The 72,089-nt window shown below is 42.0% G+C and overlaps 1 protein-coding gene and 1 non-coding gene across 3 annotated transcripts; one reads left to right on the top strand and one right to left on the bottom strand.

The window, feature by feature from the left end:
- The first annotated feature begins 33,936 nt into the window (after positions 1 to 33,936).
- Positions 33,937 to 34,009, top strand: trnaa-agc. Its single transcript has one exon. It is a non-coding gene; the product is annotated as a tRNA-Ala (tRNA).
- A 16,405-nt stretch (positions 34,010 to 50,414) lies between these two features.
- LOC120025973 (vasculin-like) lies at positions 50,415 to 61,035 on the bottom strand. 2 transcript variants are annotated; one of them, XM_038970736.1, is made up of 11 exons: positions 60,690 to 61,035; positions 59,516 to 60,219; positions 57,691 to 57,810; positions 57,387 to 57,510; positions 56,682 to 56,866; positions 56,264 to 56,327; positions 55,505 to 55,695; positions 55,095 to 55,253; positions 54,624 to 54,811; positions 53,175 to 53,277; positions 50,416 to 51,190 (listed from the first exon to the last, which is right to left on the bottom strand). In XM_038970736.1, the coding sequence occupies exons 3-11, from the start codon at positions 57,751 to 57,753 to the stop codon at positions 51,035 to 51,037; spliced, it is 1,233 nt and encodes a 410-aa protein (XP_038826664.1). In that variant the 5' UTR covers positions 57,754 to 57,810; positions 59,516 to 60,219; positions 60,690 to 61,035; the 3' UTR covers positions 50,416 to 51,034. The 2 variants fall into 2 exon arrangements, with proteins under 2 accessions (XP_038826666.1, XP_038826664.1); XM_038970738.1 differs by lacking the exon at positions 59,516 to 60,219 and having other exon boundaries at positions 50,415 to 51,190.
- Between the last annotated feature and the right edge of the window lie 11,054 nt (positions 61,036 to 72,089).

The following is a 72,089-nucleotide window of genomic DNA, read 5'->3' on the forward strand; positions in this document are numbered from 1 at the left end:
AGCAACAGGGGGAGCCTGGCCAACACCATTGGTAACACTGTACGTGGCTTGTGCTGAGGTGTAAAATAGAAAGGTGATTTCACAGATCTAACTAACGCAGCATCATGCGGCCACGATGCTCACGATCTGCGAAAAATACAGTTGAATAACTGGTGAGTAACAATTGCTGAGTAATTGTATCATTTTCAGAATATTCTTTTAATATAAACATGGCATAGTTGTTATACACTGAGTGGACAAAACATTAGGAACACCTGCTCTTTCAATGACACAGACTGGCCAGGGGAATCCACGTGAAAGCTGTGATCCTTTATTGATATCACTTGTTAAATCCACTTCAATCAGTGTAGATGACGTAGAGGAGACTTAAAGAAGCTTAAAGAATAATTTTTAAGCCTTGAGACAATTGAGACATGGATCTTGTATGTGTGCCATTCAGAGGGTGAATGGGCAAGACAAAATATTTAAGTGCCTTTGAACGGGGTATGGTAGTAGGTGCCAGGCACACTGGTTTGTGTCAAGAACTGCAACGCTGCTGGGTTTTTGTGTATCAAGAATGGTCCAACACCCAAAGGACATCCAGCCAACTTGACACAACTGTGGGAAGCATTGGAGTCAACATGGGCCAGCATCTCTGTGGAATGCTTTTGACACTTTGTAGAGTCCATGCCCGACAAATTGAGGCTATTCTGAGGGGGGGGGGGGGGGGGGGGGGGGGGCAACTCAATATTAAGAAGGTGTTCCTGGTGTTTGATATACTCAGTGTACTCTGCACCCCGGGATCTGAATAAACTGGTTCACATAACTTTTGTACAGTGTAATAAAACTGGAAATGGGAGAAATGGAGGATGAAACACAATAACGAGTTCACATTTAACTGTCCATCAATTCGTTCCATTTTACTGCAGAACATCTCCCAAGTCAGATGGCAATAAACACAATATAAAACACAGCATTGTTTAATAGTCCAACTGACAACCGTACATCCCCTTGGTTTAACCCAGACCACAAACTGGGACTCAAATGGCCTGCAACATCCCCCAGCCCTTGATGATGTCACTTGTGTAGAGCTGCCTCTATTGTTTTTTAATAAAAGTAATGGCTTTCCAGAGCCAGTAGGTCATTTCCACATCTCTATTACGACTACGATAACACCAAAGGGCAGAACTAAAGTGGCTGTGTTTTTCCATCCATTCTATCCAAGCTACCCCTCTTTTCCAATTCCCAGAGGCCTACAGTTTGTTTATCAATCCAGAGGATTCTTGGCAACCAGGAGCTGGTGGAAAAGATCCTCTTGAGGTCTAATATTCCAGGACGGAGAAGCTGGAATGCCCCCTGCTCCTTCCTGGGAAATCAGGGCTGGCAAAGGAGCCTCACTCTGTGTTTGGGCAGGCACATAGTCATTCACTGACTCTCCTCTGGAACGTGCTGGGATGCAGAAGACGTACGTCATATAGGCCAATAAAAAAAAGCGATTTTTCATGTCACAAGTGGATTTTATAGAATAAAATAGAAGAGAATATGAAAAGCAATTCCTTCTATGTCCTTACTTACCCTGCAGTAACAACGTTGAGGCACAATGGGCTAAATACCAGTCACATTTCACTTACACATCTGCAGTGAATCACTCACCAATGGTATTTGCTGCAGGGAAGCGGGTTCCCTGGATGAAGGTTAGAGTGGTTATTCACAGGAGGAAGAATGCACCACAAACCACAACTTTTGAAGAGCCAAAAATATTGCACTAGCAGCTGTACATCCAATTACAACTGTAGCTTAAACTGTATTCTTAAAGTACAGATGTTAGACTCCCAAGGAACAAACTAAATCACTACAGTAAAATGAATATACTTCACTGATCCCAAAAGGCAAAAAGGTTATGGTTTGGCTACAGACAGACAATATAATTTCACAAGAGCAACCTTAGCACTACACAAACTGTACCACCTTGTTCATGAGATTCTTTTCACCCTACAGCTGCAAAAGTTTCACCTGCACAGTGCATACTGACATCAATCACCACTATTTATTATAGAGAGCCTCCCCTAGGTTGGTGGTCCATGCTTGAGTACATGCTTCCCCTCTCTCTGCTCTCAGCTAGCCTTGAGCACTCAGGGTTAGTCGTCTGGAGATAATGTTAGGTTGTGTGTTTCGAATAAAAAAAAAATTAAAAAAAATTGTGACGTGCGCCAATACAACAGGTGTAGTAGACCTTACAGTGAAATGCTTACTTACAGGCTCTAACCAATAGTGCAAAAAAAGTATTAGGTGAACAATAGAAAGAAAGAAATAAAAACAACAGTAAAAAGACAGTGAAAAACAGTAGCGAGGCTATATACAGTAGCGAGGCTATAAAAGTAGCGAGGCTACATACAGACACCGGTTAGTCGGGCTGATTGAGGTAGTATGTACATGTAGATATGGTTAAAGTGACTATGCATATATGATGAACAGAGAGTAGCAGTAGCTTTTGAACAGCAACCACTGTTGAGTCACTGCACGTATTACAGTGCATATTTTAGGACACCCTCGACCTCAAGCCTCACCCCTCCTTGAATCAATCATCAACCAACATTTTCAATGGATTTCGCACACCTAGGTCATGACAATGATGGGTTTGAGACTCTTTGAGGGAGAAGAGAGGGAACGTAGTGGCGTTCTCTGTCAATTTACCCAGTCAATGTTTCATAGAGTGTGATTTCTCCACAGTTGGTGCAATCTACAGTGAATCATCTGAGGAAAGAAGAGTCAGCTCCAGTTCTGGTTGGGTCTGTGTGCTTCCAGAGGTATTAAGGCCAGCGCAGGGCTCAGGGGCGGACTGGGATCAGAAATCAGCTCTGGCATTTCAAAAATAAAATTGGTGATGCCCCCACACCGGCCAATTATTTTCCCCCCGAGGCCTTCACACCGGCCCATTTAGCTAGACAGGCCCACTAGGCTAAAAATGGACCAGCCCATCTGGCATTTGCCCAAAATGCCAGATGGCCAGTCCCCCCCTGGCAGGCCTCTACACCTCTCTTCCCTCTGTCTCTCTCTTCCTCTGAGGGGAGAATAAATGGCTCTTTAATGGCCAGCAGGGCGTTCTGCCTGGCCAGCAATGGTCATAAATCCAGGGGGAGTGTGATCTACATCGCGCAACACTTCCTCTCTGACAACAGTTCCTGACCCTATTAGGCAAATGGAGGAGGCAGGGGGAGAGAGGAGGAGGGTGGAGGCAGAAGTGAGGGAGGAGGAGGAAGGAGGCGGCAAGAGGCAGGAGGGTGGGAGGAGGAGGGAGGAAGGAGGAGGCAGGAGGGGGGAGGCAGGATGTAGAACATAGGAAGAGGGAGGAGGTGGGAGGGAGGAGGGAGGAGGAAGGGGGAGGAGGAAGGAGGGAGGAGGCAAGTATGGCAACTGCTCGGCATCCGACCGTAAGGCGCTACAGAGGGTAGTGGAGGAGCTGTAGAGGATGAAGGATGCAGCTCTCATCCTCAGATGCTTCCTCTGAGACACTCTGATGATAAACCTGAGGAAACAGGATGTAGGAGTGACAGAGGAAGCTACGTCCATCTGCCTAAGCATTCACCACCACCCATCCAATCCTCACATTGGGCTTCCCCCTCGCATCCACCCCTCACATTGGGAGCCCCGGGGAGGAAATGAAGGCTAAACATTTATACAGGTTGGTCCTCATTGTGCTGGGAATTTCAAAGGCTTGAAGTTGAGCTGAAATTCCAAAGGTTGAAATAACCTCAAGCTTAGGCTCATTTAAGATATACAGTATATACAGCACTGAGAATGCTGTATCGGTCTCAACCTTTAAGTCTTTATTGAAGAATCATCTCTTCAGTAAGTCCTATGATTGAGTGTAGTCTGGCCCAGGAGTGTGAAGGTGAACGGAAAGGCACTGGAGCAACGAACCGTCGGACGGGGCCACAGTGTCTTCCCGACCCCTCCTCCAGTATTTATGCTGCAATAGTTTATGTGTTGGGGGGCTAGGGTCAGTCTGTTAAATCTGGAGTATTTCTCCTGTCTTATCCGGTGTCCTGTGTGAATTTAAGTTCTCTCTCTCTCTACCTCTTGATCGGCTATGAAAAGCCAACTGACATTTACTCCTGAAGTGCTGACCTGTTTCACCCTGTACAGCCACTGTGATTATTATTATTTGACCCTGCTGGTCATCTATGAACATTTGAACATCTTGGCCATGTTCTGTTATAATCTCCACCCGGCACAGCCAGAAGAGGACTGGCCACCCCTCATAGTCTGGTTCCTCTCTAGGTTTCTTCCTAGGTTCCGGCCTTTCTAGGGAGTTGTTCCTAGCCACCGTGTTTCTACACCTGCTTTGCTTGCTGTTTGGGGTTTTAGGCTGGGTTTCTGTACAGCACTTTGTGACATCAGCTGATGTAAGATGGGCTTTATAAATAATTTTGATTGATTGATTGACAAGATGTTATGTGGCAAACTCTAATTACTTACTGAAGAGAGAAAACTTTTAGTAGCCCTTCTGATACAAGCCTTATATCACTGCATTACAGTTTTTACCTGTTTACCTGTATTGTATGACATTGTATAACATTTTCTGTATGTTTCTGCATATGTACCAAGATGTTCCAATACTCCTCAACCAGAGGTTAAAAAAAAAAAAACATTTTTTTAACTGATAGACCTTTTGTAACTTTTTTTGTAACCTCTTTTCCACTAAGACTTGGATAGTGGCCAGAACAGAGAAGTGACCCGACTTTAAAGGTCACAGTTCATTTCACAGTGGCAAGGTAGAGAACTCAGGACGCCCTCAGGTCAGCAACATTTGCGTGATGATGATGTCATAAAGGACAAAGGGTCAGCCAACAGGCCAGTCATCGGATAGTGAAGGTGTTAACAGTGACCCCTAACTTACCGTAGAGCCTCAGAATGCATCCCAGCCCCATACCACAATAACCTCTAACCCCCAGTGGGTTAATCTGAGCCCTTTGATATATTACACTCAGGCCCTGAGGACTGTAGACTGTCAAATAAGAATGGGAGAAGAATGCATGATTGTCTCCCCCCTTAATGGCAGGGCTATTGACAAAGACCCGAACTCATAACAGCATCAAACGTCAATGCCTAGCTATTTTTAGCTATTGATTTTGTTTTGAACTATATTGCTGTAAAATCAGATTGTGGGCTCACTGCAAAAAGTAAATAGTAGTGTGTTTGAACTTGATGTTCGGTCAAGTTTTCTTTCTGTTCCCTAGTCCATTTGTCATTTATCTCATAGGCATGTTAGGATTGCAATCAGAAAATTGCATCTGTGCTGTGGTTGAACAGGAAGAAAGACATAAGCAAAGCTAATGTTGTGTTGCTGGGCAGAAGAAAGATAATGTATCCCTCTTCCTAATATGAGTTCTACTTAGTTCCTAGGGCCGGTTGGTAGCAGCAGAAAGAGACTTCGATGGAAAGTTCTACATTCAAACATACAGTCATTTTCCAGACAAGGTGGGATGGTGGTGGGTGGAGTGTGTGTCCCGATGAGAAAGTCGTGTTGCATTGAAGTTTATCCATGTGTGAATGTGTGTCTCTGTGTCTGTGTGTGTGTGTGTGTTTCTGGACTCTGTGAAATGAAATTAAATCGTTGCCATGCCCATAAGAGCGAATCTGAGCGTTCAAGAGGGATAATTTGAGGGCTCCTAGGAGTGACAGAGTGACTCAGGAGTGAAGAGTGGGAGAGCTGTAAAACAACAGTTACAAATAGATGCCCCCATCAGATAGGGAGCGAGAGAGAGAGAGATTGAGAGAGAGAGAGAGAGAGAGTGAGAGCGACGGGAGAGAGATTGAGAGAGAGAGAGAGTGAGGGGAGAGAGAGAAATTGAGAGAGAGAGAGAGAGAGTGAGGGGAGAGAGAGAAATTGAGAGAGAGAGAGAGAGAGAGAGAGAGAGAGAGTGAAGGGAGAGAGAGAAATTGAGAGAGAGAGAGAGCGAGAGAGAGGGAGAGAGAGAGATTGAGAGAGAGAGAGAGCGAGAGAGAGAGATTGAGAGAGAGAGCGAGCGAGAGCGAGCGATGGGAGAGAGATCGAGAGCGAGAGCGAGAGCGAGAGAGAGAGAGAGAGAGAGAGAGAGAGAGAGCCTGGAGGAGAGTGCAAGCTAACTAGGTGGATTACACATGTTGTTCTTCACTCAGTTGTACATGGAGAGTAGTAGACATACTCTCAATAATGGAACATTTACACTCCCATTTTATATTTGCTTTATACCTTGTGCAGGCTACAAACAGGTACACAATAACCATTGTATGTAACAATGTGTACCCACATTGTTGTTACAATCTACTTGCTAATGCATCTGCTTGGAAAGGGGATTCATCACAAACAGATCCACCCCATCAGTTTTGTAGGCAGCATTGTGTTTGCTAGTAAAGACTGTTGCGCTAGCTAACTATAACTATAAATGAGTTCATTGTTTACAGATATAGTGAGTTATTAGTGATGTTGTTATAGGATTAGATGTTGTTATAGCAGCAAGCTACTTGTCCACACACAACAGGGACAGTACTACATACATACTACGTGCTTCTACACCTGCATTGCTTGCTGTTTGGGGTTTTAGGCTGGGTTTCTGTACAGCACTTCGAGATATTAGCTGATGTACGAAGGGCTATATAAAATAAACTTGATTGATACATTTAAAATAAGAAATAAAATAAAGTACTGACAAAACACTGAGAAACAGATACTTTTGATCTAGATTTGCATACATATCAGTTTACATAAACATACAAGTTATTTAGGTCAGATAGGGGTCATATAACCATCAAGTTAGCCAAGTTAGTGAGCTATCTAGCTAAAGTTAATTACAGTTAGTTAGCAACCTTTCTTACACTCATTTTCTACAGTAGCTACTGTAACGCTGGTGTGTCAAAAACATGACTCGAGTCTGTCCTCATATGGACACCGTACCATCCATGCATACACAAGCTGAACTTGAGCATATCGTTTTTTCTATGTCATTATTCCTCTTTCAACTTGGGGATGGACTGGATGGAGTGTTTGTGGACGTGCCACCTTTTGTACGGTAGAAATGAAAACATGATTTAATATTCTAATTCCCCACCAGCCCCTTTGTCCGTATGCCCAGACAACAGATGGACATTCGAACTATTAGACCGACTCAATGCTTGGTTGCCTACCTGAACGTGAGCAAATGCTTGCATTTAGACACACAGGTAACTGGGAGGGAGATTGAGAAATCGACTACGGCAAGTCAACAGCATCAGTGCTTTAACAAAGTCCTAGTAAACAGTAGGATTTCACTCAATTATTTTCAACAAAAGGCCTTATCTACTTATCATACGGTCAGATGTGTTGACAAAACTGAGTTCATATTCATAGGCTATCCAGTGGAAGAGAGGATATGTTTGTCCTTAATTCGAAGGTCGTGTCAACACCTGACCCATTAGTCATAGACAAAACCCAAAGAAGGGATGGGAAATTATTTTCCCTGTTTTGTTTACTCATGGTGTTCTTGATAGTGACAGGCATAGAAAGGTTTTTACATTTTTAGTGTAATTTGATGAAATCCCTTTGCGTGTTTTCAGAGGCTATATACATAAACAGACTGCCATTAGCAGTTAGGTTATCAAGAACTATCAACGCTAAACAAGATGTCTGGCTCTCTATCTTCCTGAGCACATCACTGTCTGATCTCTTAGCTAATGTGGTGCTGGCTGCTTGGCGTGCCATCTAGCTCCATGTAATTAAGCTCACTCCCAGATCAATTACATTTTACATTCTTGTCATTTAGTAGATGCTCTTATGCAGAACGAATGACAGTTAGTGCATTCATCTTAAGATGCTGTAGCTAGGTGGGACAAACACATATCTCAGTCATAGTAAGTATATTTCCCTCAATAAAGTAGCTATCAACAAAGGCAGCTCTATTAAGGGTAAATGTTTACCTTTCGGCTTTCCTGACAGAAAGTACTAAATAATGTCAATGAGTGTTTTATGTTTAGATGTTGACAAAATTTATAATTTTAGAACTTGGATTCTTTTTTGAGGTATTTGTGATCTCTCCATGTCTGTGAAGATTCATACTGACTATTGCCTTCTAATATAGTGGAGGATACGTCTTCAAATAGAATTGTCAACTATAGACTGTGAGCTACAGTACTGAATAGGAAGGAATAACAAGTTATGTATAACTGTATTACTGAATAAGAATGAATAACAAGGTATGCATAGCTGTATTACTGAATAAGTAGAAATAACAAGTTATGTATATGTCACGACTTCTGCCGAAGTCGGTCCCTCTCCTTGTTCGGGCGGTGTTTGGCGGTCGACGTCACCGGTCTTCTAGCCATCGCCGCTCCATTTTTCATTTTCCATTTGTTTTGTCTTGTTTTCCTGCACACCTGGTTTATATCTCAACATCATTACTATGTGTATTTAGCCCTCTGTTCCCTCCATGTCTGTGTGGGGTTTTGTTTATTTGTCTAGGTTGGCACGCTTCCGGCTGGTTTGCGCCGGGTTTTGTTTTATACCCGAGCTTTATGGCAGCCTGGACTTTGTACTTGGGTTTTGTACTTTGTACTGCCTCACTTGTTCTTTGGGAATTTGTTTTTGTGACGCGGTTGCGTTCTGTTTATTATGATTGCCTAAGCAAAGTGCTTTGTCCACTCATCTCTGCTCTCCTGCGCCTGACTTCCATGCACCAGCTACACCCACCGTTGACAGTATAGCAGTATTACTGAATAAGAATGAATAACAAGCTATGTATAGCTGTATTACTGAATTAGAAGGAATGCAAGTTATAGTAAGTATAGATTTATTTCTGGAGCTAGAAGGGAAAAAGTAACAGAATGGTTTGCTGTTTCATGTTAGTTTCACTCCTAGACCCTTTACTGCATCTCTTTCGGCCCTATAACCTCTCATTTTCAAAATAGGCCCAATCATTTTCCATCAATTATGGCGGGATCTGGCAAGAAGCGAGGGAAACGGAGAGAGAGGGAGAGGGGCCATGTATGTAGCCAAGTTATTGTCTGTGTATATAGCCAAGTTATTGTCTGTGTATATAGCCAAGTTATTGTCTGTGTATACAGCCAAGTTATTGTCTGTGTATATAGCCAAGTTATTGTCTGTGTATATAGCCAAGTTATTGTCTGTGTATATAGCCAAGTTATTGTCTGTGTATATAGCCAAGTTATTGTCTGTGTATATAGCCAAGTTATTGTCTGTGTATATAGCCAAGTTATTGTCTGTGTATATTGCCAAGTTATTGTCTGTGTATATAGCCACGTTATTGTCTGTGTATATAGCCAAGTTATTGTTACTCGTTGTGTATTTATTCCTTGTGTTATTATTTTTCTATTATTGTTTCTTTCTTTCTCTCTGCATTGTTGGGAAGGGGCCGTAAGTAAGCATTTCACTGTTAGTCTACACCTGTCGTTTACAAAGCATGTGACATATAAAATGTGTTTTTAATCTCAGAAGATGTCCTTGTGGCCGGGGATCTATTTCCTGCTCATCATCCTCATCCTCTCATTAGCATGTCACAGGAGGGATCCGCCCACTCCGGCCTGTCAACATCTTCAACCACAATGCGTTGTGGGAGAGCTGTTGCCACACAGAGATCCTGTATTATAGCTGTTTAAGGCTTACTTCATTGTACACATCTGCAGCTAAAATCTTAATTGCAGCATAGATACTATAGTAGACTAAACACAAACTAGCCTAAATAATTAAATATATTCATGTTGTTGTTTCTCCGACGATGATATTTATAAACCAAAATATATCGTTACTATTGCATTTCTAACATTATAGGCTCATACTTCAAGAGTGTAGCTCAGTGAAATCATCTGGTTTGGCATGCAAACCAACCATTACACTTCATCTGCTCCACCGGGAGAGTCACAGTCAGCGTCCCAAATGGCACCCTATTCCCTATGTAGTGCACTACTTTTGACCAGGGCCAACAGCACTCAGGTAAAAAAGTAGTGCACTAAAGAGAATAGTTTGCCTTTTGGGATACACACAGAGAGCCAATAGATCCATGCAGGTTAGCCTATTAGCAAGACACATATGCGTCTATAACTTCAGATTGGCCAAATCAATGAGGCGATTAGCCACTGCAGATGGGAAGGCTATGACCAAATTGGTGTGTGCTTAACAAAACAGTTACACTTGACAGGGTTTAAAACCGGCTTCGTTATGGCATATTAAGAATATTTCCAGATGTCTGCAATTAGTGGCATCTATTGAAGAGAGGTGTAGCTATGGGTAGTTCATGATAAGTATGGAAAACGTTACTTACTGGATGTATCGTTGAGCCATGTGTGATGTCTATGAGTGCAAGCAGAGAGTATCAATAAACGGCTCAGTTACAGCTTTTACTGCCAGCATGTCTGTTCTTGTATAGCATAGTGATTTGTATAATAGTATTACCCTGAAGTATTGTAAAAAATGATTGTCAGTATTATTACAAGTATTATTAGAGCAGTATCTGTGTAAACATCACGTGGTCTTAGGAATCTACTGTATATCTATACAGTACATATGTGTGCTTCTTGCTTCTCTGTCTGCCCGTCTGTGTGTGTGTTTGTGTGTGCAGCAAATCCAGGACCTCTGTCTTGCTAACACACGTGACCACCCTCCTGAAGAGTCTTACCACACAACTAGCTAGCTATTTGCTGGCACAGTGGGGGACACTTCAAGCTGAGGAGTAAGTTTCACACATCTCCATGTGGTACACACGAGCGTGTGTTGTTGGTCATCAGTATGTGTGTCCACCTGTGTTTGTCTGTAAGTGTGTTTTTGTGTCAATGTCTCACTATAAACACAGGCTATAGCGACATTCTCCATGGCGTCTCTGGTGGTCTCTGTTTCCCCCCCCTAGGGAGAGTGCAACAGCTGCTGTTTAACTCTAACGACGGTCTGAAGTGAGAAATATGCCCCTCAGAACCAATACCAACACAAAACATCAGAGAAGACAGTATGATGATACAGTCAGAGAAGACAAATGCCATTGTTACATTATTAGCAATATGGATGGAGCAGAAAGACATGATACAGCTGTAGGTACTGACAAGGTAATATTACCACAAGAATAGAGGGGTGGGGGTTTGGATTCCACTTCTGACACCATTTTTTGTTATTTGCTATATGGAAGAGACATACAGAAAATCAAGTTAACATGTTTATTGACAAGATAATATGGCGACAATATAGGTCATGTAACTTGATCAGTATTAAAGGACAAAGGCTGCGATTAAATCCAAGGTGCGTTATAGAGATGCGCACAGGACAGCTGACAATACGTCTTCTAATTCCCAGATGTTCGCAGAGAAGGCATTGGCGATAAAAGCTGAGCATGTCGGCTAAAGTTACCTTGAAAAGTCAAGTGTTCTATGACACACCTTGGATTGAATCCCAGCAACAGTTTGTCACCTTTCCGACAGTGTAGTTTTACCTTTCTGACAGTGTAGTGGTACCTTTCTGACAGTGTAGTGTTACCTTTCTGACAGTGTAGTGTTACCTTTCTAACAGTGTAGTGTCACCTTTCTGACAGTGTAGTGTCACCTTTCTGCCAGTGTAGTGTCACCTTTCTGCCAGTGTAGTGTCACCTTTCCGACAGTGTAGTGTTACCTTTCCGACAGTGTAGTGTTACCTTTCCGACAGTGTAGTGTTACCTTTCTGACAGTGTAGTGTCACCTTTCCGACAGTGTAGTGTTACCTTTCCGACAGTGTAGTGTTACCTTTCCGACAGTGTAGTGTTACCTTTCTGACAGTGTAGTGTCACCTTTCCAGCAACCGACCTCAAATGTGTTGCTGTAGCTGTTACTGGACAGATGAATGTTACTGGACAGATGAATGTTACTGGACAGATGAATGTTACTGGACAGATGAATGTTACTGGACAGGTGAATGTTACTGGACAGGTGAATGTTACTGGACAGGTGAATGTTACTGGACAGATGAATGTTACTGGACAGATGAATGTTACTGGACAGATGAATGTTACTGGACAGATAATTGTTACTGGACAGATAATTGTTACTGGACAGAGGAATGTTACTGGACAGAGGAATGTTACTGGACAGATAAATGTTACTGGACAGATAAATGTTACTGGACAGATAATTGTTACTGGACAGAGGAATGTTACTGGACAGAGGAATGTTACTGGACAGATAAATGTTACTGGACAGATGATTGTTACTGGACAGATGAATGTTACTGGACAGATGAATGTTACTGGACAGATGAATGTTACTGGACAGAGGAATGTTACTGGACAGAGGAATGTTACTGGACAGAGGAATGTTACTGGACAGATAATTGTTACTGGACAGATAATTGTTACTGGACAGATAATTGTTACTGGACAGATAATTGTTACTGGACAGAGGAATGTTACTGGACAGATAAATGTTACTGGACAGATAAATGTTACTGGACAGATAAATGTTACTGGACAGATAAATGTTACTGGACAGATAAATGTTACTGGACAGATAATTGTTACTGGACTGATGATTGTTACTGGACAGATGAATGTTACTGGACAGATGAATGTTACTGGACAGATAATTGTTACTGGACAGATAATTGTTACTGGACAGATAATTGTTACTGGACAGATAATTGTTACTGGACAGAGGAATGTTACTGGACAGAGGAATGTTACTGGACAGATAATTGTTACTGGACAGATAATTGTTACTGGACAGATAAATGTTACTGGACAGATGAATGTTACTGGACAGATGAATGTTACTGGACAGATAATTGTTACTGGACAGATAATTGTTACTGGACAGATAATTGTTACTGGACAGATAATTGTTACTGGACAGATAATTGTTACTGGACATATGAATGTTACTGGACAGATAATTGTTACTGGACAGATGAATGTTACTGGACAGATAATTGTTACTGGACAGATGAATTGACTGTCGTCCAATGAGATGTTTATCAGACTGTTTTTGGTCCAATAGAAACCCCATATTGATAAGTGCTTGTTCAATGGCAGTGTGGTCATTATTGTGACATCAGTGTTTCATTGCTTAGTAAGTCAGTAACTCAGAACGTAGGTTATTTTCCCCATACACAGGTAATTGCGTACTAGTATTGTTTTGAACACCAAAGAAACCCCCTGCATCTTTTGAATTCCAGCACCTCATCAGAGTACGGGCAGAAAGAGAAATTAGTCTCTCTTGAATTATGGGAGTTGTCAGTTGATAGGGGTGAATGCCTCGCTAACGTACTCAAACCTCCCTTGCCCGAAGCCCTGGTAATCTGTCCATGGCAGAAATACATGATTGTAGTTTTCCATAACCACATCACTTTGAAGGAAGCTTGTTGTGTTTAAATGGGGACATACAGGTATATACATAGGCATTTATGTGTGCGTGTGTGTATGTGTGCGCGTGCATGCGTGTGTGTGTGTGCGTGTGTGTGATCCACTCATATACAATATGGGTGACCCTGCATGCCCCAACCCTCCGTCATTCAAGTGCAGTCATCAGAAGCCTTTCTTTTCCTTTTGGGTGGACACGTTTGGCTGCTGTGGTCTTCTCCTGGCCCCACCCAGAAAGCCTTTTAGCGCCCGTGTTTGCCTAACTATTTTTCTCACCTCACATCGCTTGAACTTGTCAGAAAGGAATGCCAAGGTTGGGTGTGCCCTTCCTCTGAGCGGAGAAAGAAGAGGTAGAGAGAGGAGAGGGGAGGGAGGGGGGCATGGAAGGTTTTATACTGTAGGAAGCCAAATCCCAATCAAATGAGTCCTCTCGCCCTCCATCCCTCCTTCTATCTCACGGGTCAAAGGGTGGTCAGTGCTAAGGAGGAGTTTTCTCTGGAGAAAAGAGGCCCATGGTGTGTCAGGGAGCGTAGTAAACGTGTGCACAGGCCTGTGATGTTCTTCTCAGATGCCCTGAGACACAGACCATAAAGAGCAGGTCTCTGATTGAGCCTCTCTCAAGCCGGGCCAGCTATAATAAAGAGCAGCCTTTCTTGGCACGAGGCGTGAGGTTGATCCTTGAGACTGTGCCAAGCAGTAAACTCCCTGACACGTTCCAACGTTCTCCACATGGAAAAGTCCCAACAAACAATATCAAGGAATGTTGTTGGGTTGTTGGGTTTACCAGAAATTAGTTAACAATGGGAGGGTGGTGTTTTAAGTTTTATGCACCTGAAATTGACGTAATTTGCATAGCTTTTGATCTTCTTAACAAAGGCCAACTCTCAATATGGGAAAGTCCCAAAAAACAATGTTATAAAATGCTGTTGAGTTTACCAAAAATAAGTTGGCAAACCTGAAACTGAAGTAATTTACATTTTGTGTGTTTGAGTCTATGTTTGTGAGTCCCTTTGATGTTTCAATTCTCAAGGAACATCCCTGACAAACAATCAATGAAACCATTCTTTCCTATAATTTACAGTGTTAAATAACACTAATATGTGAGGACAATATTTTTTGTGAACAAATGTTTTTGGGGGGCATTATACTGTAGTAAGGTTGGTAGCAACATGGACAATCGTTGTGGAAATCTGCAGAATCTCTCTATGGGCTGGCTGGCTAGGTAGCAAACGTAGCTACACACAATAATACCAAAGACAATATCAGCATGTAACGTAGCTAGTTAGCTGTAAAATTGCCTAAACAAACTGCACTATCAATTTAGGAGTCTAAAATCTCACCATGTTCAACCTGCAGTTCGATCTGCCTCACAGAGCGGAGTCTAACATTCGCAACGGCAGATATACTTTTGAGGAGATGGGAAACGGTGCCCATCCTACGTCAATGTGCCGTGCGGTGCATTCTGGGCGATTTTGGGACAAAGAGCGCTCTCCCTCAAGGAGTGAATGGGAGTCAATTGGGTGCTCGCTCAAAAACCCAACATGAGCACGAATTCCGTCAACATAAGTCCAACATAAATCTTTTCTGAGATGTGAGATAATTAACTTGCTTTCTGTAGAATCGTATAGCTTAGGAATCGTGACATTATGTACTTTTGAGGAAAATAGGCACATTTCTCGACATATACACTGACTTTGAGAATGGATTGTGTGACGATTAGCTTAGCAACCGCGTGACGCAGCATGACAACATGAACACGATTGGTTGCCAGTCTGCTGGGTGGGGCATTATACATTATTTCATTCATTGGATTCCTATCTCCTTTCTATAATATCTATGGCAACGGCACCATGCAATGCACCCTGGATTAAAGAGGCAGACAAATAGGACAAATGTGCTAGACCCTCCGTTAAATTACAAAGTTCTCGAGGTAGGAATATCGCAAAAATATGATCAATGGCTCATTCAAGAGAAGACATCCTCCTGAGTTATGACATCGGCCAGTATTCAAATCTGACATGTATGATAGACGTTTTTGCAATCTAAAAGTCATATTCCTAATAACTTCCAGAGTAGTGAGAGAGACTATCACAGTGCTAAATCATACCAGACGGATTTCTGCCTGCTTGAATGCCAATAACTCAGGTACACTTGAAAACGTGAAATGACTCAGGGAATCGATAGAACATCACTCAGAGATACACAATAACAATATAGCATTCAAAACTGGTGAACCTTTCCTTTAAGTGACACTGGATGTGTTTCCAGTTATGCATATGCACCTGAAAGTAGGTTGGGGTTGATCCAATGTCCCTTGTGATCTGTAATTGTCCACCTATTCCGTTACACAAGCCAATTATCTCTGGCATATAGTTACTTCTATAAAGAGGTCCTTAATATAATTTTTTGATAGTTACAGTTACAAAGGCCTAGACCAGGGTGGGCAAACATTACTCAATCCACCAAGGGCCGCATTTAATCATCTGACAGGCCAAATCAGGCCTGCGGGCTGCAGTTTGCCCACCCATGGCATAGACTCTCATTCCCCACTGAAAATAACAGGTCCTTGGAAAAGCTGGTTGAAAGTGTACACAATCTGACAATTGTTATGTAACTGAAGGTGAGAAAACAATAAGTCATTTAGCGTCCTGTCTTGTCCTCTTCTAGATACTGAGGAAAGTGCTTCTGACTGAGTCACAGGCGATAAGTCTATCACCCATGACTCTTTAGGGAAATCTCACCCAATTAAATGAAATTGTACTCTGTCTTTTCAAAGTGCCCTTCAGTTCAGCTCCAGTGTGTAATGCTAAGAAATGTCACACCATACACCCGTTATACTAGTCTTACTACAATGCAATAACCAAAGAACAAGCTATTGAGTTAAGTCAGTTATTAAGTAATCTCTCATGGACAGACTATGTAGACATAAGTGATACTTTACATCTGTCATAAGACTATGTAAACAACTGGTACTTTACATCTGTCATAAGACTATGTAAACAACTGGTACTTTACATCTGTCATAAGCCTATGTAAACAACTGGTACTTTACATCTGTCATAAGCCTATGTAAACAACTGGTACTTTACATCTGTCATAAGCCTATGTAAACAACTGGTACTTTACATCTGTCATAAGACTATGTAAACAACTGGTACTTTACATCTGTCATAAGCCTATGTAAACAACTGGTACTTTACATCTGTCATAAGCCTATGTAAACAACTGGTACTTTACATCTGTCATAAGCCTATGTAAACAACTGGTACTTTACATCTGTCATAAGACTATGTAAACAACTGGTACTTTACATCTGTCATAAGACTATGTAAACAACTGGTACTTTACATCTGTCATAAGACTATGTAAACAACTGGTACTTTACATCTGTCATAAGCCTATGTAAACAACTGGTACTTTACATCTGTCATAAGCCTATGTAAACAACTGGTACTTTACATCTGTCATAAGACTATGTAAACAACTGGTACTTTACATCTGTCATAAGACTATGTAAACAACTGGTACTTTACATCTGTCATAAGACTATGTAAACAACTGGTACTTTACATCTGTCATAAGCCTATGTAAACAACTGGTACTTTACATCTGTCATAAGACTTTGTAAACAACTGGTACTTTACATCTGTCATAAGACTATGTAAACAACTGGTACTTTACATCTGTCATAAGACTATGTAAACAACTGGTACTTTACATCTGTCATAAGACTATGTAAACAACTGGTACTTTACATCTGTCATAAGACTATGTAAACAACTGGTACTTTACATCTGTCATAAGACTTTTAAAACACCATATAGTTGACTTCAGTGTAATATTAATTTAGTTTTTATTAATCAAATACCTATTTTACTGGAGTTTGATGTGTTGTTTACAGTAGTCATATGACTATACAACAGTGTACCCGCTCATGCTCAAGACATATAGCCTTAGGCATAGGATACATACAATACCACACTCTTCAGAGGACAAGGAAGGCTGAAGCCCCAGTCTCTTCAGACGATAAGGAAGGCTGAAGCTCCAGTGTCTTCAGAGGACAAGGACGGGTGAAGCCACAATATATCTTATCTCTCACTTATCTCTCTCTCCTTCACTCAAACCTCTAGAGACTCACTGAGAGGAGTTTATTTTCCCAAGGTGCTTCTGTTCCCTGCATGGGGCATCAACAAGAAACCAATAAGAGGACCGCAGGACCATATACTGAAATGGTTGTGTTGAGAGAGTGAGAGAGTGTGTGTGCGCGCGCTGTGTGTGTGTGTGTGTGTTGTTTTCTGGTAGTGTTCAGGATGTAACAGTTCATTTCCCTCACGGTTCACCATTATTACTACATTTGGACTAATGGAGAGGCTTGATAGCAATATGCAAAACAAAACACATTGTAGCTCCACTTCCTTTATGGGACTGTGACTCTACATTCATTCAAGATGAGGTATTTTTAAACTCTCTCCACACAAACTCTGTGAATCATTATCCAAACTTCTGACAAATACGTAATTTCCTTGTTTGTGGAGGAAAGGATTGGTTCTTCGCAGATTTTATATTTGTTTTATTATATTTCTATATTTTATATTATATACTTCTCAATAAATCAAAAGTAAAACAGATTTCTAGAATAAATGTGGGCAACCGCACAGCACCTACTACCTGTTTCTTTAAAATACAACATTTGCAAGTTATCAAAATTTGAAAGAGAGCGGGACCCACTAGACCACCCGCTAGACCACAGAGTGAACATGGAAAACTCACTGTACCATCAAACAACATGGCTGACCATGTTATCAGAGTGTGGTAGGAAACAACATGGCTGACCATGTTATCAGAGTGTGGTGGGAAACAACATGGCTGACCATGTTATCAGAGTGTGGTAGGAAACAACATGGCTGACCATGTTAACAGAGTGTGGTGGGAGACAACATGGCTGACCATGTTAACAGAGTGTGGTGGGAGACAACATGGCTGACATGTTAACAGAGTGTGGTGGGAGACAACATGGCTGACCATGTTAACAGAGTGTGGTGGGAGACAACATGACTGACCATGTTATCAGAGTGTGGTGGGAAACAACATGGCTGACCATGTTATCAGAGTGTGGTAGGAAACAACATGGCTGACCATGTTATCAGAGTGTGGTAGGAAACAACATGGCTGACCATGTTATCAGAGTGTGGTAGGAAACAACATGGCTGACCATGTTAACAGAGTGTGGTAGGAAACAACATGGCTGACCATGTTATCAGAGTGTGGTAGGAGACAACATGGCTGACCATGTTATCAGAGTGTGGTAGGAGACAACATGGCTGACCATGTTATCAGAGTGTGGTGGGAGACAACATGGCTGACCATGTTAACAGAGTGTGGTAGGAAACAACATGGCTGACCATGTTATCAGAGTGTGGTAGGAAACAACATGGCTGACCATGTTATCAGGGTGTGGTAGGAGACAACATGGCTGACCATGTTATCAGGGTGTGGTGGGAGACAACATGGCTGACCATGTTAACAGAGTGTGGTGGGAGACAACATGGCTGACCATGTTATCAGGGTGTGGTGGGAGACAACATGGCTGACCATGTTATCAGGGTGTGGTGGGAGACAACATGGCTGACCATGTTAACAGAGTGTGGTGGGAGACAACATGGCTGACCATGTTATCAGGGTGTGGTAGGAGACAACATGGCTGACCATGTTATCAGGGTGTGGTGGGAGACAACATGGCTGACCATGTTAACAGGGTGTGGTGGGAGACAACATGGCTGACCATGTTAAGAGTGTGGTGGGAGACAACATGACTGACCATGTTATCAGGGTGTGGTAGGAGACAACATGGCTGACCATGTTATCAGGGTGTGGTAGGAGACAACATGGCTGACCATGTTATCAGGGTGTGGTAGGAGACAACATGTCTGACCATGTTATCAGGGTGTGGTAGGAGACAACATGGCTGACCATGTTATCAGGGTGTGGTGGGAGACAACATGGCTGACCATGTTATCAGGGTGTGGTGGGAGACAACATGGCTGACCATGTTATCAGGGTGTGGTAGGAGACAACATGTCTGACCATGTTATCAGGGTGTGGTAGGAGACAACATGGCTGACCATGTTATCAGGGTGTGGTAGGAGACAACATGGCTGACCATGTTATCAGGGTGTGGTAGGAGACAACATGGCTGACCATGTTATCAGGGTGTGGTGGGAGACAACATGGCTGACCATGTTATCAGGGTGTGGTAGGAGAATGAAGGGTGTCTGTTTAGTTTCTAAGTTCTTTGAGTTCACTAGTCATTAGTGTTGGGGAAGGGGCTTTGAGCAGAGGCCAGGCGGTGTGTCCATCTGTCTATGGCTTGGCTGGCCTCCTTGGCTGGGTCTTGGGAACCACTCAGGGAAGTAGCTCAGGGTAGGAGGTGGTGGGGTGGCATTGGGAGGCAGTCATTGGGGTGGAATTTGTACTTCCTAAAGAGAGAAAAAGGGGAGGATGGGGTGATGGGAAAAGTGTGGCAGGGGCTTCCGACCGGGTAGAGTGGAGTGTGGAGAACAATGCTGTGAAAAGCTGCCAACACCCTTGTTTGTCATTATTGTGTGTGTGTGTGTGTGTGTGTGTGTGTGTGTGTGTGCGTGCGTGTGCGTGCATGTGTGTGGTGGCTTTTGGAGCGGACTCCATCCATCAACAACACACCAATAGGACCACAGCAGAAACAGGGTTAGATTAACATTGGTTTATACCTCCAGCCTTCTAACCTGAGTTTAGTCAAGGGAATAAAGACTGGATTTAAAAAAAGTTTTATTATTTTGATAAACATTTTATTTAAGTTTTCCACAGTTTCACAATATCAATACCGTGACATCTAAAAAACTGACCTGTTCTGTCCTAAAGCAACAGTTCAACCAGGACTGGAGCCATGCAGGGCTGGACTTCATAAATCAGCTGACCTGAGCTGTGATGGCCACAATGGTGAAGGCAGGCAGGAATAACCTAGGCCTGGAGCATCAATCTGCACCTTGCCGGTGTTGGGTGGCTTGCTGAGAGTGTGAACGCCCTTATCCCTCTACTTGGCTCTAATGAAACAGATTTAATGAGCTGATTAAAAGTCTGCCGGGGCGAGGCAGGAATTGTTTGGTAACTCTGAGATAACTGAAATAATTTTTAGGTAACTCTGAGATAACTGATATAATTGTTAGGTAACTGCGATAACTGATATGATTAAATCAAATCAAAATGTATTGATCGCGTACACATTTTTAGCAGATGTTATTGCGAGTTTAGCGAAATTCTTGTGTTCCTAGCTCCAACAGTGCTATAGTATCTAACAATTCACAACAATACACTAATCTAAAAGTAAAATAATGGAATTAAGAAATATATAAATATTAGTGCGAGCAATGTCGGAGTGTCATTGACTAAAATACAGTAGAATAGAATACAGTATATACAGTGGGGCAAAAAAGTATTTAGTCAGCCAACAATTGTGCAAGTTCTCCCACTTAAAAAGATGAGAGAGGCCTGTAATTTTCATCATAGGTACACTCCAACTATGACAGACAAAATGAGATTTTTTTTCTCCAGAAAATCACATTGTAGGATTTTTTATTAATTTATTTGCAAATTATCGTGGAAAATAAGTATTTTGGTCACCTACAAACAAGCAAGATTTCTGGCTCTCACAGACCTGTAACTTCTTCTTTAAGAGGCTCCTCTGTCCTCCACTCGTTACCTGTATTAATGGCACCTGTTTGAACTTGTTATCAGTATAAAAGACAACTGTCCACAACCTCAAACAGTCACACTCCAAACTCCACTATGGCCAAGACCAAAGAGCTGTCAAAGGACACCAGAAACAAAATTGTAGACCTGCACCAGGCTGGGAAGACTGAATCTGCAATAGGTAAGCAGCTTGGTTTGAAGAAATCAACTGTGGGAGCAATTATTAGGAAATGGAAGACATACAAGACCACTGATAATCTCCCTCGATCTGGGGCTCCACGCAAGATCTCACCCCGTGGGGTCAAAATGATCACAAGAACGGTGAGCAAAAATCCCAGAACCACACGGGGGGACCTAGTGAATGACCTGCAGAGAGCTGGGACCAAAGTAACAAAGCCTACCATCAGCAAGGGCATTGAAGATGAAACGTGGCTGGGTCTTTCAGCATGAAAATTATCCCAAACACACCGCCCGGGCAACGAAGGAGTGGCTTCGTAAGAAGCATTTCAAGGTCCTGGAGTGGCCTAGCCAGTCTCCAGATCTCAACCCCATAGAAAATCTTTGGAGGGAGTTGAAAGTCCGTGTTGCCCAGCAACAGCCCCAAAACATCACTGCTCTAGAGGAGATCTGCATGGAGGAATGGGCCAAAATACCAGCAACAGTGTGTGAAAACCTTGTGAAGACTTACAGAAAACGTTTGACCTCTGTCATTGCCAACAAAGGGTATATAACAAAGTATTGAGATAAACTTTTGTTATTGACCAAATACTTATTTTCCACCATAATTTGCAAATTAATTAATTAAAAATCCTACAATGTGATTTTCTGGATTTCTTTTTCTCATTTTGTCTGTCATAGTTGAAGTGTACCTATGATGAAAATTACAGGCCTCTCTCATCTTTTTAAGTGGGAGAACTTGCACAATTGGTGGCTGACTAAATACTTTTTTGCCCCACTGTACATATGAGATGAGTAAAGCACTATGTAAACGTGATTAAAGTAATTGTTAAGTAACTCTGAGATAACTGATATAATTGTTAGGTAAAGTCTGATATAACCTCTTAAAAAATATTTTTATGTCCCTGGCAGCAAGCCAGTATGTTATGCTACACCTATTGTTCTGTTCATAGGACATGAGAAGAAGATTGTTTAAGTTCTATGTGGAATGTGTAGTTCTGTGATGACAGGCCTGCTAAGAAATGATGGATTATGGGTTAGGTAATATTTTCATTTAGCTAGTTAAAGATTTCCTAACGTGTTTTTCAGACAGGTTACTGTTTCTGGATGATATTTTCCTAGTGCAAAAAAATTCCAATAAACCACGTTATAATCTGGTAGCATGGTTTAATTTGAACCTTTTCTAAAAGAATGTAAGTTATCAAGAGGTGACTATTTATGTATAACTCAGTTTATTCAACTGATATAATTAAGCAATAAGGCCCGAGGAGGTGTGGTATATGCCCAATATACCACGGCTAATGGCTGTTCTTAGGCACGACGCATCATGGAGTGCCTGGACACAGCCCTTAGTATATTGACCATATATCACAAACCCGAGGTGCCTTATTGCTATTATAAACTGTTTACCAACATAATTAGAGCATTAAAAATAAATGTTTTGTCATACCCGTGGTATACGGTCTGATATAACATGGCTGTCAGTCAATCTGCATCCAGGACTCGAACCATCCAGTTTATAACTAATAATAACTGTAACAGTTTACTCAACTAATAATTGCCTCCTTATACCGCACACTGTTGAAGAAAAGTTTCAAATCAAATCACACGGTGAGACTATAATGAGGTTTAAGGTATTTCTTGCAATTTTCACAATGATTTGCACTACAAAATGTCACCCTCTATATATCCTAACAAAATAAGAGCTTTACTAAGGAGCTTCTAAGGAGCTTTACTAAGGAGCTTCAATAAGGAGCTTCAGTAAGGAGCTTTACTAAGGAGCTTTACTAAGGAGCTTTACTAAGGAGCTTTACTAAGGAGCTTTACTAAGGAACTTTACTAAGGAACTTTACTAAGGAGCTTTACTAAGGAGCTTTACTAAGGAGCTTTACTAAGGAGCTTCAATAAGGAGCTTCAGTAAGGAGCTTCAATAAGGAGCTTCAGTAAGGAGCTTTACTAAGGAACTTTACTAAGGAGCTTTACTAAGGAACTTTACTAAGGAGCTTCAATAAGGAGCTTCAGTAAGGAGCTTTACTAAGGAGCTTTGCCCAGGAGCTTTACTAAGGAGCTTTACTAAGGAGCTTTACTAAGGAACTTTACTAAGGAGCTTTACTAAGGAGCTTCACTAAGGAGCTTTGCCCAGGAGCTTTGCCCAGGAGCTTTACAAAGGAGCTTTACTAAGGAGCTTTACTAAGGAGCTTTACTAAGGAGCTTTACTAAGGAGCTGTCACGTCCTGACCATAGTTCTTGTGTGTTTTGCTTGTTTAGTGTTGGTCAGGACGTGAGCTGGGTGGGAATTCTATGTTGTGTGTCTAGTTTGTCTGTTTCTGTGTTCAGCCTAATATGGTTCTCAATCAGAGGCAGCTGTCAATCGTTGTCCCTGATTGAGAATCATATATAAGTGGCTTGTTTTGTGTTGGGGTTTGGTGGGTGATTGTTTCCTGTCTCTGTGTTTGTGTTCTGCACCAGATAGGTCTGTCTCAGTTTTCACATTTGTTATTTTGTATAGTGTTCACGTATTCGTCTCTTTGTTTATTAAATATGTTGAACACAAGCAGCGCTGCATTTTGGTCCTCTCCTTCACCAATGGAAGAAAACCGTTACAGGAGCTTTACTAAGGAGCTTTGCCCAGGAGCTTTACTAAGGAGCTTTACTAAGGAGCTTTACTAAGGAGCTTTACCCAGAAGCTTTACTCAGAAGCTTTACTAAGGAGCTTTACTAAGGAGCTTTACCCAGAAGCTTTACTAAGGAGCTTTACTAAGGAGCTTTACTAAGGAGCTTTACTCAGAAGCTTTACTAAGGAGCTTTACTAAGGAGCTTTACCCAGAAGCTTTACTAAGGAGCTTTACTAAGGAGCTTTACTAAGGAGCTTTACCCAGAAGCTTTACTAAGGAGCTTTACTAAAGAGCTTTACTAAGGAGCTTTACCCAGAAGCTTTACCAAGGAGCTTTACCAAGGAGCTTTACTAAGAGGCTTTACTAAGGAGCTTTACTAAGGAGCTTTACTAAGGAGCTTTGCCCAGGAGCTTTGCCCAGGAGCTTTGCCCAGGAGCTTTGCCCAGGAGCTTTACTAAGAGGCTTTGTCCAAGAGCTTTGCCCAGGAGCTTTGCCCAGGAGCTTTGCCCAGGAGCTTTACTAAGAGGCTTTGCCCAAGGGCTTTACTAAGAGGCTTTGCCCAAGAGCTTTACTAAGAGGCTTTGCCCAAGAGCTTTACTAAGAGGCTTTGCCCAAGAGCTTCACTAAGAGGCTTTGCCCAAGAGCTTCACTAAGGAGCTTTGCCCAAGAGCTTTACTAAGGAGCTTTACTAAGAGGCTTTGCCCAAGAGCTTTACTAAGGATCTTTACTAAGAAGCTTTGCCCTGGAGCTTTCAGGGCTATTGTGGTAACTATGGACATGGGTTAATACCTTAACACTGGGATTTTAGTCAAGGTAGTTACTGATTAAACAAATAATGCCTATGGAACTTCCGCAACTCACTAATGAAAGGACGTTAGGCTACTATGTTGTGCATACAGCACAACATACAGCTGGGGGTCTTCCAACAGCTCCTTCATGCAAATCGAAAGGTTAGCTCCAGAAAACGTCTGGTTTTTATCAGGCATATTTTCCCTGACCAAATGGAGTAACAAACTCAGTAGCATTAGTCCATGTCATGTTACTCTTTCGTAGAAAGGGGAGAGGGAAGTCACACATCCTAGCCAACTATTGTTAAACACCCTACTGGAAATTTTCACGTTGCCGAAATAGTACAGGATACAAATAAACATGACGACTAGCTCACGCGCACTCACATTGATCCGCATAGGGTGAAACAGCACCACTAGTCACCCAGGCCGGTTTGTTATTTGAATTTTTTTCTTCATGAAAGGAGATCATCGAGATAAAATAATTGTAAAAATTCATACTCTGCTGTTCCATTTCGCATGCAATGATGTGCAATGATACCAGGGGAAAACTGTGTTCCTTATCAGAAGTAACGTCTTTGTTGTTATATTGCAGACGAATGTGGCAGTTTCACCATTATAGATTCCAGCTTTAAAGAGCCACGTAGATTCACTAAATAGTCTATGTAATCTAAAACCTGATAAATTCAAAGATTCACATACATTCACATCACACAGACAATGAGCTTTTTAATGGCAATTTACCTGACATGTGTGGAGATCACATTCATGGTAATCGCTGAGGATATTGGTTGAAGAATAAATGTAATAATTACCTCTGCAAGCACCTTTGAATTAACCTTGTCCTAAGATGTTCGGAAAGAGACACTAATGACTATCTATTAGTAGCAAATCATTCATGGTAAAATATATAATTCAGATCAACATATAAACATGTCACTTTTAAATCGGTTTGTTGTTAGACCTTTAAGTTCAATTTGTTTCATTGTTCTTTCTGGTTTCATGTGCTGCATGCTAATTTATATCATAGAATGCCTCCAACTTTGTGGTACATCTTATATTGAAATCAATACAGTTGGTCGTTGTTATAGACATCTTCCTATTCAACACATGCTGACGTGGTTAACTAGAAAAAACTAAAAAAGCGCCAGCAACACCCACCTCAAACATGTACCTATTTACCTAGGCAAGCGCCTAGTCACTTTATCCTGCCTTCATGTATATATCTACCTCAAATACCTCATACCCATTGATCAATGCACATTGATCTGGTACTGGTACTCCCTGTATATAGCTCCACATTGATCTGGTACTGGTACTCCCTGTATATAGCTGCACATTGATCTGGTACTGGTACTCCCTGTATATAGCCTCACATTGATCTGGTACTGGTACTCCCTGTATATAGCCTCACATTGATCTGGTACTCCCTGTATATAGCTGCACATTGATCTGCCACTGGTATTCCCTGTATATAGCCTCACATTGATCTGGTACTGGTACTACCTGTATATAGCTGCACATTGATCTGCCACTGGTACTCCCTGTATATAGCTGCACATTGATCTGGTACTGGTACTCCCTGTATATAGCTGCATATTGATCTGGTACTGGTACTCCCTGTATATAGCTGCACATTGATCTGGTACTGGTACTGGTACTCCCTGTATATAGCCTCACATTGATCTGGTACTGGTACTGGTACTCCCTGTATATAGCTGCACATTGATCTGTTACTGGTACTGGTACTCCCTGTATATAGCTGCACATTGATCTGGTACTGGTACTCCCTGTATATAGCTGCACATTGATCTGGTACTGGTACTCCCTGTATATAGCCTCACATTGATCTGGTACTGGTACTCCCTGTATATAGCCTCACATTGATCTGGTACTGGTACTACCTGTATATAGCTGCACATTGATCTGTTACTGGTACTCCCTGTATATAGCTGCACATTGATCTGGTACTGGTACTCCCTGTATATAGCTGCACATTGATCTGGTACTGGTACTCTCTGTATATAGCTGCATATTGATCTAGTACTGGTACTCCCTGTATATAGCTCCACATTGATCTGGTACTGGTACTCCCTGTATATAGCTCCGCATTGATCTGGTACTGGTACTCCCTGTATATAGCCTCACATTGATCTGGTACTGGTACTCCCTGTATATAGCTGCATATTGATCTGGTACTGGTACTCCCTGTAGATAGCTCCATTCTTGTGTATTTTATTTTTATTCCTCTTACTATTTTATAAACTTTACATTGTTGGTTAAGGGCTCGTAATCAACATTTCACGGTAAAGCCACCAGTTGTATTCAGTGCATGTGACAAATAACATTTAATATTATTTCCTACTGTTTATACACACATACACACACACACACACACACACACACACTATTGAATGCAGAACCATTCTTTCTCAGAAATATAAGTATTGATTCATGGATGTGTTTTTCATAGAATCAGCACATGAAATATCATCGTGATCATTAGTCACACCTCAGTGTGATCCTCCAGGAGCAGTAATATAATACCAGATAGTGTCTTAGGGTGTAATTGTTGTTTTAAAGCTACTGTGTGATGGCAGTTAACATTTGTCCCTTCATCTTCAGATTACAAACAAGGTGACCAACACTACGAGTATGCCCACGGGGTTTCTTTTTTTTTTGCACGTGTGTGTGTATGAAATCAAATCCAATTTTATTTGTCACACACAGTTTATAAAAGGCAGATATAAAAGGTTCAGCAAAATGCTTGTGTGTGTGTATGGCATGTCTCTGGGGCGCTGATGACTCAAGGGTATTGTGGGTTTGAATTGGCGGTGCTGGGTGTGTTCAAAGGCTCGACTTGTAACCGGCAACCCTTCTGCCTATTGTCCAGGGAATTGAGTAGGCCACCAGGAGCTTAGAGAGGCCCACTGTCTTCTGGGTAGAAGCCTTTGATCTCGGAAGTGCCGACCGCTGGCTGTTCCCCTAAAACATGTTTTGAATGTCATGATGTATTCTGTTTTTCCCCAATGCTTTATTCATGTTCAGTACAGATTAAGTATTTTGCCTTGACAACCATTGACACTGAGAGGATAGAAATATAACATTGTCTTTCTACTATGGCAGGATTAGTGTGATTACTTAATTTCCTGTGCTTTAACAGAATATGCCATTTCTCTCAAATTTGAATTTTCCTAGCACAGATCATAAATTTTGCGTCGAAACATTTGTTAACACAGAAATATTAAACACAGAAGCCATCATTAACAAAGTTTTCTTTCATAGTAGGGCATATTTCAGTAAGGCATCACTTCCTGTTTATGAATTAATTTCCTGTTCTGTAATACAAACACATAAAACGAGCCAGTGAATGTTTACTCTATATGTTGTGGCATACAAACCTAAATCCTTGACACAGCAAATCAATGAGAGCACGGCTATCCAGCGATACAATGTGGAACCTAAAGGCCCACAGTAGATTTCTTCGAGTTATGAAAGCAGCAGGCAGGCCGCATCATGCAATATTTCTCTACCTTTAAACAAAAACTATTTTTCACAGTGGAGCTACAGACAGCAGACTCTGGGGAGATTGGGTTACTGGCGTGAAATTACTCGGAGACAGAGATGAGTCTGTCTATCTGTCTCTCACACACACGCACACACACACAAAGAGCACAGGTGGTGATGTAGCCAGAACATGAGGAGGTCTGGCACCCAATCAACAAATATGTATGTGCCTGGCATTCCCAAGTTTCTTTGTTACTCTCAATGGCAGGACAAAAAATGAAAGTAACGCATAATGAAATGCAATTTTCGGCCTCTGCAGAGGACATTCAACTTTAATTAGCAATGATGGTCACCTTTTCACTCTGTCACCTCAAGAGTAAACTGTCTGAGACTACCTGAAATGTAATTACACTTGACAGCTAGCTTCTTGTGAAGGAACTTTCACCCTACTTCCAGCACCCTGGCCTGGAGGATAGTGTGGGCTCAACATACCGGTTGACCTTCACCATCAGAGATGTCTCCTTCATACCAGATAAACACATTTGAAAACAACCCCAAAAATGTTGCAGCCCCAGAAATTCGAATTAAAGAATGTGAGGTTAGTTACCAAAAACTGTTTTTTTTTAAACGCAAATAATACAGAATTCTACAGTCTAAAAATAACATTGTAAAGGTTTTGATAATAAACCTCAGTCACACTTTTCCACAGATTCTACCAACCCCAGGTCCGCCATGGCCCGATGTCATTACAAATCTCAGTCTACACTCAATGACATCTCCCTCCAGAGGGCATGGTTCCTCGGGATCCAGGAACCAGTCTATTTCTAATGACCTGGGGCCTTGTTACTGGGTGTTGTATATGACAATGGACTGGCACGGCTCCAGATAGATCTACTACTCATTGCCTTGTCACAAAGAGGGACTCTTTGGTATTCCAAGCCCACTCTTCCCTGCCTGAGGGACCTGCTAGCCTGCCGCTTCTCTGTGTGTGTATCTCTGGGGGGAAAGGGAGACGTGAACGAGAGGCGGCGACGCAACACTTTGGCAGTCTGCTCGTGTCACTAGCTAGCTCTGTGCGCCGCTGCTGGCATCTTTGACGTCAATAGAGAGAGAGAGCGAGAGCGAGAGAGGATGTAAGCAGCCGTGCTTAATCTCATAATAGAATTTCAATGCCCAAGGTGAAATGGCTGGCTGATGGAGAGAGACAGTCATGTTGTGGGTTGAATACAAGAGGTCTCTGCACTGCAGTCTAGGAGGTAGATGGTACTGTGTATATGTGTGTGTGTGTGCACGTGTGTGTGTGCATGTGTGTGCGTGCGTGTGTCTGTGTGACATCATTCCTTCAGCCATGGAAAATATTTCTCAGCCGCTCTTCTCACCTCTCTTAGCTCAGACACGGACAGAGCCAGATGGATGTGTTTACCTGCCTGGTGTGACAGTGTTGTCCATCAGTTCTCCTAGAGCTTCTTCATAATGCTTTGAAATAGGTGATGGATTATACAGCTGTGCTAGATGGATGACAGCGATATGTAATGCTACATCTATTCCGTTCTGACCACAGCTGTGCTAGATGGATGACAGCGAAATGTAATGCTACATCTATTCCGTTCTGACCACAGCTGAGTACCAACGACCACCTCCATTGTTACAAGTGGGCTAGATTGTGTCACACCCTTTGACCTGCCACATTTGATCCATTTTGAATTTGAAAAGGCATGACATTACACCACTGATTTAAGGAAACATTGAACTGACATTTCCATAAAACACAGACACCATCCAAAAGACCAACCATCTTTTGAACAGCTGTTCCGTTCTTTGATTTTGACCTTATACAAGGTAAAAACATCAGGATCCATATATGTTGACCCAGATAAAACAATTTACTATCACTTCTGAGGTAAAAGCTGCCCTCTGGATCAAAGAGAGAATATTATATGTCTAAAGAATCCATCACTAATAGTGGTCCATTAGTTGGTAGATGGACAATCATTGTATATCATATAGTTCATGTCTGCATAATAAGTTGGTGTACAACTAACAGCTTTGTCATTCCTATGTTTGCAGGGTTTGTAGAGCTTGCTCAGAGCCTGCTCCTGCACTGCAACTAAAAGTATCAGCAGTAACATAACTTATGGCACAACACCAGACGGGAGTTCCCCTTCCTTCCTGTTTCCCTTCATCTCTGCGATGTTTGATCACACAATGGAAAATGTATCCAAAGGTACAAAAGCCTTTGATGTGCTTTGAGGTGATGGTTGCCATTGTAACTCATTATGTTACCAGTTAGTTTAGCCGAGACCTCACCCTACCAGTTAGTTTAGCCGAGACCTCGCCCTACCAGTTAGTTTAGCCGAGACCTCGCCCTACCAGTTAGTTTAGCCGAGACCTCGCCCTACCAGTTAGTTTAGCCGAGACCTCGCCCTACCAGTTAGTTTAGCCGAGACCTCGCCCTACCAGTTAGTTTAGCCGAGACCTCGCCCTACCAGTTAGTTTAGCCGAGACCTCGCCCTACCAGTTAGTTTAGCCGAGACCTCGCGCTACCAGTTAGCTTACCTGAGACCTCGCGCTACCAGTTAGCTTACCTGAGACCTCGCGCTACCAGTTAGCTTACCTGAGACCTCGCGCTACCAGTTAGCTTACCTGAGACCTCGCCCTACCAGTTAGCTTACCTGAGACCTCACCCTACCAGTTAGCTTACCTGAGACCTCACGCTACCAGTTAGCTTACCTGAGACCTCACGCTACCAGTTAGCTTACCTGAGACCTCACGCTACCAGTTAGCTTAGCTGAGACCTCACGCTACCAGTTAGTTTAGCTGAGACCTCACCCTACCAGTTAGTTTAGCTGAGACCTCACCCTACCAGTTAGCTTACCTGAGACCTCACCCTACCAGTTAGCTTACCTGAGACCTCACCCTACCAGTTAGTTTAGCTGAGACCTCACCCTACCAGTTAGTTTAGCTGAGACCTCACGCTACCAGTTAGTTTAGCTGAGACCTCACGCTACCAGTTAGTTTAGCTGAGACCTCACCCTACCAGTTAGTTTAGCTGAGACCTCACCCTACCAGTTAGTTTAGCTGAGACCTCACCCTACCAGTTAGTTTAGCTGAGACCTCACCCTACCAGTTAGTTTAGCTGAGACCTCACCCTACCAGTTAGTTTAGCTGAGACCTCACCCTACCAGTTAGTTTAGCTGAGACCTCACCCTACCAGTTAGTTTAGCTGAGACCTCACCCTACCAGTTAGTTTAGCTGAGACCTCACCCTACCAGTTAGTTTAGCTGAGACCTCACCCTACCAGTTAGTTTAGCTGAGACCTCACCCTACCAGTTAGTTTAGCTGAGACCTCACCCTACCAGTTAGTTTAGCTGAGACCTCACCCTACCAGTTAGTTTAGCTGAGACCTCACCCTACCAGTTAGTTTAGCTGAGACCTCACCCTACCAGTTAGTTTAGCTGAGACCTCACCCTACCAGTTAGTTTAGCTGAGACCTCACCCTACCAGTTAGTTTAGCTGAGACCTCACCCTACCAGTTAGTTTAGCTGAGACCTCACCCTACCAGTTAGTTTAGCTGAGACCTCACCCTACCAGTTAGTTTAGCTGAGACCTCACCCTACCAGTTAGTTTAGCTGAGACCTCACCCTACCAGTTAGTTTAGCTGAGACCTCACCCTACCAGTTAGTTTAGCTGAGACCTCACCCTACCAGTTAGTTTAGCTGAGACCTCACCCTACCAGTTAGTTTAGCTGAGACCTCACCCTACCAGTTAGTTTAGCTGAGACCTCACCCTACCAGTTAGTTTAGCTGAGACCTCACCCTATCAGTTAGTTTACCTGAGATAATTTACTCTGTTTTGCAGGGTTGGATATTCAGTTTAGGAGGTGACATAAGTCAATTCATGGACTGTTGTATTGGATGATTGTTGCTGAGTGAACTATCCTGGTTAAATCCAAAAGTTGAAAAATTAGATGGTGGTGATGATGATGGTGAGGATAGTGATGATGATGATGGTGGTGATGAGGATGATGATTCACCACCAGTTAGTTTACGAAATAATTAAACATTTTATAGTGTGAAATTTAATCTAATGTGCGATTGCTTTGACTATCGTCATGCGTTCATTTTGCTACAAGGTGTCAATTTATCTGATTGTCAGCTGCCGTCAAACACGTGAGTGTGAATTCTACTAGATAAAACGCCAAAATAACTATTCAGTTTATGTAGTACGCTAGTATGGGTATTCAGACCCAGCCAGTCACTCTCTGAGTCTATGGTATGGTTGTGCACAGGTAGCTCTTCTGTTGGACATGTTGACACAGCACTGAGAACACAAAACCATCAAGACCATTAGATCCTTTAAATCCCCTCCAGACATGTGTAAAGGAGCACAATGCCATGAATAAAACAAACCTGGTGATTAAAAGGAGATGAGGCATTCATTGCATTGAATTAACTTAATTGTGGTGGCAAGACAAAACCAAGCCTTATTGTGAAACGCTTTGCAGGTAGGTAGGATACACATGCAAGAGGGCAATAAAATGAAAACCTCTAAGCCAGAGGCAGTAGCACAGGACGAGAGAGAGAGAGAGAGAGAAAAAAGACAGTTTAGTATAGTCTATTCACTCATACAAAGCCTGACATAGATCTTTCTTATCAGGGTGAAAGTCAAACACTATTTGAACAAACCTGCCTGCTGTTGTGTTTGATTCTATGGTTTCTTCTATTCTACTGACCTGTTGAAAGCAGTGTGTGTTTACCATAAAACGAAACAATAGTGTGCTATGTTGTCATGGACACCACTTACTGGTTTGGATGGACACCACTTACTGGTTTGGAGATATATCGGTCAACTTGAAGCAACAGCTAGTTGTTCAAGATGTCAGAGAACATAACTAGTTATATTTACTAGTTCATTTTGATTGTCATTCAGTGATCTGCTGTAGGCTAATAAATAATAACTCATACATTTGCAGCCTAATGAAGGTCAGTATACTTTTGTTTTGTTACTAAGTAAACTGCAGTGACATCCACAAATAGCACTGGGTAACTGGTCTAAACAGATAAAAGGTAGGAAGACAGGATACAGTTACAACGATACTAACATATCCACAGAGACCTAAACTCTCAAGAGTATATTTCAGATTCGTTTTTAATCCAGTTTCAGATCAATATCTGTGTCCTCATTTAGTATTTTGTCTGTCATGGAAGGATCGATACGACTGGGAAATAGCCCAGGGGTTTTGGGAGCTCTGGGCAAAGCTGTCCCCAGTCCTGCTTCCAAACTGTGACACCGCACATTATGCAGGGATGTGCAAGACAGTACACTAGCTAACCTAGGTGTACTATCAATACTGTGTGTCAATATGATTGTTGTTTTTGATGCACTGCCCCTAGCTAGGTGTTACAGTATGGCTCTAGTCTAGACAATAATACTGTAATATTATGTAACACCTTTAGAATTGATCTCTGTACTTAGAGTTTTTACATTTACAGCTGGTACCTCTCAGCCGTATGATAGGCCTCTCTCTCTCATATATATATATATATATATATATATATATATATATATATATAAACATAAGCACTCAAAAAACAACTTATGGCAAGTACAGGGATTGAACCTGCAACATTGGCATTGATGGCACCACACTCTGAACAACTGCACTAACCAGCTCAACTTGCCAGAAATGACAGCTGTCATGATGGCTCAGCAACTGCTAGCGAGTAAGTTACCAAGTAAGCCAAGAGGATCCCGTGGCCAGGGCGGAAGCTTCTACAATACTCCTTGTGGCCACTTCTAACAGCTGGGGAATTAGCTCAAATGGTAGAGCGCTCGCTTAGCATGCGAGAGGTAGCGGGATCGATGCCCGTATTCTCCAAGGTACATTATTTTGACACACACACACACTCTCCATACCCCCATACACTGCACCCTGGACAAAAGATCCCTCATTCACAAAATAGATAAACATCTGTGGCATGAGATCAACCGTGTATCTCATGGTGTGTATTGATATCACACAAACAGGGAAGCGGATCTTTGTGTTTGTGGCAGATGTGTCGAGGCCGTCAACTGTAAACAGAGAGCGTATCGGGTGTCCTTGCATGCCTGAGATGACGGGTAGATTCCCCCTGCACCAATCTGGGTAAGAGGTCTCACTGCACCCAGTAGTGTAGTGGTGCCCGGAAAAGTGAGTATACTCTAATTTTGCCCCAAAATTTCAAAACGCCCGCCCGGTGAAGGAAAGGCGTCCTGTGTGAAAAATGAATATGACAAACAGTAACATACACTCTGAATGATCTAAAAATGATGAATCCCATATTGGTCTTTCACAGTCAGGCCCCAGCTGTACTGTGCTAGTAGGCTAATAGTAGTCCTACTATTGAAACAGATAAATGAGGCTGTTAACGGAGTCAGAAATTCACAAGTTTCAGATTTTGCTAATTTTCCCCCATGTTTTCACTCTCAATCTCACACTTTTTTAATAGAAAAACAGCCAAATTGGATGTTCTATGTCCACGACAACGCTTAAACCACATCAGGAGAACACTTTTGAAGACTGGGAAAAATCGAACACATTTTGATTTTGGATTGTAGATTCAACTGTACAAACACCTACCACTGTTATTTGGTTAGCAGTGTGCACATGAGAGAGAGTGGCCACTAGATTGATGCAAATAATCATTATATTTTTTTTCCAGGTGGGCATAGGCTACATTGTAGCTATGTAGCTAGTTAACATTTCATTGGCGGTTTTAGGGAAAGCCTTTTAATCTACCAGAAGACGGTTAGACCTATCATTAGCATTGCTATATTTTTTCTGTTCCTTAATTGTTTGAAACCTGGATGTTTTACCTCATATTATGAGACATGTCTTACCTTGCTTCAAAGTAGCCTATAGCCAAAATCCCACCATAGAAACATGAAGGCGATTATTTTATAAAGACTTCTTCATATGCGTTCTCCTGTTCTAAGGGTTTTCTTTCAACTTTCTTTCATTGTCTAGCAGTCAAAGGCATTTTCCTAGCCATATTAGCAACCCATGAAAATTGTTGCATCTTTAGATCTCCCCTCTTTCAAAATTTTGATCTGATATTTCCATCTCTGTCCATGAAACAGCTTGCACGTGCAGTGCACATTTTAGAATGGTGTATTCCCGCAAATTGTAACTTGGAACGTTTGCGTGTAGACCTACCGCCGTGTGCACATTTCTGCACTTAAAATGTGAAGAAATAATAGTTTATCAACATTTTAAGCTAAATATTCTGATCTGTTCCATCAGCCTTATTAATTGATACGGCGTATACCTCCACTACACCATTGACAGCACCAATCTGGGTTACAGGTCCCAATGCTTCCTATGCCCATTACCTCTCCTTGTGCTGGTCAACTCAAAACATGGCAGTGTATTAGGCATTAACTATGGCAGCTAACACAAGTCGTCTAGTCCCAGGCAACGTTACTCATCACCTGAGCGTGGTTCACCAAACTGCACTTCATTCCCTCTCCTTGCAGCAACCCCAGCATAAAATTAAGAATTGATTAATCCATGATCAATGAGCTCCTATTTTTAACTGTGTTACATAATTGTTGTATATTGTACTGTAATAAAATGTGTAATGACCAAAAACCAAATGTAGTTGTTGTAGGCCTATAGGCTGTAAATGCAGATACTCAGGCCAATGACTGTCCCTTTGTGTTGTTGACTTGGCTGACATTGGAATGTTCAGCATGGTGTCAGTGCAGTTGTCAGAATGATCAATCCCTTCATTTTGTGGGACCACCGCAGTAAGCAGCTCTCCACAGCCTTTCCCAGCTGATCCGGGATGTCACCACACATGCATGCACGCTGCCTGGATACAAATGTGTCACATAAACATACAAATGCATATGCACGCACACACAGGAATAAGAAGGGCATAGAAAGCAGTGGGACCGCTTACCTCTTACCCAGATTGCCTCTTGACCAGATCACCTTTTACCTCGATTACCTTTTACCCAGATTGCCTCTTACCCAAATGACCTCTTACCACATACCTGTTACCCTAATTGGTGCAGAGGGAATCTAGCCGGCATCTCGGGCATGCGAGGACACCCGAGACACTATCTTTTTCGAGTTGGCGCCCTCGACACAGCTGCCACAACCCCCCAACAGCCAACCATATGCCTGCAAGGCAAGGTGTGAGTTCCCCTCTGTACACCCTGTTTCAGTTATAGGCTATTATTTTTTCTATACACTTCTGGGTGTCCACTGTCTATCAACGTGCACAGGCCTAGACCATGATAATGACGATGATGACATGCACTAACTGTGCTCCATATAACTTGGGTGTTTTCAGTGTCGTTTCAGCACGTGTAGTTTCAAGAGCATTTAGAGGGTAGCATTTTGATGTAGCACTGTCAGAAATATCTTAAAGTTTAGGCTATGGTGCTCGTACCTGGGATGGTTGCTATTGAAGCAGCACACATTTTTTTTGTCAGTTAAGAACAAATTCTTATTTACAATGATGGCTTACACCGGCCAAACCCGGACGACACTGGGCGCCGCCCTATGGGACTCCCAATCACAGCCAGTTGTGATACAGCCTAGATTCGAACCAGGGTTTCTGTAGTGACACCTCAAGCACTTAGATGCAGTGCCTTAGAGTGATAAAGACGCTTTCCGATCCATGCAAAGTGAAAACTGTCTAGTCTATGTTAGGGAGGAATATCATAAACCTATAAAGTCATAGGGTCTTATTCAGATTGTTTCCCAATATATAATTTACTTTATTCACACCACAGCAATGGCGATAGAAAATACAGGTCATGTTGCTACCTTACATTTCCTCAACTTTAACCACATGAACCAATTAAGGATAGCTATAGTTATCAGCCAGGTCACCCGTGATACAATTCAGTATTCGATGTGGAAACTGGTCACTAGGGTCAACAGTGAGCACCATTACCTTCAAGTAGGTTTGTTTGTCACATGTAATTTATCTGGCAACCCCTATTCTTCAAATCACTGTCTTGGTAAGAATAGGAAAAATTGCTTTGCCTACCGGCACGAGATGTATAAAGCTTTTCAAATGTCCAGCGTGAACAATGTCCATTGTCAACAAGGTCTTTATTTTCATTCATTTTCACCCATGAAACCTTGAAATAGGCCTACTGCACAGCCTACCTTAAAAATAGCCAATTGCAAATTTTCCTGCTATGACTCAACATAGAAAAATATGAAAACTGATGTAATAGGACTTCCATATTCCTCTGGCAATGAGAAAAGAGCAAAGCCATGACCTTTGTGATCTTGACACCCCCCATATCTTATACTGTATATGGGTCGTTATCCAAAGAGATACAGGCTTTTTGTCTCTGGTAGCATAGATTAACTCTATGTAATGGAATGCAATGTTTCAAAATATCAGAAAAATACATTACTAAGATGTGTTGTTGCATTGGGTAACCATCCATTAACACTGATGAAAGCATTCCGCTGCATGCCAGCTGCATTAATGACAAGGATGCTATCCGTAATTGAACAGGGTGGATATTCGCTGAATCCCGTATACCTGTAAAGACAGGCCGCCCCGCTGTATTCTGCCAGCTAGCTATTCTGCCATATTCCAAAGTCAACATTCCATTTGCTTTCAAATCTAGATTGCGTCCCAAAAAGGCAGCCTATTCTCTATGGGCTTTGGGCAAAAGTAGTGCACTATATAGGGAACAGAGTGCCATTTGGGGCACAGACATTGAGAGGGAATGTTCCAATCATGCCCTGACACTGAAGACAATCAGTGTTCCCCTCTGTACATCAAAGACTTGAAGAGCCCTGTGTTGGCTCGTGTGTTCCAACGTATGTGTGTGTAACAATTTCCATAACCTGACAAGACTGTAGACCTCATTAGGCTCTCATCAAGACAAACGTTTCAGATTTCATCTTTGAAAACCATCTCAGCAATAAACCTTTCCAGAGCAAATCATGAAAACATGAATGATGTCCTGAACAATGTTATATTACCCTTTCCCATTGGGTAACCCAATCTGTTTGTATTTGAGCAGCTGCGTGTGACATTGTACCCGATGATTCTGGCCTATTAGAGAACATCTCCGGTACATTAACATCAGCAAGTGAGGTCAGATGCATCCGATTGGTGTATTGATGCTGGACAGGACCCAATGAAACCTTCCCTCTGGCTAACAACAGATATCCTATTAAATAACTACTTTCCAATTCTATGGGCTAAAACCTCTTAGATCACAGAGATAGCACTGGACCAACTTGTCACAGAGATGCCAAAGGGATATTATTACCTTTTTCACAGGATCTTGCCGACCTGGGTCATATTCACTAGACACCAAATGGAAGAAAATGGACCGAAACGGGGAGGAACTACCTTAACATGTCTAATAAGAACCTCTTGCTGTAGTTGCAAAACGTTTTCCATAGCAAAACAGTTTGGTATGGTGTGTACCAATGAATAAAACCCTGAACTGTCCAGTTCCAGCAACTACACTCAGTGTACAAAACATTAAGAACACCTTCCTAATACTGTTTTGCACCCAACCCCCCGCCCCACAGGGATGCTGGCCCACGTAAACCCAGCAGCGTTGCAGTTCTTGGCACAAACCGATGTGCCTAGCACCTACTAACATACCCCGTTCAAAGGCACTTAAGCCTTGAGACATTTGTGTCTTGGATTCTGTATGTGTACCATTCAGAGGGTGAATGTGGAAGACAAAATATTTAAGTGCCTTTGAACGGGGTATGTTAGTAGGTGCCAGGCACATCGGTTTGTGCCAAGAACTGCAACGCTGCTGGGTTTACGTGGGCCAGCATCCCTGTGGAAATCATTCGACATCTTGTAGAGTCCATGCCCTGACAAATTGAGGAAAACAGTATTAGGAAGGTGTTCTTAATGTTTTGTACACTGAGTGTAGTTGCTGGAACTAGACTGAAAATTACAATGTGAAAAGAAAATGAGGCAGCACTGTAGCAGTTCAGTGTTGTATTCATTGGTACACACCATACCAAACTGTTTTGCTATGGAAAACGTTGTGCAACTACAGCAAGAGGATGTTATTAGACATGTTAAGGTAGTCCCTCCCCGTTTCAGTCCATTTTCTTCCATTTGTTGTCTAGTGAATATGACCCAGGTCGGCAAGATCCTGTGAAAAAGGTAATATCCCTTTGAAGGGGAGAAGACGGGATTTTTAAGCCTTGAGACGGATTCTGTATTTGTACCATTCAGAGGGTGCATGTGCAAGACAAAAGATTTTAAAATCCTGTCTTCTCTCCATCTACACTGACTGAAGTGGATTTAACAAGTGACTTCAAAAAGGGATCATAGCTTTCACCTGGATTCATCTGGTTGGTCGATGTCATGGAAAGAGCCGGTGTTCATAATGTTTTGTAAACTCAGTGTATAAAGCCATTTGCAATAGCTTTCAGTTACTTCACGATGGATCTTTGCTGTGAATGAAGAGAAGCAGTTTGCTACATTCACAGTTGCACTAGTATGGCTGACAAAGCGAAATACAAATCTGTGAGATTTTCTAATTAATACAAAGGACTAACCTGTGTACCATTCTGTTAGTTCATTGCTGTTTCTTCTTATCTGCAGGGTTGTGTGTGGTTGGTGAAACTATATCGCCCCCCGATGGAGATTTGTGGTTAAAGTCAGTCCAAAAACAAGTGATTAGATGACAAAGCTATTAACGAACTCTAATAAAGCAATTCTTATAAACAGACACTTGTCAAAATAGCTTAATTCCAGTATCAGATAAAACAGGTTGTCTGAAATCGAGTCCTACATTTTCAACTGCTTAGCTGGCTAAGTAAAGCATAGTAAATTATGAATGTCTTTTCTTATCTTGTAAGGCACAAATTTACTAATAAAGTCTATGAGTCAGATAGAGACTAACAGTGTTTAGTAAACAATACAGTGTTAGAGCTGAGGTTGCATTAACATAGAAAAACAACTGAACAAGTAAACACGTCGCCTCTTGCGGAAGCTACAAGACATGGAAAACTACTGCTGAATGATATTAAAGGTCCTGCTATGTGGACTGTGTGCTGTGTGTGTGCTATGTGGACTGTGTGTGTGTGTGAGCGCCACACCACAATATCCTGATTGAAAAGTTTATTTTTTTTCTCCAAAACACCTCCTATTCAACACATCTCTATTGTCGGATGCCACTGAGGCACTTTTTCAGTCTAATTAAGAACCCCTCGTTTTGGCACAACGTGACGCAGAGAACCCAGAGCCCTTTGTGGTGAAGACTGCAGTTCTTCTGCAATTAGTCACAAGCAACAGTCAGCTACAGTTTACAAGACAGAGTGATACACGTGACAGGAAGGCCCAACAAGTTCCTGCAATTCAGTTTATCAAGTGAAAGTGTGTGTGTGTAGGAGAGAGGGATTGCGAGAGATGTGTGTTTATTGCCAAAGCTCTGTACGAGGAATTAATTATGCATTCTCATTCATAAGTGCTATGAAGAGGTCTAACCACGACCTGGATATCTTTGATTATGTGTTACTCATTCGCTTTGATGCGGTTCAATTAACTACTGCAAAGCTATCACATTACCATTACAACACAGCCGTATCAAGGCTACATTAAAGTGTTACAAGTCACACAAACAAAGTCATAATTTTTATTATTAACAGCAAAGTTCTCATTCAATCCATTGTTGGAACCATTTATAGATAAACCTAAAAGACAATAAAGTTGCCTGAGATTGTGTGTATCAAATGATGACGTTGTACTATAGCAACCACTCTGTAACGAAACCAGTGGAGGCTGGTGGGCGGAGATATAGGAGGACGGGCTCATTGTAATGGCTGGAATGGAATAAATGGAACGGCGTCAAACATGTTGTTTCCATATCTTTGATGTGTTTGATACAGTGCCCTTAATTACATTCCAGCCATTACAATGAAACTGTCCTCCTATAGCTCCTCCCACAGCCTCCACTGAATGAAACTCATGTACCCAGCAACGTAGGAGACAGGATAGACACTCACAGCACATCAGCAAAGACTGTGTGATCGCTAAGTACATTTACGCTGGAGCCTCTGAGTGTCTTTGTACTTTGTTCCATTAACCACCCACATGTAAGAACATTGAAGTTCCATCAACCACCCACTTGTAAGAGCATTCAAGTTCCATCAACCAATCACATGTAAGAACATTTAAGTGCCCTTGAGTGCTTGAACAGGTCTCTTGCTTAAAAAGGTGACCTGGGTAAGGAACATTTTATCACATTAACAGAGTGTACAAAACATTAAGAACACCTGCTCTTTCCATGACATAGACCAACCAGGTGAAAGCTATGATCCCTTAGATGTCACTTGTTAAATCCACTTTAATCAGTGTAGATGGAGGGGAGGAGACAGGTTAAAGGATTTTTAAGCCTTGACACAATTGAAACATGGATTGTGTATGTATGGCACACATACACGATCCATGTTTCAATTGTGTCAAGGCTTAAAAATCCTTGACACAGGGACACAGAGGGTGAATGTGCCAGACAAAATACTTGCCTTTGAACGGGATATGGTGGTAGGTGCTAGGAGCATCGGTTTGAGTCAAGAACTGCAACGCTGCTGGGTTTTTTACACAATAGTTTCCCAGGTCACCTCAAGAACAGTCTACCAACCAAAGGACATCCAGACAACTTGACACAACTGTGGGTAGCACTGGAGTCAACATGAGCCAGCATCCCTGTGGAACGCTTTCGACACCTTGTAGTCCATGCTCGCACAAATTGAGGCTGTTCTGAGGGCAAAGGGGGTGGTGGGAGAGGGGGTGCAACTCAATATTAGGAAGGTGTTCTTAATGTTTGGTATACTCAGTGAATATGCTACCATTTTAAATGATGGTGAAATGAATAATGAAATACCTGTTTTGTATAGAACAGTATACTTGTAGTGACATCTTTACTCTATATGTTTATGGACTCGTCATTTGTCTCACTTCATTCTAAGAGGTCATTGCACCTCTGTTGTAGTTATGTACATCTTTATTTTTCAGGGCAAATCACTCAAAATAACTTTGTTATTGTTGATGTTATTGAGGTTTTTATTCTGATACCCATTATTTTTGTACTATACTTATTTCATTCTATTGAATGAAAGGTTCATTATCTGAATTTCATTGATACACTAAGCTGACAAATGTTGTCAAGCAGAGAGAGAGGTGATACTGTAGTAGTTACAGTAACATCGAAAAGGTGATCTTGTGCAAAGTTGCATAGGGCAGAAATGGCATGGGATGATTTCTTCTTCCTGTATTTTTATTTATTTATCTAGGCAAGTCAGTTAAGAACAAATTCTTATTTTCAATGATGGCCTAGGAACAGTGGGTTAACTGCCTTGTTCAGGGGCAGAACGACAGATTTTTACCTTATCAGCTCAGGGATTCGATCTTGCAAACTTTCGGTTACTAGGCTACCCGCCTCTCCAACCACTAGGCTACCCGCCTCTCCAACCACTAGGCTACCCGCCTCTCCAACCACTAGGCTACCCGCCTCTCCAACCACTAGGCTACCCGCCTCTCCAACCACTAGGCTACACGCCTCTCCAACCACTAGGCTACCCGCCGCCCTATAAAGATACTACATCTGTAAGACTGCCATTTTTCTCAACATGCTCCAAATCTTGGTTTGCAGTAAACTTGAACAATGTGTAAATGTCAAGTTACAGCTAAATACTAGTATTATTTTTGTTCAGCACTTCAAAAAGGATCTGTTTAAAAAATTATCAGGTATTTTTTGGTGGATTAAATGACTGAACGAAATATACTCATGATATTTCACAAAAAATGTTGATTTTGCATGAATGACTCGGGTGAAAGATGTGTGAAACCTCAATGAATGCACAATCAAAGGTTCAGGACATAACACAGGGCATTACAAGTGTTAGTTTTGTACTTACAGTTATATTCCACTTCTGAAAAATGCCCCTAAAAATAAACACCGGTAAAACCCACAAAGTTTTTACAGTACAGCCGTCACTTAAATGACATAACCAGTCTTAGCAATGACACTCACTCTCTTTTTGGTTGGGAGATTGAAGGTCTCTGGTGGTCCTAACTGTCTCTTCTGTTAGCTTCCGTGCTAGTTAATATGGCTCCATGGGGACTCTAGTGAACCTAAGCAAGGCTGATAGGTTACACATGCTACTGCAGCGTAAACTCAAGATGAAGGGCTTTCAAATAAACATGAATTTCTAAGTACTTCATAGGTTGGCTAATGAAGTATTTGACAGCACATGCAGAATAATTTTAAGGTCAAAGCTGTGGGTCTATGAAGCATAGTTTCAAAGCAGCCAAACATAGTTTTAAAGTAGCTCTGATCACAGCCAAACATGGTTTTAAAGTAGCTCTGATCACAGCCGAACATGGTTTTAAAGTAGCTCTGATCACAGCCGAACATGGTTTTAAAGTAGCTCTGATCACAGCCGAACATGGTTTTAAAGTAGCTCTGATCACAGCCGAACATGGTTTTAAAGTAGCTCTGATCACAGCCGAACATGGTTTTAAAGTAGCTCTGATCACAGCCGAACATGGTTTTAAAGTAGCTCTGATCACAGCCGAACATGGTTTTAAAGTAGCTCTGATCACAGCCGGACATGGTTTTAAAGTAGCTCTGATCACAGCCGAACATGGTTTTAAAGTAGCTCTGATCACAGCCGGACATGGTTTTAAAGTAGCTCTGATCACAGCCGAACATGGTTTTAAAGTAGCTCTGATCACAGCCGGACATGGTTTCCTTGTTCATTAATACATACAGTACATTTTGGTCATTTAACCAAAGCTCTTATCCTGAGCGACACATTCAGGCAGAGCACCCTGCTAGAAAGTATCGTCTGGTTGATGATCAGTGGTCGAACATTTGATAAATTACCACTCGGTTAAGGCGAGGAAACCTAAGGAAAAGCAAGTGAAAGTACAATTAACTCTTCAATAGACTTACAATGATAATGATTCACGGGATTGACCCATGTTACAGCGTCTAACCCGCCTACAGTAACAGTCGGGGGAAACTGATCAGAACCCTCCTTGTACCTGAAGATGGCTCTCAGTCTCTCATCTCCCAGCCATATCCTGCAGAAGCCATAGATGATTAAGAGGAGTACGCCTCCGCCGATGGTCCCAAAGACACCCTCTGTTACAGAGTCACTGAGAGAAGACAAAACACTATAAAATGCCCAAGGATTTTTTTACATCTCATGTAATTAAACCAAACAAACATTGTTCATCTGTTGTGATTAACTGTATTTCATTTAATGTTGATTAGATGGATTAAATGTTGATTAGATGGATTAAATGGAAAGTCTTTACTTTTCTACAGTGAGGGGGAAAAAAGCTGCGATTTTCCGTGTAAGCTGTTCATTTGACTTCACTGCCATTAAACAAGCAACTTCAAAATTGTTGCGTTGTTGACTCCTTCTGATGCAGGGATAAACATGAGATAAACAGCAGAGTGCCAATGGATCTGAGGCTGTGGGCTTCATGCTGCATTAGCAGTGGCTGCTTGCTACAAACCATCCTGACTTACTAAGGCTTGATGCTGTTGACTGTTTATGCAATACTGGCTAGATGGCTCAGGAGTCATGCTATCTGCTCTCTGTCATTTGCAAGTCATCATTATTCAGATAAACAACACCCCAGTCCGTCCGTCCGTCCACCCACCATACACACAAACACCCACCCACACACACGGCCCAGGTTGACAAGCTGGATAATGATGCTCCCTATTTGTCACCTCATCACAACAAAGAGATAATGTAAACATGGATTCAACAACTGTGCTCTTGCAGTAGAGTGTGTATGTTTATGAGTGAGTCAGGGCAGTTTTCAATAAGGTGGTGTCGTCAGTAACTTCAAGTAAGATTTGTTCTTACAGAATGGCCCAGAGGGTTTTTGTGATGTATAACGTAATGTTGTGACAAATCAACGATTGAGAGTTAACAAAGTTATGTCAAACCGGTATAACTTTCAATAAAACTTCACACACTGACTATAAAGGTGTGTGTTGGTTGGAAAATTGTCAGGACAATCAATATATAAATAAATTATGGGTCTTTGTATCAAAGGAATTATCACATTGCAGTAGGTTAATTGACATTCTTGGATTTCTTGAAGACGCAAAGAGTACTTCTGACACAGAAGTGTCCTAAGGGGGTAAAGCTTTTTTCCGATCAGAGTCTTGGAGTTTCCCTTTCCTGTTTACAGTTGTGATGCAGTCATTGAGTTAACCTAGCCTCGTCACGCTCCCTGACCACCAGTACAAAAATGGGCCTCCAGCTGTTTAGACAAGGCCACTTTTCCAGGCAAAAGTGGATAAAATCCCACTGTTTTGATTTCATGAGAGGTTATAAACAAAATTACGCACATCATCATATACGCACAACACTATCTCTTGTCTTAAAAGGAGCAACTGAACATCAGTCATAAGATACATTCTGGGTATTCAACATGGCACAACTATTGTGGGGAAACATGGGAAATGGACCACCTGTGCTTGCCAAGTTTACAGAAGAGATAAAGTTCAGCTAGCAACTGTATGAAAACTATACTTCCTCTACTAGAGATGAGAGAAATGTTATGGCAGATGACCAGAGCATAAATTCATGCATGTTGTGGCATCAAGGTGCTGTCTGTCCACCTAAAAATGGAATGAGCTGTTCCAATTAGATCTGCTTCAGATATGAATCAGAACAGGTGACTATGTCTGTACCCAGTTTCGCACTTGTGGTTGGACGGTTGTCATATTAACAGTAAACTTACTGGTAAACTCGTATTATCCTCTCAATACTGTATAGACGGTGCAGGCATATCTAAAGTAACCCTCAGCTTGTTATTGAACAAAAATAAATATATTGTGCCCTCTAGCGGCATAGAGAAATCAATTCAGTAGGAACATGTCACGGTCATGGACGACATAATCAATGGCTACCCTCAATAAGACCCTGATTCACATCCTTATTCTGGTCATTTGATTGTCTAGCATCCAGAGAGACATCGCAAGCTTACGTGTTGTTCTGATTTGCATATCTTTCCAGCATGGTCACCTGGTTGGTGGTTGATGGTGGAGGGGTAGTTGGTGAACCTGAAGTACAACATGACAAATGGTAGTAGTGGAAGATTGGACCCACACATCACACATCCCCATACCGTCGGCCTTGGAAGTTACTACAAAGCCAACACTGACATGCTAGATCACACTGTCCAAATTGAGTGATAGATCAATATATTGAGCTATAATAAGAAAATAGATTGAAAAAGTGCTGACAGTACTTAGAATATATTTGGAGCAATAAAAGTACTGAGTATCCCCGTCTAGTGTTGACTGATTCTCATCACAAGGTCACTCACCAGGTACAACACTGATGCTCTGTGACTTGTAGACTCCCTCTGATTGGTCAAAGCAGGTACATTGGAATGAGTGGGTCACCTCCTCAGTAAGGTTCAGAAAAAGGAAGGAGCCCGAGCTGAGAATAAACAAATAATAGCATTTTCATTTGATTATAATCACAGGCAAACATTTTGAAATGTTAACATGACTGATCAAATGGTTAATCGAATTGTTAAGAGGGGAACACAGAAGTATAAATGTTATACATAAGCCTAATGTTCATACACAAAACAGTAATAATGCATGTATAGCCCTATAGTTGCTGTCCCTAACCTCCCTAAATCGTAAACATGTCAATTGATAAGGCAGATTAAAAACTGTAAAAACACTGTGAGAACTAGTGATGTGAAAAGGGCTTTGATCAAAACTGTGGTTAAAACACATAGAAAAACTACTGCATCTGAAATTCACCATTGTTTAATCATCTACTGCTGATCAAGTGCTCTTTAAACCTGCACCTTGGCAGAAGAAAGATGTCCACCTCCTGCGCCCACTCCACAGCCACGAGCAGTGCACACTGGGTAATCAAGCCACCACCGCCGTCCCATGTGACTGTGACGTCAGGGCCATATGTCACCGCCACCTTCAGAGTGACTTGATTAATCACAAAAGAACAGTAGAGAGAAATATAAACAATACGATGATGCACAAAGGATTCAATGCAGCCATGAGAAAATAAATTGGAATATTAATCGGCATATATAATTTATATAAATTATATGTTAATGTAGAGTGAGTGTACAAAAAATTAAGACACCTTCCTAATATTGAGTTGCACCCCCTTTTGCTCCGAGAACAGCCTCAATATATCAGGCAATAACTACACAAGGTGTTGAAAGCGTTCCACAGGGATGCTGGCCCATGTTGACTCCAATGCTTCCCACAGTTGTGTCAACTTGTCTGGATGTCCATTGGGTGGTGGACCATTCTTGATTCACACGGGAAACTGTTGAGCGTGAAAAACCAAGCAGAGTTGCAGTTCTTGACACACTCAAACCGGTGTGCCTGGCACCTACTACCAAACCCCATTCAAAGGCACTTAAACCGTTTGTCTTGCCCATTCACCTTCTGAATGGCACACATACACAATCCATGTCTCAATTCTCTCAAGGCTTAAAAATCCTTCTTTAAGGTGTTAAAGTTCACAGTTAGCCATTGTTATGTAAATTCCAGCTGAAAAGTACCAGTGGCCAGGCGTGGTCCCCAGGTGAGAGCAGGGCCGGCCAGAGCCATGGCCCAGTGAGACACCGGAGCCATGGCCCAGTGAGACACCGGAGCCATGGCCCAGTGAGACACCGGAGCCATGGCCCAGTGAGACACCGGAGCCATGGCCCAGTGAGACACCGGAGCCATGGCCCAGTGAGACACCGGAGCCATGGCCCAGTGAGACACCGGTACCGGCACGAGTAGATGGAAACAGAAAAGTCTGAGCCTTTTGGGTAAAACACTGGGTAAATCCTGTATGGAAATGGTGAGTTGACTGACTGTGGGCTATTTATGTTCACTTCCAGGGGAATATCTGACTCAACAATATCCACTGGAGACACTAATTAAGATACTGTCCTGAGCGTAACAGTATATGAGCATTCTAACAGTATAGACAGCAGGTAGCCTGAGCCTGAGCAGATAACAGGTAAAGCAACAGCAGATAAAAGCAATGTTTTTCAAATCCTGAAAGACAGTAGTTTGCATTTGATATTTCTGCTGCATTTGATATTTCTGCTGCACTGAATACAAGTACAGAACATCATATTACATACAAATTATACTATTAGGGAATCTAATGCAACAAATGATTGCCTGTTTAACAGTTTAGCTTCAGTCCCTCGCCCCTACCTGGGCTCGAACCAGGGACCCTCTGCACACATCGACCACAGCCACCCTCGAAGCATCGTTACCAATCGCTCCACAAAGGCCGCGGGAACAACTACTTCAAGGTCTCAGAGCGAGTAACGTCACCGATTGAAACGCTATTAGCGCGCACCCCACTAACTAGCTAGCCATTTCACATCGGTTACACCTGCATTATTTGAATTGTTATGTTATTGGATAGGAATGCTGCCTGTGCACATCAAATCAAATTGTATATGTCACATGAGTCGAATAGAACAGGTGTAGAATTACTAACGAGCTCTTTCCCGAACAATGCAGAGTTAAAAATATTATTTTTTGACATTTTTCTTTTTTTTGTGAATTAAAAAAGAGTCGAACCTGAAAAACAGGTATCTGGTTGATGCATCCTATTATGAGGCTTAGTTGACGTTAACATTCAAACAGATACCAAAAAGAACAAGCTTTTAGATAATTGCAATCCTTCTCAAATTCGTCATTCCAGTTTTCTATTGATTCCACACACATCAAGGCGCAACATTTCTATCACACACATTCCCCACAAATATAAGGCGTGTTCAAATGTTTTGTAGACTGAAATGTTACAGTTAAAAACACCTTATTTTGAGGTCAGCAAGTTCCTTTCTATATAGAAAGCAAACAAATATGTAACGTGCTGTGGTAAAGCAGTGAAACTGATTCTGTTAAACATGTATTGTAAATGTTTAACAGCACAGCATTATCACAGCATTTTCTAAACTGACACTTCATTCCACTTCGCTCTTACACTAACAAGCATTGAAATGCAGCTCACGCATCCAAAGATCATCCGTATTCACCTATGCGGCTTCCCTGGACACCAATCGGCCCAAACGTTAGAAGTCCAACCACGAGTGCGAAACTGGGTACAGACATAGTCACCTGTTCTGATTCATATCTGAAGCAGATCTAATTGGAACAGCTCACTAATCTCACATCTCAGAGGTGTTTCCCAGGGTGCATCACTCCCTGGAGGGACGCTGCCGCCACCCGTTTTACCTATTGACAGGTTGACGTTGCCACTTTTGGAGCCAGTAACCACCTAAGGGGAAAATACGACAGTGGGCACGTTACAGGCTGGCTACATCGCAGACGACCATTGATGCAATGCAACGTCTGCAATGTAGTCGGCCTGGAACGCATCCGAAGACGGTCTTTTTACGCTTACATTTTTTACTACTTACTAGAACATAAATATGAAAACACAAAACGTATTACAATAAGATTCACATGCAAACATTCATTCTGCAGGACAAATCACAGAGAAAGAATCATATGGTATAGAACAGGGATCATCAACTAGATTCAGCCATAGGACGATTATTTTTCTTGAGTGGATGGTCAGGGGGCCAGCAAATTAATTACAAATTATTTTGACTGCACATTGACCGCAAGTAGCACAAACTGAAAATATTATTTGAATCAAATATTATCTAACCTTGCTTAGAAATGTATATGATCACATATACAGTATCGCTATTATGGGTCAGAATACTTTGTAACAGATTTCCAAAATTAAAATCACTTGGAGCTGGTTCGCCGGTGTTAAAAAAAAAAAATGTCCAACAAGAAAATAAAGTGTTTTATATATATGAAAAAATTTTGCTCAGAAAACTTGGGGGGACAAATAAAATCACCTGCTTCGGCCTGCAGGACATCAGTTGGGGAACCCTGGTCTATAAGGTTATATTATCAAGTGCACTTACAGAGTGGAGAGGGGTTTAGTAGGGAACCTTACTGGCTGTGTGAAACATAAGGATGTGAGGTCTGTGGTAGACATGATCTATAAGTACTGATGCAGAGCTGGCTTCCTGCCCACATTTGGCCTCTTCCTGGCAACCAACATCAGTAAAGGGCTTATAAAAATATGATCTTTGGTGGCTTGGTAACTTCCTGTTTTATTGTCAGACCCTGGACGGACTGTTTGCAAAAAAATGATATGCATGCAGCGCCAGCGTAATGTAACAGACTACACAATTCAATTGTGAATGAGGCGTAAGAGTGAAAAGCGGGTCGGGTTGGTTGAGCTAGCCATTTCTTCCAAACATCTGAAATTAGCCGTCAATAGTTGGGTTCAACAGGGATGTGGTTGAAAGTAAAAAGATGTGGTGGCAATAGGTTCTCCTGTAATTTGTCATCTTTGCTCATGATGTCACCCTTTTTACTTCCAAAGTCACAGTTACCTACAGTATGGGGATGTAGGTAACCTACAGTATTTTGACACTCAGGACAGGTGTATGACATGTACCTGAACAACCTCCATCAGACAAATACACTGAATTGCAATCATTTTATTCAATAGCCTCCAGAACGGACCTTTCTTTCCACATTCATCATACGGTACATAGTATCAATCTTTTCAGTGATGGAACAAACATTTAGTCCAACATTGAAATCTCCACCCCCCCCGGCCCCAACAAATAGGGGCCTTGCTACAAAGCCATAAAGCAGTGTTCTTTCTCAAGTCCATTCAGAACATCTGTCCATGTCTTGAAGGGGGCCTGTGAAATGAAATGGTGGGAGGACGTCTGAATTGGCCACTCTGCATCAGGGGGGAAATGTCTCTTTCCTCTGGTGAGAGTGGGTTAGGTGTGGTAGCAGTGAATAGGGTTATTGATGAAGGCTGTTTTTAGGCATCGTCGTCCGAGGTGTCGCTGCTGCTGGTCTCCGTCTCCTCCGTGGTGTCGGTGGCCATTTTGAGGTTGCTGGTCTTCCACACGGCCAGGGAGTCGATGGGAGGGCCGTTTTTCAGGAAGCTGTTTCTCCTCAGACCATTCTTCCGCAGCTGGAGGGAAGAAAACAATTGGGCGGGGTGAGGGACTGATTTCAGAAGCAATTAACTTAAAATGGCTGTCAAAAAGCCTACAGAGAGCTGGAGTGAGAGTGTGGTGGTGTTTGTGTTGTGGTGTGGTGGTGAGTTAGTGTGGGTGTGGTTGTTTGTGACAATGTGTGGGTGTTAGTGACCGTGTGGGCGACTAGGTGTGAAAGGCAGTGAATTTCTAGAAATGTGCAGTTGAAGTCGGAAGTTTACATACACTTAGGTTGGCGTCATTAAAACTTGTTTTTCAAACACTCCACAAATTTCTTGTTAACAAACTATAGTTTTGGCAAGTCGGTTAGGACATCTACCGTACTTTGTGCATGACATGAGTAATTTTTACAACAATTGTTTACAGACAGATTATTTCACTTAGAATTCAATGTATCACAATTCCAGTGGGTCAGAAGTTTACATACACTAAGTTGACTGTGCCTTTAAACAGCCTGGAAAATTCCAGAAAATGATGTCATGGCTTTAGAAGCTTCTGATAGGCTAATTGACATCATTTGAGTCAATTGGAGGTGTACCTGTGGATGTATTTCAAGGCCTACCTTCAAACTCAGTGCCTCTTTGCTTGACATCATGGGAAAATCAAAAGAAATAAGCCAAGACCTCAGAAAATAAATTGTAGACCTCCACAGGTCTGGTTCATCCTTGGGAGCAATTTCCAAACGCCTGAAGGTACCACGTTCATCTGTACAAATAATAGTACGCAAGTATAAACACCATGGGACCACGCAGCCGTCATACCACTCAGGAAGGAGACCCATTCGGTCTCCTAGAGATGAACGTACTTTGGTGCGAAAAGTGCAAAGGACCTTGTGAAGATGCTGGAGGAAACAGGTACAAAAGTATCTATATCCACAGTAAAACACATCCTATATCGACATAACCTGAAAGGCTACTCAGCATGGAAGAAGCCACTGCTACAAAACCGCCATAAAAAAGCCAGACTACGGTTTGCAACTGCACATGGGGACAAAGATTGTGCTTTTTGGAGAAATGTCCTCTGGTCTGATGAAACAAAAATAGAACTGTTTGGCCATAATGACCATTGTTATGTTTGGAGGAAAAAGGGGGATGCTTGCAAACTGAAGAACACCATCCCAACTGTGAAGCATGGGGGTGGCAGCATGTTGTGGGGGTGCTTTGCTGCAGGAGGGACTGGTGCATTTCAATTATGTGGATATATTGAAGCAACATCAAGACATCAGTCAGGAAGTTGAAGCTTGGTCGCAAATGGGTCTTCCAAATGGACAATGACCCCAAGCATACTTCCAAAGTTGTGGCAAAATGGCCTAAGGACAATAAAGTCAAGGTATTGGAGTGGCCATCACAAAGCCCTGCCCTCAATCCTATAGAACATTTCTGGGCAGAACTGAAAAAGCGTGTGCGAGCAAGGAGGCCTACAAACCTGACTCAGTTACACCAGCTCTGTCAGGAGGAATGGGCCAAAATTCACCCAACTTATTGTGGGAAGCTTGTGGAAGGCTACCCAAAACGTTTGACCCAAAACGTTTGACCCAAGTTACACAATTTAAAGGCAATGCTACCAAATACTAATTGAGTGTATGTAAACTTCTGACCCACTAGGAATGTGATGAAAGTAATAAAAGCTGAAATAATTCTCTACTATTATTCTGACATTTCACATTTTTAAAATAAAGTGGTGATCCTAACTGACCTAAGACAGGGAATTTACTAGGATTAAATGTCAGGAATTGTTAACTGAGTTTAAATGTATTTGGCTATAGTGTATGTAAACTTCCGACTACAACTAAGTATGGTTATTGTAAACTATAATGATTTGTTTGACAAGGGCACATCAAATGTGACAGTAATGAGTGTTTTATGACAGACTGGAACAAAAGTGTAGTAACAGAACACTGCTCTAAGGGAGGGGGTGGAGAATACTGCAGTATGAATGGATGGAGGAGTAACTAACTACCTGTTCACTGATGGCCTGGAACTCCCTCATCTCATCCTCCGTCAGAGGGGCACACGTCTCGTCGTTCTCACTCTCCTCCTGCCAACCCATCTCTTTCAATAACCTGGGGAGGGAAGAAATTCACTTTTAGGATTTCTATCAATTGTGCCTCTCCAATTATGAGCCAGACTAAAGGGAAGCACATTTTACCACACCCACTTACTCGGTTGCTCCTCCACAACAATCCTACTAGCAGGGCCTAAAACTTTTTTGGGTCTACCAGCCACTGTGGAAGGAAATGTAAAAAAAAATCTACCAGCCACTCAAGATATTTGACCAGCCAAATGTTTGTTGTTGTTGTGCCAGAATTACACCAACAAAACAGAAAAGACATAAGCATGCTTCGTAATGTTTCTAAAAATCTAAATGTATTACTAGTAAGAAGTAATGTGGTATATTGTTTAATTTCAATTAATTTTCTTTTAACCAAAATTTTGAAACATTTTCACCTGCCCCTTTAAGGGCGGGAGGTTATTGTGAAAAAACGACTCGTGCCTGAGCTTGAGTGTGTGACTAGTAGCCATGTTGTCTTCTCTTCCCTAACAGCTGAAACTCAAACGTTGAAAAACAACCTGGCTTGTGAACAAAACAATTTAAATAGCCAAGAAACAAAGACAGTCTCAATAAACTTCCATTTCTAGTAAATTAGACCAACTTATGCCTGTGCGCAACACTTCACGTGCGTACAGCCCAGTGTTTCTGCGTGAGGTGGGATAGGCTATAGGATTCATAGTTCTATTACTTTGTGTGATTAATTTACCAGGTTTGAAACAAAATGTCCGAAATACTTTGAAAACAGCTACTTCAGCATTTGTTTTACTTCACTATTTGTATTCACAAATGCGAGTGAAATGCTGGCACTGTGGAGCCCTGACCACCCTCCAACGTGGCTGGTGAAATAGACATCTTACCCGCCAACACAAAAATCTACCCGCATTTGGCAGCTGGCGGGTGTTTATTTTAGGCCCTGCCTACTAGCCCCGACCACTTCAGCATTTGCAGATATGAAGGGACCGGATATGTGTGATGTGTGCAGTAAGTTACTTAATTGAGCATCAAAATCTATTTGAGACAAAATGCTAATAGCGGTTCCATGACCACAAAATGTTAAAACCTTAGCATGTGGAAACAGTGCCAGGGAAACTAAACCAAAGCATGGATTACTGTCATACATTGTCCATAGACTGCTTACAGGGTAAGGAAACCAAAATGCCATTTTGTAATTTAAGTGAAGTATCCCTTTAATAACATCTGGTTGCTTCAGATCCACAAACTTTTGGACATCAAACTCTGACATCACCATATTGAAGTTGACATTTAAAATGATTAGGGTTAAGGTTTAGGGTAGGGACGTCCCAAGGAATCCGGATAGCACAAACCCAACTGTTGTCAGAACGGTCCAGTGTTTACCTGTGCTCTGCCTCCAAAGAGCTGGATAGCACCTCCTGCTGGGGGAAGGTGGAGGAGCGCAGCACTTGCTGCCTCATTGTTAGTGTGGTTGTGTTGCCGTTCTCCTGCGAGACACTTCGCTCGCAACGGTTACGGTTCTCGTCCCCGCAGCCCACGTTGCTGTTCTGCGGATGGAAACCATCGTCATGCTGAGGGGTGAGAGAGCGAAGGTCAAGGCTGTGTCATATCACACAACTTCTCATTGAAATAACTATTTAAACACGATAGGATGATGGGCAGGCGACCGTCTGTCATCATGAAAGTGTAAAGGCATGAAAGACGACGTTATGACGGCAGTTTAAGGTTGTTACAACAGCCACTTCTTTGTATGATGGCCATTCAAAGTGATGTCAGTGACTGATACACCTTCAAACACTTCTCTGTACATTTCTTGAGGGGTAAAAGTTGTTTCTCTCTTTGGGTGACACACACCTTGCAGTGGTGATAGAGGTCCTCCTCGTCCACCATGTCCTTTTTGAGGGCTTTGAGGAAGGTGCTCTTGCGGTCTGAGCGTGTCATGCGTGTCAGACGCATCATGAGCCGCGGCTGACTGCCCTTGTCCACCGGGGACGACGAGCTGGAGCGACTCGCCTGGGAAACACAGCAATTAGTCAATCATTCCAATGTATATTCCTAACAATCATTCCTTCCCTCTAGCCTATATCAATCAATAAATCAGTCAATATAAACCAAACCAAATATCACGCATTAATTTATCAAAAATAAAAACATATCAATCATTGGTTAATTTGTTTCTTCAATCAATACTATAAAACTGTGTGCATCTGCTTTTTACAAAGCCAACCGAAAATGAAACCGCAACCACGACATGACAATCTCACCTTGACTGGAAGACTGACAGATATGGGGATGGGGCCCTTGTAGAGGGAGGGGCCAGTGCCGTTGCGGGAAGGGGCTTGTTGTTGTTGTTGAGGCGTGGACGTGCATGTCTGTGCTGGTGTGTGCTGCTCCCTGGAGACGCGCTTGATCACCATCATTTTCGAGCCCCTGGATTGAGGGTTGGGTGGGTGTTCTAAATAGACAGAGCAGGACGAAATACCACAGCTTTTCAATTTACTGCAAAATGTAAAAGCCTCACTACAAAAAAAGGTACAGTTATCGTAATAGATTAATTAAAGCTGCGATATGCATTTAAAAAAACGCTCCGCCATTTCCCGGTTGCTAAAATTCTAATAGTTTGCCAAATTTCAGTTTGTGTGACAAAACAAGCAGTCGAGTTTAGAGAATCATTCTACCTTCTAAAAACTGCTGTGAATATCTTTTTAAAAACGGAAAATATTGTATTTTCAGCTGGTGTACAAAACCAAAAGTAAAATATGCAAAAACAGAACTTAAGAACAGAAAGCATAGAAATTGCTCACATAGAACATATCTACTGCTTCTTAGACTTGCTTTCAATGAGAATGACAGAGCTATAACTCACATTTCTCTGTGAATTTGGTCAGCGTTGCACAAAAAGTTACATATTGTAGCTTTAAATATGTATTATCCTATTTTGTCCAAATGGGCAACCAAAAGAGACAACTGCATCAAAGTCAAATCAAGTTGGGGAATAGAGAGAGAACAGATTGGGAGCTCACCCCATACTCCAGTGGCAACAGCTTTGTCACGGTTGTCTCGGTCCGCATCAGGATGGAGTGATGGCTGAAAGAAGAACAGCAGGCATCTTACAACACAAGCAAGTTGTGTAGGATAAATCTGACACGTGGCAAAAACAAAGTTCTTTAAATAATATGACAAAATTCCCTATCCATGTGTTTTGGAAGACACTAACAATGTTAAATACTAAATGTGGAATTTAGGGGAGACAGATTGAGGAGTGTTTCCTTAAAGGGGAGTTGGGAGAGTCAAACCAATATGTAATGGCTTGGGTGATACTTGTGTGAGATTGGGTGATAAAAAAAAAAAAAAAAAAAAAAAAAAAATTGTTTGAAGTTAATAGGACTATTTCGTAGGGTGGGTCACAGCTTCATAGGGCTTCCTCACTACACCACTCACAAAGTCTTCAGCTTCAAACTGTTTGCGTCTGTCCCCATCGTCCCTGTGGCCTCGCTGGCCCTCGGGCAGGCCTTTGCTCTTGGAGCGAGGAGAGGGCCCGCCACGCTGGAGGGGAGGGCGTGAGCTGGAGCCCTCGCTGCCGTTCCGGACCCCCCATCCGTTCCCCTCCTTCCTAGAGAAGATTCCTGTGAAACATACAACTTGGCTTTACCACAGAGTATTGAGCAGGGTTCCCCAACTGGCAACGATTTGATCCCCTAAGTTGAGCAAAAAAATATATTTTGTTGTTGGACATAAGACAAATCAGCTCCAAGTGATTTTAATTCAGGGGATATGATCCAAAGTATAATAGAGATGTGTGATTGTATACAAATGGAAGCAAGATTTGAAATGATTATGTTTTAGTCAAATATTTTATCTGTTTGGCTACTTGGTCAACTTAGTCTACAAATTATTTATAACTATGTTCCGGCCCCCTGACCATCCACTAGAGTTTTTTTTTTTTTACATTTGTCCCGCTGAATCTAGTTGATTATCCCTGCTATAGAGTGTCCCTCTATCGCACAGAGACAGACGCATGGGATGGATAGCTTGTTAGATGGGTAGACAGCCAGACAAGCAAGTGGTTAACAGAGACACAGAGTGAAACCAGTTCTTGGTTGGTTCTTTCTCGCTAACATTAGACGTTCTAACCCAGTTCCATACCGCCAGTGCGTCCGTTGACAGGCTCTGAGTCGTCTGATGAGTTGTGGCGTCTGCGACTCACATCCCCGTGGTTGTCCAGACATTTGGCAGGAGACTGGAAAGACTTGTCATAGACCTGAGAGGGCTAACACACATGGACAGACTGTCAGGCTAACGAATCCTCCGGACAACAACCATCACGTTATGTACGGTGTGCGTCTGACATGAACAGAAGACATGTGTTTCTTCTTGTGCACATACCCACACTGGACATGGAATACACACAAACACACAGAAAGTACAAAACCACAAACACAAAAGGTACCTTGGCTGATGAGGGTGCTGTGGGAAAGTTAAGCCAGGCTGGAGTGAAGTCATGCTGCGCCATTTAGGTTTGCGTCTCCAGTGAGGTGGGCAAGACATCAACACATCATTTCTCCAGCCCCTGAATAAGAGAGATAGAGGAGAGATATAGAGAGACGGTGAGAAAGAGGCACTGTGGAATTTTAGAGAGAGACTGTAGTAACTGAGCCAACTCCAGGATTTATGACAGTGTGTTTATGGGCATTAAGCCCAATGACTTCTCAATTGAATTCACTTTCAAGTGGCACACTACCAACCAACTGATACAATGCAAGGGACTGAATGGAGTTGTCCCTTTAGCTTCCCATTAGGTGTAGCAGACAGCAGAGATAACATTCATGTGGCAGTGAGTGGCATCCAACCCTTGCGTGAGATGAAACAGAGTCCAATGGAAGTTTAAGCTGATGCAAAAGAGAGCTATTCATCATTACAGGGCCCGACTGATGGAGATCAGAAGGACCATGACAGTGTCACGTCTAGGGTTGCAAAATTCAGGGTTCTTTCAATAAAGTCCCTGGCTTTCCCAAAATCACAGTTGGAAGATTCCCGTAATGAGGGAATAAGGAGGAAATGTATAAACCTCCAACCAGGATAGGATGAGTGGGTATAATTTGTGGAACATTCCAACAGGAATCTGTTACAAAAACATAGTGAAGTACAAGGTTGTCAACAAACGCATACAAAGTAGCCTGATCAATTCACCTAGCTTACTAGCTACCGAATAGGCATCAACTCACCACGTAGCTTATTTTTTATGTTTGTCCATAGGCTACCAGAGTGACGACAGACATTTTTCAGAATAAACGTGGTGAGTGAAAAACGTAATTAAATAGCCCACTCCCTACCTGTTATCTTTTTTCTGCCGCTATACGACTTTGTATGTGTTGTTTGTTGGCAACCTTGTTATTTACTAAGTGTTTGGAACAGATTCCTGTTGGAATGTTTAACAAATTATACCCACCCGGATATGATTTCTGGAAAACTAGAAAACGGAGGTTAACAAAATGGTTCTCTCGGGGTTGGTCATCAGTTAGTAGTCTCCCAAATACACAGTTGTGAATGGAAACATCAAATACTACAAAAGGAAGCATGGTTTGTACTACTGGCTGTCAAAATGACAATTCATGAATCATGAACCATGAACGTTGTGTGAGAAAGAACCTTGCACTATATTTCTCTGGGTATGCGTGTCTACTATATGATATGCATCCTGCTATCGCCAAACAACGCTTTGTTCAAATATGTCAGAGCCTTTCATTATCTCAGTGCACCAGAATGCCACACAGAGCAACATAATCATTGTGACATGAGACCAAAGCATAGAAGGGACCTCTATGTAAGATTATTAACTGCTTAGGGACCTCTATGGAATATTCATTAACTGCTTCCAACTGGGAGGCGTTTTAATCTCTTCAAAATCAAAACACTGGGAAGTCTGTGGTCGCATTTGAATTCAACAGCCAGACAGTGTTTGAACTATTAACATGACCGTCTAGTAAGATAAGAGGTCAGAATCAAGATTCAACCAGCAGCATTTTGTTTCTCTCACTACAGACCTATGTGAGCATTGCAGATCTGTTTCCAATTTCTTAGTACCTCACAAGCCAAAAATTTGAGAGGTCAAACCCAGTCGACGAACAATACTAATTGTACATGTTGCTGGATAGGTGACGAAAGAATATATCAACATTGTTTACTACCATGGCTTGATGTATAACATTGCAAATATCAAGTCATCCTTGTTGTTGCAAGACATTTGGGTGCAATAAATTCAAAGTCATACAAACCAGCTATGGAGGACTGAGCAGAGGCGTCTCCTGTGCTGTAATCCCCAAATTCTCCTAGTGTTTTTGTTCTCAGTCAGTTATCCAGTTAATCTGCTCCCCACATGTATCGTGCAGATAGGGTCAATTACAAAATGTTGATGTTGATAATCCCAACTAACTTTCCATTTTTGCCACGTAATTCCAGTTCCCAGAATGATTAAATCCTTCAGAGATGTTGAAGAAAATCCAACGAAGTTCTCACCCGACTTTACAAAAGAGACATTTGGGGTGGATTTGCTACGATCCCCTTAGGAAGGATTCAGTGATTTTGTATGGGTTTTAACTGCCCAGATACCATTAACTCATATTTGTTCAAATCAGGCGATAAAATGTTAGTGTGATCACATATTGCCAAAAATAAAGTTACCTAGCTAACAGTAGCTACAGCTTTCAAAAATGATTCATTTTTTGAGAAACATTTGGAAAACTTGGAAGAGGAGACTGAAGCTGGTCAGTGCAGGATGTAAGTCCACACACATTATATCAAAGTCTCAAATAAAATGCTAAATTAAATAGTTCTTCTGTAATTCCGCAAAACCAGTCCACATGTTCAGATGCTGTTTATCCCATTAGTGCAACTCGGACGTTGAGCCAATAGTAGCAAGTCACGTCTCTCTTCCTTGATGATTGGGATATCCTATAACGTGAGGCTGTTCAGTGTTCACCTGTATTCCAAAAGAGAAAGAATGATAGCAATATAGTTCGCTAAGACTGTGTTAAACGATACATAAGGCTGATTGCTAGTTAAGGGCAAAAGTTAGCAGGCTAGAAAGTCACGTTAGCTGTACCTTTGACAGTTACAGCTAGCGTAATGTTACATAGTTGGCATTATATTGAGTAGACTAATAGCGCAGAAAAAGGGAAACCTACGGGTTAGTTAAAAGTATTTGACTATAGCCTGTGCTAAATTTGCGATATAGGTCACATGGCTGTTCACTCTACGATCAATAACGTTACATTTTAAACACCAGCTAACGTACACAAGTTAGCTGATGTTACTAGCTAACGTTAGCTAGCTCACTCAACTCTTGAATGTCAGCTAGCTAACTCAGCTACTTGACCAGGTAGCTAGCCAAACAAGCTAATGCTACTCCCTGTTATTGATACGTTCAGTGAGCCATTCCGCAATACTTACCTTTCAATGATGCCAAAGCTCTTCCTATAACTTCGCTAGTTAGCTACATTGCGATAGTGACTCCTTCATGCGGTTCAACACAAGCTGATGTTGGCTAGCGTCGTTAGCTTGCAGAATCAGTCTGTCACAGCTTACTCGCTCGTGCCCCCTTAAGCAGTTGTCATTAGCTTTTTTGTTGTTTCGTAAGACTAGGTTAAGACACTGATATGTATGTATAAACTGTATCACACTGACCATCTCATTAACTTGTTTAAGTGTTTGAAAATTCCTCGCTTATTTTTTAATTTTTGCCGCTTTTGCCTGTCTCCTTCCCAAAATGGCGCTGATACAGCAATGTTTCGCGAGAATCTCGTTGGCCAAAGTGAATAACCCCCCGCCCCCCTTTTTTCCCAAGTATGTGGCGCTGCCATAGACTGTAAAAAAATATGAACGACGCCATCGATGACGTTACCCCATTGTCTCCTATGAGAATGGTCAGTGGCGCGTTTGATCAGGAAGTGTCGATTCAGCGTGTCGCCATCTTGCTATCTGGAGGAGTTTTTGGAAACATGGCATGTTTTAAAAAAAAATTTAATATTTTTTTTTTATTCATTATACAAAAATCAACTTACATTGCTACATCAAACATTATTTGACATCATATACAAATATTCACTCTGAAAATATCTTATTATAATGATTCATGAAGATGTTATTCTTGTTGTTATTCACTAGGGTTAGTGTTTTAATAAGATAATTAAATTCAATCAGAAAAATTGGTCATTTTGGTATAGAATTTTGGAATTTTTGTTTGTGTATAAAGTATTTGGCAACAATAATAAGAAAATTAACAATCATTTCAGTGGTTTTGTTATCATTGCAATAGTAACATATATCTTTTATGTTAAAATTATAGGCAGTGTTCATAATGTTAAATAAGTACTTTGCAAGGTTTTCCCAAAATTCTGACACAAATTTACATTCAAAGAACAAGTGAGACAGATTCTCACCTTCTTTTTCACAGAAAACGCAGATATCATCAATAGCCACAAATTTGGAAATCATAGAATTACATGGATATATCTTATGTAAAATTTTGAAGTGCCGGAAGCATTGCATGTGAGGTACTCTAGGAAGTGACGTTGTACGCTAGCTCAGTACTGCACACTCTCATGGAATATGTCAAGATGAAGGCCGACTGAGGTACTGCAGCCTGTCATGAGCAACTAAATGATCCTTTTAACTTAATCTGTGTGTGATTTTAAAGTAATCGGTTCAAGCATATACATCTGGTGAAATAAAAGCAATTATTGGTACCATAATTATGTTCAAATGTTTTTTTTATATCCACGGAAATTGACCACGAAGATCGCCGTTTCCCCATTCACTATAGTGGGGGATCCTGTTTTCTGGAAACAATGCCTGGAGTACAGCGGTGTGCCTTCAACTTGAAATACACAATGGTAGCTAATGTGGCTATTTTTTCCCCCTCCCATGATTTTAGTTCAAGTAGGAATAGCAGCCTACACAATAAATAACTCATATTAAAAACCATCTAGATGTCACCTTGATGCATGCACATACAGTCTACTCAATGGGGAGGGCATGAACAGCAACGACACAGTGCCCTTCAAATCAAATAAAATTTTATTTGTCACATACACATGGTTAGCAGATGTTAATGCGAGTGTAGCGAAATGCTTGTGCTTCTAGTTCCGACAATGCAGTAATATCCAACGAGTAATCTACCCTAACAATTTCACAACAACTACCTTATACTTATATAAAGAAAATATATATGAATGAGTGATGGTATAGAACGGCATAGGCAAGATGCAGTGGATGGTATAGAGTACAGTTTATACATATGAGATGAGTAATGTAGGGTATGTAAACATATAAAAGTGGCATTGCTTAAAGTGGCTAGTGATACATTACATCAAGATGGCAAGATGCAGTAGATGGCATAGAGTACAGTATATACATATGAGATGAGTAATGTAGGGTATGTAAACATTATGAAGTGGCATTGTTTAAAGTGGCTAGTGATACATTTATTACATACATTTTTCCATTATTAAAGTGGCTAGAGATTTGAGTCAGTATGTTGGCAGCAGCCACTCAATGTTAGTGATGGCTGTTTAACATTCTGATGGCCTTGAGATAGAAGCTGTTTTTCAGTCTCTCGGTCCCTGCTTTGATGCACCTGTACTGACCTCGCCTTCTGGATGATAGCGGGGTGAACAGGCAGTGGCTCGGGTGGTTGTTGTCCTTGATGATCTTTTTGGCCATCCTGTGACATCGGGTGGTGTAGTTGTCCTGGAGGGCAGGTAGTTTGCCCCCGGTGATGCTTTGTGCAGACCTCACTACCCTCTGGAGAGCCTTACGGTTATGGGCGGAGCAGTTGCCGTACCAGGCGGTGATACAGCCCGACAGATGTTCTCGATTGTGCATCTGTAAAAGTTTGTGAGTATTTTTGGTGACAAGCCGAATTTCTTCAGCCTCCTGAGGTTGAAGAGGCGCTGCTGCGCCTTCTTTACCACGCTGTCTGTGTGGTTGGACCATTTCAGTTTGTCCGTGATGTGTACGCCGAGGAACTTAAAACTTTCCACCTTCTCCACTACTCTCCCATCAATGTGGATAGGGGGGTGCTCCCTCTGCTGTTTCCTGAAGTCCATGATCATCTCCTTTGTTTTGTTGACGTTAAGTGTGAGGTTATTTTCCTGACACCACACTCCGAGGGCCCTCACCTCCTCCCTGTAGGCCGTCTCGTCATTGTTGGTAATCAAGCCAACTACTGTAGTGTCGTCTGCAAACTTGATGATTGAGTTGGAGGCGTGCAGGGCCACGCAGTCGTGGGTGAACAGGGAGTACAGGAGAGGGCTGAGAAAGATTGCGTCGCCTGTGGACCTATTGGGGCGGTAAGCAAATTGGAGTGGGTCTAGGGTGTCAGGTAGGGTGGAGGTGATATGGTCATTGACTAGTCTCTCAAAGCACTTCATGATGACAGAAGTGTGGCTACGGGGCGGTAGTCATTTAGCTCAGTTACCTTAGCTTTCTTGGGAACACCTTCACTTGACAAGCACCACCGTCCAGCAACGGTGTGGGAGGTAGCTACCTAGTATCAGGGTGACAGTCACAGTAAGCACACACATGCAACGCATGAAGCAACAGTACACCCATCATCAGTACTTTTTTTCAAAAAGAAACAATCGTTGGTTTTATATCTGAACATTTAAAATCATTTGTGTAAAACTAACAGTGAAATACAAAGACCAAACCGGGTATGGTAGCTCAATGTAAGGTTGTATGTTAAGAAAAAATATGTCTAACCTATAGCAGAGTGCTTTTGACACGCCCACTCCTTTAGACACGCCCATTACTTTCCAAACATCCACTCCTTTCCACACACCCACTCCTTTCAACACGCCCACTACTTTCCAAACATCCACTCCTTTCCACACACCCACTCCTTTCGACACGCCCACTACTTTCCTTTCGACACACCCACTCGCTATATTGAGCTGCAGATACCCTCTTCTCCTTTTTTTCTTCTCCCCACACCAAAACAAAAGACAACTCTGGGACCTGTCTGGAACAGTATGCCATAGAGAGCAATAGTAATGGCGTCTTTTTGTAGGCTCTAACTTGTTGGACAAAGCCCATGGAAAAATTTATGGCAGCTCTATGGTGAGAAACATCTCGGTTCCTAAGGCAAAAACACTGTGCTACCCAGGAGCAAGAGTACTGGACATCACAAGGCTGCTTCCGACTGTTCTACCACAGATGCCGGGAGCTGACACTGTCGTAGTCCATGTGGGGTCAAAAGACATCCGGAGAGCTAGCTTGGAACATTTTAAATAACTGATTTTAGCATTAAAAGACTCCAAAAAAAAAACAGCCAATCATTTCAGGTCCAGTACCATCATTGGGCCGTGGGTGTGAAAGATTCAGCAGACTGCTGGCATTTCAAATCTGGCTAAAAGATTACTGTAGCTCTGCTGGAGTTACTTGTATAGATAACTTTGACACCTTCCGGAAACAGAAGGTACTCTACAGGAATGACGGCGTCCATCCAAATCATCTTGGCTCCTGGACTCTGTCCACGCACTTCAAGGCTGCGTTGAAACAGTTACTTTTTAGTTGTCCAAGACCAGCTCAGTTAATCCCTACCATTGTGACAATGAGTCGTCATAATGCTGCATCAAATGTACCGTATCCTAGGGCCATTGGCAAACACAACATAAGTAACTTAATTTTTGTGCCCCTAATTACAACGAATGCCTCGGATTATACTACAGCTATTGTATACAGTAATCATGAGCCTGTGAACCAGTTACACCGTTAGCACTGAGGCGGTGTGCCCTAGTAGGAAGACCACTTTGTGCAGCTCACCCTGCACTATCAGCGCCAATATAAATAGCATGAGCAAGTCTACTTCAGATAAGCTTCCCAGTAAAGCATTAAAAACAATCAAGCAACCCAGAAAAGTGCTAAAAATAGCTCATATTAACATATGCAGCCTGAGAAACAAGGTCCATGAAGTAAATAACTTGCTTGTTACAGATGACATTCATATTCTGGCTATCTCTGAAACTCACTTAGATATTACCTTTGACGATTCAGTGGTAGCAATACATGGTTATAACATCTACCGAAAAGACAGAAATGCCGACGCGGGCGGTGTTGCGTGTTGCGGTCTATATTCAGAACCACATTCCTGTAAAGCTTAGAACCGATCTAATGTTAAATACTGTAGAAGTGATATGGCTACAGGTTCATCTGCCTCACCTAAAGCCCATTCTTGTGGGAAGCTGCTATTGACTACAAAGTGCTAACAGTCAGTAACTGGATAATATGTGTGAAATGCTTGATAATGTATACGATATCAACAGAGAGGTATATTTTCTGGGTGATTTAAATATTGACTGGCTCTCATCAAGCTGCCCACTCAAGAAAAAACTTCAAACTGTAACCAGTTCCTGCAACCTGATTCAGGTTTTCAGTCAACCTACCAGGGTATTTACAAACAGTACAAGAATAAAATCATCAACATGTATTGATCAGATCTTTACTAATTCTGCAGAAATTTGCTATAAAGCAAAATCCAAATCCATAGGATGTAGTGATCACAAAATAATAGCCATATGTAGGAAAAGCAAAGTTCCAAAGGCTGGGCCTAAAATAGTGTAGAACAGGTCATACAATAAGTTTTGTAGTGATTCATATGTTGATGATGTAAAGAGTATTTGCTGGTCTGTGGTGTGTAATGAGCAGCAACCAGACGCTGCACTTGACACATTTATGAAATTGCTTATTCCAGTTACTAATAAGCACGCACCCATTAAGAAAATGACTGTAAAAACAGTTTAATCCCCTTGGATTGATGAGGAATTGAAAAATGGTATGGTTGAGAAGGATGAGGCATAAGGTATGGCAAATAGATCTGGCAGCCCAACTGATTTGCAAACATACTGCAAATTAAGAAATCATGTGACTAAACTAAATAAAAATAAACTATACTATGAAACAAAGATAAATGATATAAAGAATAATAGTAAAAAGCTTTGGGGCACCTTAAATGAAATTTGGGGGGGAAAAAAGCCAACTCGCCTCCATCATTCATTGAATCAGAAGCTCATTCATCACAAAGCCAACTGATATTACCATCTACTTTAATGACTTTTTCATTGGCAAGATAAGCAAACTTAGGGATGACATGCCAGAAACAAATGCTTACACTACACATCCAAGTATATCGGACCAAATTATGAAAGAAAATAATTGTACTTTTGAATTCCGTAAAGTCAGTGTGGAAGAGGTGAAAAAATTATTGTTGTCTATCAACAATGACAATCCACCAGGGTCTGACAATCTGGATGGAAAATTACTGAGGATAATAGCAGACTCTATTGCCACATCTTCAATTTAAGCCTACTAGAAAGTGTGTGCCCTCAGGCCTGGAGGGAAGCTAAAGTCATTCCGCTACCTAAGAATAGTAAAGCGCCCTTTTTTTATATACCTTTATTTAACTAGGCAAGTCAGTTAAGAACAATTTATTATTTTCAATTACAGCCTAGGAACAGTGGGTTGTTCAGGGGCAGAACGACAGATTTTTTAACCTTGTCAGCTCAGGGATTCGATCTTGCAACCTTGCAGTTACTAGTCCAACGCTCTAACCACTAGGCTACCTGCCACCCCTGGCTCAAATAGCCAACCAATCAGCCTGTTACCAACCCTTAGTAAACTTCAGGAAAAAATTGTGTTTGACCAGATACAATGCTATTTTACAGTAAACAAACAGACAACAGACTCAACACTATACACGTCAGCTACTACAGAGACTGAAATTACTGCTACACTTAACAAAGAGCTGTAGTTAGTTTCAGAATGGGTGGCAAGGAATAAGTTAGAAATATTTAGGACTAAAACTAAAAGCATTGTATTTGGGACAAATCATTCACTAAACCCTAAACCTCAACTAAATCTTGTAATAAATAATGTGGAAATTGAGCAAGGTCCTGTGACTAAACTGCTTGGAGTAACTCTGGATTGTAAACTGTCATGTTCAAATCATATTGATACAACAGTACATAAGATAGGGAGAAGTATGTTCATAATAAAGCATGGCTCTACCCTCTTAACAGCACTATCAAAAAGGCAGGTCCTATAGGCCCTAGTTTTGTTGCACCTGGACTACTACACACTACAGTCGTGTGGTCAGGTGCCACGGCTGGCCCTTGAATGTACACAGAGAGCTAACATTAATAATATGCATGTCAATCTCTCCTGGCTCAAAGTGGAGGAGAGATTGATTTCATCACTACTTGTATTTGTGAGAGGTATTGACATGTTGAATGCACTTTATGTCTGTTTGAACTACTGGCACACAGCTCGGACACCCATGCATACCCCACAAAACATTAAACAAGAAGTCTCTTCACAGTCCCCAAGTCCAGAACAGACTATGGGAGGCACACAGTACTACATAGAGCCATGACTACATGGAACTCTATTCCACATCAACTAACTGATGCAAGTAGTAAAATTTGATTTAAAAAACAGATAAAAAACAATCTTATGGAACAGCGGGGACTGTGAAGCAACACAAACATAGGCACAGACACATGCATACACACACACACACACGATAACATACGCAGTATACACACACAAACACATGGATTTAGTACTGTAGATATGTGGTTGTGGTGGAGTAGGGGCCTCAGGGCACACAGTGTGTTGTGAAATCTGTGAATGTATTGTAATGTTTTAAAATTGTATAAACTGCCTTCATTTTGCTGGACCGCAGGAAGAGTAGCTGCTGCCTTGGCAGCTAATGGGGATCCATAATAAATACAAATTGAGTTTTTATAAGGTTTTTGGATAAATGCTGAAAATATGGTCTGTGGTAAACACAGGCTTAGAAGATCTTATACGTTTTGTTCTATGAGATCATTTTTATCAGCCAACGTCACTTTTTCAGAATTTTTCAGAATTTATGTAATAAACAAAAGGCAAGTCTTCATAATTCATAAAGGTCATTTTAACTGACTGATATCTCATAGGACAAAACATATAAGAGCTCATAAGCCTGTGTTAACCTCAGACCTTATTTTCAGCATTTATCCCAAAACCCTATTCTTTCCCCATTAATTTTCCCCCTTAGGAATGACTGAAGGAGCATGAGGTAAATAACTTCTGTTTTTTATGACTACAAGCTGGTGAGCTCTATTGGCAATGCCCCCACATTTTTTTTGAAAATCCTACCCAAGGTAGAAGTTACAAAACACAACCATGTTTTTTCACATCTCTAATGTCTCCCATTTATGAAATGTATGGTCGTGTAAAAATATTGTTTTATTGCCTTTCAAAGTGTGTTGCATTATGGGGATAACTGCATGTCAACTGCATGAACTTCACAAAAACCATGTGATCAAAAGGTACAATGTAAACACATATTTACTGTTTTTGAGGGTGTGATATGGGGGCTGGAGACATGTTTATTTTGACATTCCAAATAAAAACTTTTATTAACAACAGCAACACTGCCATGTTGCGTGGAGCCTTGCTGTAGGGAAACCACAACCATGGAGATAGATAGGGCACTCATCTTTGTATCTGTGCCATTATAGCACCTGTTACAGCATGGCCAGGGCCATTGAAGGAATCTCCATTTTGAAGTAGTCAATTTTCTTCTTCACTATTGGCTGATCCCTCCAACAGGGTCACCAGGAGGGATCAGCCAATGAAGATGAATGTCCCACCCAGTTGACTACATTAAAATGGTGGAAGCCCTCAGTGACTCCACCTAGGCTAATACGGCCTTTTGGCCACTAAAGGCCTCTTTCCCTATGACCACAACACTGTCTGATTTTCGTACGTCGCAGACACACTTCCCCCGAATTCACTCGTTGACTTGTCTACAGTCAGCTGCGTTAGCCTTACTGCTCGAACGCACCCAAAGAGTGCAGAATATTGCCTGGCTGGATGGGAATATTGCCTGGCCGCCCTACATGCACAAACAGCAAAACGATATCTTGATGCATTGTGGAAATATCAACCTGTTAATACAGAAACAACCAGCGGAAATATTAACGAATGTAGACTTCAATTTTTGGTAGCCGATTCAAATAACCATCTCATCAACAAGCGTTGACTATTTGAATCAGCTGTGTAGTGCTAGGGCAAAAACCAAAACGTGGAACCAGGCCCCCCAAGTTTTAGAAATCCTACTGTATTATAATTGGCTAAGGAAAACAAAGGGTCCAGCCCCAGAAACAGAAAAGTGATGTTTTTATCTCAGTCAAAAGGCTCCTTAGTGTATTTCAGGGCATGGAGGGTTATCGACCCTTGGGAACACCCTGGATTTTTCTCCAAATCCAATACGGTGTCCAAAATCCAATATGGCTGCCATAATACCATTTGATGGGGGTTTAATCACCTGTAAATATGAGTTTTGCAAATAAGATACATCTTTTAGAATTGTGTACTATACTTATGACATTTAGAACTATTTCTGGTGTAATTCAAATCTATTGGGAATCCAATATGGCCACCATCATTACACTCAGTTCCAACTTGTGACCAAACCCATACAAACACTGCCTAATAGAGATTTTATTTAGAGGCAAAATATGTGCTCCAGTATGAAAATAAAAATTCTGGGGTTGAGATGGATAGCCGATCCCCCTCAAAAGACAGACATCTTGCCGTGAACCCGGAAGCGGTACACACAGGTGTAGTCCTGGTGACCCCAGTTGCTGAGGACATGGAGCTCCACATACAGATACACTGCGGTAGGGTTCTGAGGGGGGGAGAGAGAGCGAGAGGTCCAAGCATATTTCATTTTGAGATAAGTCTTATTCAAACCATTGTTTTGTATACACATTAGGCCCAAAAAGGTATAATCTACCCGTCTCATTAGCCTGCATCTTTATCTCTAATAGTTTGTCAGCATTTGACTCACAGGCAATTCAAACGTCTGTAGGGGATCTCCAGCCTGGTCATATGTAAACATTCCGAGCAGTGATCCCTCTTCGCCGACAGTAGACATGCCCTACACAGAAAGAGAGTGTGAAAAAGTGAGAGGGAGTCAATTAAATGGAATTCAACATAGCACTAAAACATCCCCGTGCAAATCGTCCCACTATAAATTCTGTGGTACAAAAAAAGGAAATAGTCTCAGAGTAGGAGTGCTGATCAGGGAAGGAAAGAGCCACATCCTACTCAGAGACTTTGTGAATACAGGCCCTGGGGTCAGAGGTGACTCACGTAGACGGCAAAGTCCTTGGGGGCGCTGTCGATGCGCCCATTAGGGGAGACGGCAGTGGAGATGTGCTCCAGAGAGACGTGGGTCACGTGGATGGGGTGAGACAGGGCGATGGTTAGAGTGCCCTGGGCCCCAGGAAACGGCCAACACTTGCCAGGCAGCACCTTCTGGCCCTGAGGGGATGAAAGATGATCGGTCTTTAACCCTCTAGAGCAATGTTTCCCAACCCTGGTCCTCCAGTACCCCCAACCCTGGTCCTCCAGTACCCCCAACCCTGGTCCTCCAGTACCCCCAACAGTACACCAACCCTGGTCCTCCAGTACCCCCAACCCTGGTCCTCCAGTACCCCCAACCCTGGTCCTCCAGTACCCCCAACCCTGGTCCTCCAGTACCCCCAACCCTGGTCCTCCAGTACCCCCAACAGTACACCAACCCTGGTCCTCCAATATCCCCAACAGTACACCAACCCTGGTCCTCCAGTACCCCCAAAAGTACACCGTTTCATTATAGCCCTGGACAAAACACCTCATTCAACTCATTGAAGACTTGATGATTAGTTGAATCAGGTCTGCTTGTGCAGGGTTACAAGACATAAAAATAAAAACATTTACATATGGAATTTTTTTAAGATGGTCATACCAAGGATCATTTAGCTATTTGATTTTTATTTTCAAAACAAAATATAAAACAATTATTTGGTGAAACATTGAATTTGGCATTACTGATATTAGCCCATAGAAATACATTATATAACAGATTCACTACACGGAACAGACAGTCCCCCCCCAAAAAATCTAAAGGAAGTTTATTAACTTTATTAACCATTAAAATGGTTTTGGTCCCCCTTTGATGCTATAACAGCCTCCACTCTTCTGGGAAGGCTTTCCACTAGAAGTTGGAACATTGCTGCGGGGACGTGTTCCATTCAGCCACAAGAACATCAGCGAGGTCGGGCACCGATGTTAGGCGATTAGGCCTGGCTCGCAGTCAGCGTTCCAATTCATCCCAAAGGTGTTCGATGGGGTTGAGGTCAGGGCTCTGTGCAGGCCAGCCAAGTTCTTCCACACCAAATCGACCAAAAATGTCTGTATGGATCTCGCTTTGTGCACGAGGGCATTGTCATGCTGAAAAGAGCCTTCCCCAAACTGTTGCCACAAAGTCAGAAGCACAGAATTGTCTAGAATGTCATTATGCTGTAGCGTTAAGATTTCCCTTCACTGGAACTAAGGGGCCTAGCCCGAACCACGAAAAACAGTCCCAGACCATTATTCCTCCTCCACCAAACTTCAGCTGGCACTATGCATTGTGGCAGGTAGTATTCTACTGGCACCCGCCAAACCTAGATTAGGCCATCGGACTGCCAGATAGTGAAGCGTGATTAATCACTCTAAAGAACTCGTTTCCACTGCTCCAGAGTCCAATGGTGGTGAGTTTTACACCACTACAGCCAACGCTTGGCATTGCGCATGGTGATCTTAGGCTTGTGTGCGGCTGCTCGGCCATTGAAGCCCATTTCATGAAGCTCTCGACAAACAGTTCTTCCAGAGGCAGTTTGGACCTCGGTACACGCTTCAGCGCTTGGCGGTCCCGTTCTTTGAGTTTGTGTGGCCTACCACTTCACGGTTGAGCCGTTGTTGCTCCAAGATGTT

This window comes from Salvelinus namaycush, chromosome 31 (assembly GCF_016432855.1).
Source record: "Salvelinus namaycush isolate Seneca chromosome 31, SaNama_1.0, whole genome shotgun sequence".
Classification (NCBI taxonomy): Eukaryota; Metazoa; Chordata; class Actinopteri; order Salmoniformes; family Salmonidae; genus Salvelinus; species Salvelinus namaycush.

Excerpts from the sequence above, each read along its gene's own strand:
- LOC120025973 (XM_038970738.1), bottom strand. The coding sequence starts at position 57,753 with ATGGCGCAGCATGACTTCACTCCAGCCTGGCTTAACTTTCCCACAGCA. Across the intron at positions 55,696-56,263 it reads TGTTGCCACTGGAGTATGGG|AACACCCACCCAACCCTCAA; the intron begins GTGAGCTCCCAA and ends CTGTCTATTTAG. Across the intron at positions 54,812-55,094 it reads ACCTCTATCACCACTGCAAG|CATGACGATGGTTTCCATCC; the intron begins GTGTGTGTCACC and ends CTCACCCCTCAG.